Raw genomic sequence first — 72,089 nt, forward strand, 5'->3', positions numbered from 1 at the left:
GTGAGGTGAGGGAGTTGTGGTGTGCACATTATTTGCACAATGTGGGAATAAAAGAAGAGTGATTGTTCTTTGGTTTTTGATTGGAAAATATTGATATGTTGTGTTTCAAAGTTGAAATTTCCAATATGAGTTAAAAAGAAAAAAAAAGAGCAAAAGAATAAATTTTTAATGCTCAAATGTTCTATTTGAAGGTTGTTCAAGAAAAAAAAAGAAAAAAAAATTCAAGTTTGAAAAGAAAGAAAAAAAGAGAATGAGTTCAAAGTTTGTATTTCACTCAAGTTCTACATTATCATATTTTTATGAGTGAGTTTTGTAAGTAATGGATTTGTTTATGTTGATTGGAGTTATATTTGGTGGTTTTTGTTGGAGTTAGTTATGTTGTTGGAGATGTATGATCATCATTTATTTTTGATCATGGGTTTGTTAGGATTTGGCTCCCTTAATGCATAGCTTTTCTCTCACACACTCCCAAATTTATCCTACCCTTTACCCTAGCCTTACATTACAAGCTTTAAATACCTTCCGACCTTGTGCATAGAGTTGTGTAAATGTGAAAGTGTTGTTTTTCAATGCAAGTTATGATTTGACATATTTCGAGTCGACTAGTAGGTTGAGCGTTCATTGTTTTAAACACACGAGAGTGTGAGATGGGTGGGCATTGTTCACAAGTAAAGGGGTTGGTTGGAGAGCGATCGAGTACAACTTTTACTCGCCACATAAATGAGAGTTGAGTGTATGAGCACTAGTCTTGAATTCTATATGCTCTTGTGGTTTTCTCTATTTGACAATTGTTGGGGAGGAAGGGTGATTAGATGAATAAGATTGATTGATGTTGAAGCATGTTCATTAGATTTGCCTTGAATCGTTTGTGCTTGATTTGATTATTGGGGTGAGGCATGCTTTATATTTCATTGATGAGCTCTTTTCTTAGGGACAAGCAAAGGTTTGGCTTGGGGGAGTTTGATATGTCCATTTTATATAGTAATTTACCCCCATCCGTTGGTCATAAATAGTAATGTTTTTGGCTCTTTCGAGCCACTTTTATTACTAATTGGTGTTTTCTAGTGTTTTCGTAGTCTTTGTTGAGTTTCGTAGGGAATTGCGCCTTTGGAGCATTTTCTCGGGTTTTTCATGGAGCGACTACGGGAATTAGAAGAGCAAGACCATCTTTGAAGCCCAAGGCCGGTTAGAGTCATCGAGCCGGTGATTAAGGGCTTGGTAATCGGGATACCGAGGTATTTGGACCGAGTATTCAAGACCCGAAGAGGAAATCCGGATTGGGCCAAGGAATCAAGCCCAATCAAAGTCCAAGCCTCGAAGAGAAGCAAGGGCCCGATCGGGCAAGCTAGCACGATCGGGCGCGGCGTGCAATGCTGGTGTGTGGCCTATAGCGCGCCCGATCGTGCGAGCATCTAGCTCGATCGGGCGACACTGTTGAGAAGAAATGCAAGGGAAAAGGTGCGCCCGATCGGGCACGTGTTTTTCTCAGACCTGATTAGTTTAGTTTTAATATTTGTTTTGAGGAATGTTTAAGTACGAATTATGTACGTAATTTTGGTTTACCTTCTTTTTTAGATTTTCTCTCTCTACTTAGGATATTTCTCTCTCAAATTCTCTCTCAACTCTTGTTCTTAATTACTTCCATTAATTCAGATTTCCTTTGGTAATTTTAGCTATTTCATTTACTTCTTTGATTATGTTTTGTTTTATTTATTTGATTAGTTTAGTTATGATTATGTGTGAGTAGTTTCATTCTAGGGTTTATGGGGATCCATAATTAATATGAAGGGATAATTTGTTATTATTGATTATTGGTATTGCATGATAATTTCTTATTGAATTGTTTTAATTCTCTGCAATTAGATTATGAATCAAGCAGATGTAATTTGATTGTGAACGTTTAGCAATATTGAATTGCTGAATCGAGCAGATGTTAATTTAATATTAAAGGCTATTTTTAATTAAAACTTAGATCTAGTAAATTGCGAGAGCCTGTTAGATCTATGTTGATTAATAAATTACGAGAGCCTGTTAATCATGTTATTTGTGCAATTCTAATTATTAATTATTATGTTTTATCCCGGAATATTAATTATTGGTGAACCTGTGACCCTAGGCTTCCTTATTATTGTTTCTTTTCTCCCTAAACTTATTCTTCGTAGTATAGAATTTATTCCCAAAAATATTGGTTACTTAGATAATTTAGATTATAATAAATAATTAGGAGTAAAAAGACTTGTTTCCCTGTGGAGTTCGACCCTACTTCCCTATCTACTTTAGTTAGAGGACTTAGGTATTTACTTTTGATTAGGGGATACGACTTTACCCTGTCATATTTCAGGTGCCCGTTACAAATAACAACTTTTTCGTAAAGGGCATGTGATATGCCCATATGCCCGTTACGAATAATGGGTTATTTGTAATGGAATTTTCAGGTGCTCGTTACGAGTAAGGACTTATTTTAATACAATAACTCATCATTTGTAACGGGCAACTAAAATGCCCGTCACAAATAACCCATTATTGTAACGGGCATATCAGGTGCCGATAAGAATAAGTTGTTATTTGTAACGGGCATCACCCGTTACAAATAAAAAAAATTCATCCATGATGGCCACATACGTAACGGTCGATGCTCGTTTTGGATGACCTTTTATCTACTAGTGTACCAAACAATTTTGAGGTTCAAACATGGCAAACACATGAAAATGTAAATACTTCGCGCCATTTTTTCGGATTCAAAATTTTCAAAACTTTATTCATGAAAGTTATTGTAGTTCTAATGCTATAACTCACTTCATAATCAACAAGTATAACCAAAATGAGCTAGCAAAACAACAAATTCGAGTCAAAATTAGAATAAATATGCCAATAACAAACTTAAACAAAGAAATGCTCATACAAGGTTCAATAGTCAACCATTTTTCGTGAAATTTGTTACAAAACGCTCCTTAAACATAGCACAACAACATGGAACAAACAATTTCAAGAATAATGGAACAAATCAAAAAATCCCAAGTTCAAAAATTGGGGTTTTGCGGCTCAAACATCCCCCAAATTCAGCCAAAAAACGAAAGAAAAAAGTGTGATAGTTTTTTGCATTACCTGCATGCACACCGTGCTTTAATTTGTGCCTGCCCTAAACATACGTTTTGGACGTTTTTTGTGAGCGTGTCTTAAGACGTTCCATAGTGGTGCTTTACGTAAAAGCTCCCATATATAGGTTTGTCATTTTACTATACTGACTTTAGAAATGTCACGTTCTTTTCTTTCTTTTTGGCGTCCACAGCAAAAAGGATGGTGTTATCGTACAACAAAAAATTATATGGCGTAGGTGTTGTGTAAAATTTCACCTCTTCCCAGCAACATGATCTACCTCTCGTAAATAAAATGGTAGAATTTTTGTCTTTCTGTAGGCGTTAGCTAAAACGAGTGGCTTGGCGCGCCGAACCATCGAGAATAGAAACTTCTCGATTGGAAGCAAATACGGTAGTTAGTGAGCTTACTGGCTTACCGGACACTTAGGGTGTCCGTCCACCCCTATATAAAGAGTGACGTGCGATGTCGCATCTATTTAGGCACGTGCCCCCAGTGAGACACGTGTTTTCATCTTGTGGACAAAACTGCTTAGAGAGTTACTGATTTTCTTCTCTCTCACTAGATTTGGGTGTATGCCTCTGATGGGTGTCATAAATGGAACCCATTTGATGGAAATTTAGGTTGTTTTTACCTTCTTTTCATATCTTTCCTTCTTAATAAATGCATAGTTTTATGCTTTTGGTCTTAGTTTTACCTTTCCTGTCTTATTTTGTAGCTTTTGCGCATTTTGTTGGTTTTTCCTACTATTTTCTTCTTTATTTGATCTATTTTCATGGTTGTAGGTATTGTACGAGGTACGGGTGTTGATATTGGTGATTTACTAAGGTGGAAGATGCTTTTGGAGCAAGATCATGGCAATTGGAAAGCTCAATATGCAAGAAAGTGGATTCTCCAACTTCTAGCTCTTACGCTCCCAAGTTGTGCTCTCATGAAGATAGGGTGTTGAACCCACTGTCAAGTGCTTTTTGGGACTGCCACTCCTAGTGTTCATCATTATCATATTGCGCGTTCATTCAAAGATCTTAGTGAACGCACGAAACCGCGAGAAGAGCCGAAGAAACTCATAAAAGCGCGGGCGCGCAAGGCAAGGGTGCGGGCACGCCACAAGCTGGCGCGGGCGCACCTCCTTGCCCGCGCGGGCCCGCTCCCCTGGGTATTTTCTTGTTCGGTTTTTGCTTCGCGCATCCTATTTATACCTCTTTGTAACCCGATTCGGAAAGGGAGGAATTCACAATTTTAGATCATTAGTTTAGCTTAGTTGAGAGCTTCTCTCTCTAGTTTTAGGGTTAGTTTTAGGAGTAGATTTTAGAGAGAGAAAGTGAGGAATTTCAATGGTTATTTGAGAGGTTGAAGATTCAAGATGACAATTGTATTGAAGATCTCCATTACCAATCAATGAGGATTTCTCACTCTCCCTCTCCTCTTTATTGCTTTGTTTGATTTCATATTTGTTTGGATTGATTTTGATGTTTGATGCTTGATTAGTGTAGTTGTTCTTCATATATTGTTGATTCTTGATTCCTTTACTTAACTGTTGATAGATGATAATATTAGAGTAGTTATTTGGCTAGGGATTGGGTGAAACTTGAATGATTGATTGATTGTGCTTAATTTGGGGATTATGTTGATTAATTGTTGAGATCAAAGTGATTAGTGGAAATTGTGCATGTGTGCTATTCGATAGGCCTTGAGAATTATGCTAGATTGCATTGTAGTTTTTAAAGATACGGACCATTGATTTAGGAATTGCAATTGTCGGTTGAGCTTGATTAGTGATGCTCCTAGTTATAGTCTCTCGTAGTTGGCACTAGTTTGACCTCTAGGAGATAGCTTGTTGACTCTTTTGATTGAGCTTGCCATTAGTCTTCACAACCATTGACTTGCATGTATTTCCGAGTTGCTACAATTGTTATGATTACTTGTTGATCCCCGTTTCTAGTGCTTTATTTGTTTGGTTTCTTTGTTTGTTAGTTGTTAGAGTTCTCTCTTTACCCTTATCTTTGACCTAGCTTAGGCGCATGATTGAGAGCGCTTGAACATTACTGTCCCTTTGGGTTCGACCCTTGACTTGCCTCTATACTAGTATTTAGGTTGGTTAAGTGTTTATAAATTTAGTTTGACCGAGGGAGGATTAGTTTCAACGATCTAGTTCCACCCCTCGTCAGCCTCCAGTCATGAGACATGTATTTCTATCTTGTGGACACAGAATATTGCGTTTTGACTAGCGAGTGTCAAGAACTTTATTCATGTGTTAAGCTACGAATGCCAAAACACCTCTCTTTTTATCATCTTTTTAGCTTGTCAAAATTAGACTAAAGTTGCAATGACATATCGAGGGACTTTAGATCAAAGATGCCATAATTGAAAGGATATCATACTTTTTACTCTTTTTAAACCAATATCTTCTCCTTACATGACATCACCCAGGACAGTATTTACTTGTAAAAGCGATCTACATTTGCAAATTATCAATCTAGATTCTTTAGCGCGTTAAGACTAGAAAATAATTTTTCTAGCCTTTATAGCTACTTGTCTTAAACACTTAGCGAATCAAGGATCGTTTCGACATCCTTAACACTATTGAAAGATTCTCTATTCTTAGGGAACTTCGCAGAATGAGTCTCAAATTTATTTCCTTGACTACTTTTATCCTCGTCTATTCTAGACTCAATCAAAGTGGGGGCTAATTTTAGACATCTACTTTTGGCCTCCTATCCCGACAGGAAGTGCTATGACGATAAATAAAGCCATCTTTGTGTTGGATCAACATGAGGAATGCTTATAGACAACAAGTTAAGTCACAAAAATGCAAAATAACTAGCCAAACCCAAAACAAAATGAATTAAGGTCCAAGTCAACTAAGCCAGTCATAATTAGGCTTAAGCCCGAGGTTAGAACCTAATTATGAGGGATTTAGAGGCGCCTAGGTTAAAAATCAATGCTGCTGCGGAGAAATCCGCACGCATCTCAATAAATAACGCTGGTCTGACGTGCGCAACTCACAAGGTTGCGCGTGACACCCAACGCAACCTTTAGTGATGCGCTTGTAGAAGATTCAGAATTTCATAAAAATATATAATCGAATCTTACAATAATACCGCGCGCAAGACATTCAGTTGCGCTGATATGAGCAGCGCATCTAAATCACTTGCAATGGGTTGTTGCGCGCAACCCATTCAGATGCGCGTGCAACCCATTCAGATGCGCGCGACACCTGCTGCGGCAGAATACGTGAAACCCCAAATACATCCATTCCCTATAAATAGAGTTTTAATACGAGGCTGAGATCTTCTAGGAAATCTCCCTATTTATATATTCATTGGAATGTGCGCTCATTAGGTCATTCTGGCCTAATGGGTTGCGCCGCTTTTGCAGCTTTTCTCGAGAATTGGGCCTTGAAGATCGACATTCCTTTTATCATCTGAGGCTGACACGTGTTAGTGGGGGATTGCCCCATGTTGGACCTATCCAAGAATGACACGTGTCCCTCTCTGATTGGGCCACGTAGGGATTTTTACCTTAAACATTTTCCCCTCACAGGGGCGACGTGGCGGGCCACGGGGTTCCTGTGATAGGCGTCCCCTATAAGTGGTGAACAGTAACAAACGGTTCACCTTTAGTTAAAGTGACAGGGATGCCCTCGTTTTAACCCTTCTATAATAGGGTTTTACCCCCCCCCCCACCCCACCCCCGCTCCTCTCCCATCTTTGACCATTTCACGAGTCTAGAGAGAGAGAGAGAGAATTTTCTAGAGAGAGACACTATGTTACCTCTTGCAGCTACTTTTCAAAAAAAAATTCGTCTGCAGCGTTCGTAGACTCAACCGACCATCGTTTGAGGCAATGTTTCCACAGAGGTAACCGTCTCTTCTCATCTCAACTCTTTTAATTTTTTTCCGCTTGTATATATGTGTAAGGAGAGTGTGCCCATCGTAGAGGATCCTTTCCTTAAATGTCCATGGCCCTTTAAAAGCCTAGGACTTTTGAATTAGAATTAATTCTATCATTACGTTTTTTTTTTTTTTTTTTTTTTTTGCAAGAAACAAGTAGGAGTCACCATAAACCTCGTTCATGTCTTTCTCCCAAGTAGAGTTCAAGTGATATTTAGCACAAATTGTAAGTTTACTCATGCTCAAATTGGTCTACGTGTACTAGAAATGAGTTCGGGAGCGAGGGTGCTAAAATAACGTTCCTTTTAGGAAGATCCGCTATCCTAGCCCTAGTGCTCTTCTTTTTTCATATTTTCATCACCAAACAATGTATGCATTGTGATACCTAAAACTAATTTAATTGATTTTTTTTACAAGCATCAATCATGTAGGAATTACAATGCGAAGGTCGTTATTCTTATTTAATCAATATTCGTGAAAAGAGTGATAAATAAACAAGATTCTCCTTAACTTAGGTGATCAATCAACAATTAATTACTTTTTTTTTTACTTTTCACTTTTTTTAGAGAGAAAACATGTTCTCTAAACGTGAGTTACAAGTTTCTGATTGACGTCAATGGCTACATCTGTTTTGGGTGTTTTTTGGTCCCTCGAGAGAATTAAATCACCAAAACTGATTCTACGCGGTCTGTACCTGCAAAACACGAAGACTCCGGTTAGTAGAAGCCCCGCCTCCGATGATCAAGTTAGTATTGGTCGCAAGAGATGAAAAGGTGCGGAAAAGGTAAAAGTGTTGTTTTGTTTTAGTAATAGTTGATAGATAGATTGTTGTAGATTTGCATCTATTTATAATTTATTTATTTAATTTTTTTTTACCATTAGATTCCGTGTAACTTAATATATTAGTAGTGATTGTTTGCGTAGGAAACCATTAAAAATATACGGATTAGTTACATTTAATTAAAAATGAATGAAGTAATGTTAAAAGTAACAATTGGGTTATCTGATTGGATTTAAGCCATTGTTTGACAAGTTTTGGGTCTAAGATAGTTTAACCTATTGTGAAATATAGACGTTCTCACTGTTCCAGCTATATTTTTTGCAAGTTAAGTCAATTTGCGAGAGTTAGATTAATTCTAGTTGGGTTAATGCAGTGCTCTTAGTCCCTTTGTTCAATGGTAATTGATAAACCTTACAATTGTTTTAAAATTTAAATTTGATGTGTATGAAATGAACTAATTCTAGTGTGATACAAAGCAAGTCATTTTAGCAATTTACTACATCCATTTCAAGATAATGTTTACAATTTGAATTTTGCTAGTATTCATGAACTGCACTTTTGACCATTCTTTGTGGTATATAAAGATTGTTTTGAAACACTTGGTGGTGTATATATATAATAATAAATACTAGAGATCTTGTTAGATTCATCTCTATCTAATTATTTCAAATATCAAATTTCAAATTTCAAATTTTATAATTAAAAATACATAACTGAAGAAACTAATGCACAAAGTTGTACATTGACAAGTGTGAAAAACAAGTGTCACCATTATATAAACGGGAGGGAATATGATGATATGATTACATGGCACGATAAGAAGAAACAGAGCTATCCAGAGAAGGTTGGCATTTTTGTTGGGAAGGGGATCAAATTATCTATAGTAATGATCATTAATTAAACCTATATATCCGGCCAGAAATAAGTTATTGCAATATTAGTGCTACATAATTTTTTCAATCAATCAAACAAGAGTAACTGAAAAAACTCCTGTATACCTTAGTGTATATATTTATTGCCAATCTCTGTAAATAAACTATAACCATAAAACCCTCCAATAAGGGAATAATAACAGAAAATTACATAAAGGTTACTCTGCTACCTGTGAGAATCTTCCATATCACAGCAGCATCATCCAGGATATAGCATAGGGCATCAATCTGCAGCGCTGATACCACAAAAGAACTCCGTCAATAATCAGACAAAAAAGTTACCTAGAATGAGACAGTTTTATCGAGATGAATTCTCAGAACACGACATGAAGGAATGATTTATAAGAAAATAATTTGTTTTGAAGTTGCATTCCATCTCATTAAATCTCTTTAACAGCAGGGAAAACACCTAACTAACTTGAGCAAATCAAGTCTCTCTACAATACTCATACAGTATGGCAAGAGCTTTGTGAATGAAATTAAATTGTTCACTCCAACTCCAAACACAAACTTCCTAGCAAGTGATGTTCTGTGATTGACTTTGCTGTCATCTTTCTTGAAAGGCAACCTAAGACCAACCCTTCGTAAGAAGAACCATTCATTCTGGAAACACAAGATCGCAGATAAATTCAAGGATAAGATGGTAAGAATAGCCACCTTCCAAACAACCAAGTTCAACCCCTGAGAGCCACAATCCTTGGCAAGTCATCCTGTTACAGGCCTTACAGCAGGAAATGGATAAGGATTACAAAGATTAAGATACAGGTGGGGGTCCTATGGTCATGGGGTTCTAGATAGAGTTAAGTAGTCTTAGGCATGACATATAGATGGGTAGCAAATTGCACAATAAAGTACATATTGTACCTTTCATGCACAGTACGTGGTTCTAGCAATGAGATTTTCAGTTACGTTCTTACATAACAATTCACTGCCTCCATTTGAATTCTTTTTTTGTTTTGGTATACCGACTTTCTGTTTAGAGTTGCTTTTTTTTTGTTTCTATCCCTTACCCAGTTCTAAATTCGATTGTACCTCACTTACCCTACAATAACTAACCTTTCTATTCACTGTACTTAACCTGCCTTTTTCTTACACCTTACTAATTTTTATTCCATCTCTCTAAGGGGCCGTTTGGTTTGCAAGGTGGAATCGGAATGGAATGGAGAAAGGGTATCAAAGAGAATGGAATGAATCCCTTTCCATTTAGCATGTTGTTTGTTTTATAAAAAAACACAAGGGAATCACCTCCACCACAGCACCGTGACCATAGCAACACTCTTTTTCTTCATTTCCCAGCCACCCTACACCCCAACCACCACCTCCCCGGAACTCGCCCCCTCCCCATAGCGAGGTGGCTGGGTGGTGGTTATGCTGTAGAAGGTTGCTAGCTGGGGTGGGTTTGGTGACTAGGGAAAAGGAATGGAAAAGTCTAAGGGGGGGTGGGGAATCATTTTAGAGCAAAATGGGTAAAGTCAATAGTGAAAGAGGGTAAAGGGAATGATTGATAGTGACAAACAAACAACAACAAAGGGAATGGGGCCTGTTCATTCCCTTTCCCTTTGATTATTACTCCCAACCAAACGGTCCCTAAATTTACCCACAATTTTCAAAAAAATTTCACTTTTTCAAACCTTGATAGAAGTCTACATTGACTATGGCCAAAAAAAAAAAAGAAAAAGAAAAGAAAAGGTATCTTCAATCAACTGTACAAGTGGTCATTTGTAAGAAAATCTAAGAAGGATAGGGGTGTTACTTGTTAATGGGGTTCATGCAAGAAAAAGTAGGAAAGAATGTTTTGTGAATGGGGTTGTATAAATTAAAAAGAGCAATTTCCCTATAAATGTAAAGATGACTAAATTACCTAAAATACATTAAAGGAATAGGAGATAATAGAATAGCTACTAAAATTGACAGTCTGCAATTAAACTTGACTGCATATCATTTCAGCTGAAAATAACAGAGGGAGACCTTTCAAGTTTTTCATTTTCATGAGAAACCATAGAAAGTTTGAGGCTATAGTTACTGATGCTTGGTGATACAAAATGCAATAGGTATTACGAAGAAACTGTGGACAAAGTTCAAAAAGGTTAAAGTGGGTTTATTGTATAAATAAGATTTTCCAGATACTCAAAACAATATTGAACATTCTAGAACTCAATTAAACTGAGTTCAAGCACAGCTTCAGGAATATATTGGTGGTGATATATCCTTGCAAATTCATGATAAAGATTTATTGATAATTTTAAAATATGGTTGAAGATCGGGGACTGTGCCAGAGGGTAAATTGGTTGATATTTACCATTCTAGTTAAGCTTTCGTTCTGCTTCAAAAAAAAAATTAAGCTTTTGGATTCAAGAAATCAAGTATGCTCAAGAGGCAATTGTAAAAAAAAAAAAATTAAAAAAAAAAAAAAAAAACAGCTAAAGGTATACTCCACACCAAAAGCTTCAATGAGGCAATGTTATGTTATTAAAAAACATCAATACGAAATGTATGGAGTTTGAAGCTTTTTCAAGGATATTATATGTAAAGTTCCTTGTAGACAACTGATCAAATGAGAAACTTGCTCATAAATAAATAGACACAATCTGATTGTTTTAGAACCGAAACTGATGGAGAGTCCATTGTTTCCACCAATCCTTAAAGATGGGGAGCTGCTGAATATATAGATTATTAATAAATTAATGGGAGATATTGATAGTATCCTTTGGTTTCAGTGATGAGTGGTGGGCTGTTGTATGTTTTTGTACTCCATTTCTGGCTAATTAATGATTTTTTTTATATATAGTTTCGCTTTATTTCATCTTTTAGAGTTGGGTCCCCCACTCAATTTCTACTCTAGTTTTTCACTTGTATATTCTGTACAAAATCCTGTGCAAAAATCTAGAGAACATCATGATTTTTTCTTATCTACAAAGTTTACACTCATCCACCTAGTTCTTCCCATGCCATTAAAATCTAAACCAAACCATGCTGTTGACATCTAAACCACTCAATAAATCACACAAACCACAAAATTTCAAATAAAAAAACACATACTATACGCATCAGATTCCTACCCTCAGGTTCCTATGTCTATCCACAACATCAAGTAGACAGCATGACAGGACCTCTAGAAACTTGTATACGATAGAACAGTCTTAAAATTCTTAATGCAAGCAACACCGGAAATTGGGATTACATCACAACTCCAACTAAATTAAATCACAATGTGGTTGAACATAAGCACAAACAAAAAATATAACATCTTTTTATTTCATAAACTGTAATAGAAAAGTGGACACTTTAGTTGCTGCTAACAAAGACAGATCTTGGGCGCCTCAATAGAAATGGGTGGTAAGATAGACCGTGACTCAGTGAGCAGGCTAGGCTTTAAGTGTGTGAAACATTCTCCTGTATAAACCTTATTGTTGGCATCATTTTTTGGTAATGGGATATAAATTGGTTTCAGACTTTTAGTACCCCTCTTTGATTGCAAGAACATCCATCATTGGCATGGTGATTTTGCACCAAAAAAGAATAAAAAATCATTGGCAATGATTAAGAAGGATTAAGAAGGCACTTGAGTCAATTGCTACTTAAGTATTATGAGGGGTCCTTTTATTAAATTATTTATTATATAGTAGAGAAAAGATGAAGGAGATTTTACAAGAGAGTCACTAGCACAAGAACCCTGATAACTACACCATAAAAGTGATATTAGAGCTTACATAATCATGAAGAACAGTCTTCTGTATCACAGTGAGCTTACCTGCATAAGCATAACTCATGCTGTGCTTATGATTCAAGTTCCACTTTGCCCGCGGCTTTTGCTGAAGGAATTGTGTGCTACAAGTTTATGGCTAGAAGTTAGGTGATCATCCTACCAGAAAATAATTAAGCTGATATCAGAATATTTCAATAACTGAAAAGGCAAAACATTTAATAGCATTTCCAATTATGAAACAACCAAAAGATCAATTTACTTAGCTTATCTAGTTGTTCACTAACACTATTCAACAGTATTGATCCACTTCACTTTGACCATCCTTTGCTATATATATGTAATAAAATCAAATTATGTTGGATCTTATCAGATTCATCTCAATAAAGATTTTCAAAAACCATTTTTATAATTACACAATGAAAGATATTAAGGGTAAAAGTTGCACATTGGCAAACTTGCCAAGTCAAAGTGGAACAACTAAGGAAAAAACAGAGGAAGTAGTTTGCAGCAAAATTAGACATGCATACGGGATGCCAAAACTAGCAGAGCTTCCATTTTAGATACTCCCGTATTTTGTTTTGTAAAGTGTTATACTTGCCTTAATCAACCATTTAGTTTAAGTGTTATACACTTTCTTTTTTGGCAAACTACTACATTTTAATACTCCCTCCTCTCAAGTTCCCCACTCCAACTTTATTTTGTTTAAAAAATTCATTTTCTCCTCTCTCATAGTTCACTTTTCAATTAACTATTAACTACACTATCGTTTCTTACCTTTTATGTATATATTCCAACTACCTCACTAACATCTTGTTATATTAAAGTCAATTAAACTACCTTAAACTATGTGCCCGTCAAACTGCACAACTTGAAAAAAAAAAAAAAAATACACAGGAGTACAAACAAAGAAAGCTGCACTTTAGTCTATACAATCTCAAACACCAAACAAAGAATATTATGAGAATAACCACGGACTTGAGCAAATTGTAAATGACGGTAAACCCAAATATCATAACAATTACGAACCAGCAAAGAACATATATATACAGCAAAGCCTCAACCCAACAAACAAGCAAAGTAGGCGTCAGTATACATAATCCCTATTCCCTAACAACATCAGCAATATTTAATACTTCCCCCGTTTTTTAATACTTGCAACACTTCCCTAAAATGGAAATGTCACAATACTTGCAACACACTATAAATGGAAAGTTATTTTAGGGAAAAACTATACTATTTCCCTCATTTAAAGCATATGGCCCACTAAATTACACTCCTAACAACCACTCATCCTATTTTGAAGTGCATTATACCCCACCTTTCTTAAATACCGTGAAAAAGTGTGTTGCAACTATTAAAAAACGGAGGAAGTAGCAATTATTTAATTTGCAATGGTAAACTGCAAGAGACATACCTTATACAGTGATGCTGCAGACTCGGATTCCACAGCTTGAACTGGAATATGCCCCAGGGATTGAAAAGCGTCCAGAGCATCAAGGGTAAGCTGCCAGCCACAGAGAGCTACAACACCAGCCGAGGAACTGGCAACAGTGCTGCAACCAGCTGCAGCAACATTTCCATTCACCCAAGGACAGAAACTATTGTGATGCTTAATTGGATCAAATTCAGCACCTTCAAAGTTACTAGCTCCATTTGGAGGACCTGCATGCATTGACCGGGAGTAGCTATATTAGCTAAAAGGTAAACTTGAAATTAAGTATATAAGGAAAGCCATTCGGAGGCCCTGCATGCATTGACCAGGAATAGCTATATCAGCTAAAAGGTAAACTTGAAATAACGTATACAAGGAAAAAGGCTGAAAGCTCCAAAATTAGCTACTAAGTTTTCCAGATAACTGACAATATATTAGCGCTGAAAAAATAAAAAATAATACGGCAAAATTGGTTTGAACTTTTAACAAGGGGTGCATAGCAACATGAACTATGATTAGTTGGCATAAAAACACAAACTTCTTCGTTATGTGCGCGAAACATCATAAATGAAATCATGCATCGGAGATTCTACTAGAGTCTAGAGATGGGGAATCTTTAATATTTATTGTTTTTTTTTTTTTTTTTTTTTTTTTTGCCAATTTTGAGTTCAAATTTGACCCTTATGGTCCAAAACTCCAAATAGACCCCAAGCCCTTAACTAAGGCATTTTAGAGCACCCAAATCGATGCGTTATGGTGTCTTTTTTTTTTGCTATATTTGATCTTAAAATTGATCCTTAAGGATTATTATGACCCGTGTAACCTTAAATGATCAACCTTCCCACATGTCAATCGAGGTAAGCAATGCAAGGCGCTTTTTGATAATAATAAATTATTAAAGATTCCCCTTCCCCGTCTCTGATTGAATCTCTAGTACCGAGTTTCATTTATGATATTTTGTGCGCCTAATGAAGAAATTTGTGCTGCTACAACTACTAGTTAAAGTTCATGTTTGTGCTGTTGAGGCCATTTTTGCCAAATAATAACAATAATAAATAAAAAAAATTGTTTCACTGATCTTTGCTCTTTCATCTCCAAGATACATTTCACAAGAATCACAACCAAGATCAAGTTTATTCAATTACATTGTCAACAAACAGAAAATGATGGTAGAGAGACAGAAGTAAAAGGGGGGAAATAAAACATGACAACCTAAACACTCACAAAGAACTGATACTATATCAAAATCCTAAACCTTAAGTACAACCAAGATCAAGTTTATTCAATTACATTGTCAACAAACAGAAAATGATGGTAGAGAGACAGAAGTAAAAGGGGGAAAATAAAACATGACAACCTAAACACTCACAAAGAACTGATACTATATCAAAATCCTAAACCTTAAGTAGACACCATTGAGAAAACCAAATCTGCGTCAGGCCCTGAATTTTATAGGAAAAAGAAACATTGAATAAACTAGCGTGATTTTATTTTTGAGCCTGCTGCTGAATTAACAGCTTAGGGTTAGATCAATAACCTCACATGCATGCCTGATATGAAAAAGTTTCGTCCTAACTTATGGTTCCAAACTTCCAGGAGCAATAGCATGAAAAACTACGGTTAAAAGAACACCAAAATTTACCTGTCCCATTGGTCGTCATATAATCTGACTCTGGATATGCACCCTCGTCAGCAGGTGACTGCTTACCTCCTTGAGATACTTCTTCCTTGGACGCCTCAATGCCTGAATACATAATAGCATTGCAAGATAGAGAAGGATGAACACTAGGTTCCTGGGCTAATACTTGCATCTCACTATTCTTCTCGCCACTTTCTACAGATTCCGCTTTCCTTGAACCAACAACTTTCGACCCACTATCTGCCCTACCCATTGAGCGTGATACAACGTCTTGACTATCTCCATGAGGATCCTCTTTATTCATCACCTCAATAAAACCATCTCTGGATCTACGTTCAGGGGCAAACTCACCGGTCTGTCCCTGATTTTCAACAACCTCAGCTATAAGCTCCACATCACCAACACCACTGTCAGACCTATTTGCAAAAACATCAGTCCCATGAATCTCAGCTTCGTGACTTGCACCCATCCCAACACTTCCACCACTTACACCTATACTAGGGCCATCCCTAGCTGGCGCAGTAATTGTATCTGTGTTCAGTACTTCGTCGTCATCATTTGTGCTACTTACACCAATTTCTCCACCAGCCTGAACAGCTGCTGGTTGAAAACAGGCACTTTGTTGTGCCTGATTACTATAATTTAGGTCTGAAGTGTCAATCGTATCAGCATTCTTATCCATGGCCACTGAAGGAAAATTAATATCATCAACATCTCCAGGATGATTTTCAACACTTTCCATAGAATCATCATCTGCACTGTGACAAATAGTATCCATTGCTATAACAGAGGATGCATGTGTTGAATCTCTAGTAGCAGGAAAGCGGTGAACTTCGTCATTTCCTTGTAATACATCTATTCTTCTTTCATCTACTTCAATATCAATGCCTTGCGAGTTGCTAGGGCCTGCACCAGATGAATCTCTCCGAAATGAAGACCCACACCTTTCAATAACATCAGACTCACGAGCACGCTTTGAGGGCTCAGCAAGATACTGCTTACCATCATCAACTTCATCAACATCACGGTCAATAACTGATCCCTCAACACTATCAGCCTGTTGCATCCTCAAAATTGGCCTGTCTACCGTGCTTCCACCCTCATCCAAGCTTCGTTTACGAGTACTTGGTCCTCGCGATTCATAGGAAGCAGCACGATCACCAACCTCGCTGTTAGAAGGTTGTCCAATCATTAGATCTTTCCCTAAGTCGACATCACGATATTGCTGAGAGATTTCAGGCGCATGAGCATTTCCTGATAACAAGCCACCAGCCATAGTTAGATTTAAATCAACAGCTGCATTTGACGTGAGCTTTCCCTCAACTATAGTAGCAGCTTCATCATGGTATTCGGCCTGCTCTTTCTCCATGCCATCACCATCCACCCATCCACTGATTCCACTGGCTGCACTCACACCGCGAGTTAAAACCATCTTTTTACTTGTCTCAGGGATCTCAATGCCATTGGGCAGTACACAAACAGGGCGAGAAATAGTAATGAAGTTCCAGATTCTCACAGTAGCACCACATAGGCTGCAATCCAGCAACGGTGACCTAGACTCGCATTTAGATTCAGGACCCATAACTTCATTCTTGCCAGAATCTTTTTTGGCTGTACTTGAGAAAGCTTTCTTGCTAGGACCAGGATCATTAGGATGACCACATTTCATAGACAGTCCTACAGAATACCCATTTCTAGCAGATTGAGCAGAATGGTCTTCACAATCCTGGATATCTGGAAGCCATCTAGGTTCCCATCCACATAAGGCTATCAGCTTTTGTGCCTACAAGATATTTAGAGAAGAAGAAAAAGTAAGGAAACAAATAGTAGAACATATACTGTCCAATAAATAAAGTAGGTTTAAAGGCATCATACACGACAATATAAAGAGAACGCCTCTTCTTTAGAGGGATCCATCCCTGAGAAATTTTCTGACTTAATGCTTGGCTCCCCGATCAAAAAGTTAACGAAGTTAGCAAGAAACCGATCAATTTGTGGCCCATGGGAAATGCGCATCTGCTCAATTGCAGAAGCAGCTACCACTGGTAGTGCAGCAAACTGCAAGAGCCCATCACACCGATCTTTGTATCCTCCGATCAGAGCTGATGGAGGAGTTGGAGGAAACTGCACCAGGCTCTCTGGACAGATATTTCCTCTCCAAGGGCAGGTTCCCTTGTGTCCTGAATCAAGATGTTTGGAAAACTCTTCAGCTGCACCATCAGCTTCATTGAAAACATAGAACAAAGTGATTTATTATGATATTTGAGAAACTGAGACACAATAACGCGACTTTAAAAAGACCTAGGTGACGAGAAGATAAAGTATAATCAGAGATATGAAGCTGCAGAACACACAGATGTTAAGCAACAGAGACAAAGTTTCAAAATCCAAAGAGACAAAAAGCACAACAATATGCCATTTGTTAAGGCAAAGAGCACATTAATTTAATCACACCTAAGGAAACAACAATACAACTAGATTTCTACAGATAGGGTCAAATGAGAAGTTCTTTAAAATGAGAAGGATGATAAGGATTTTATGTGCATATTTTTTGTACTGAATGTTGAGCTTCTAAGGAGCACATTAAAAAAAAAAAAAGGGAGGTTACATAAATGCGCATGTTAAGATGGATGTACAGAAACACTCTAAGAGATAGAATCAAAATGAAGTTATTAGCAAGAAAGTGAGGTCGCAAGCATTGCAGACAAACTAAGGAAAATCTTCTGCTTTGGTTCAGGTATGTGATACGGAGACCCAAGGTGCACCAGTACGAAGAGTGGGATCATGGAGAGGTATAGAGAGACTGTAATTGACTTGGTTGGAAGGACTTTGGAAGGATATGAAGTATATGGATTTGCATAAGAATGAGATATTTGATCGTAAGGGGTGGAGGAGGAAGATTTTTGTGGATGACTATACAAAATAATCACTTTTGGTTCATGTAGCTGACCCTACTTATGGGATTAAGGCTTTGATTGATTGATTGATATTTTGTACTAAATGTGCAAATATTTTTTAACTCAAAATTAGATGTCCATAAATTTTGAATAATGGTGATGTGAATTACGCCATAGTGAAGTGCAGCAGTAAATTGACTAGGTTTTAGGTAGTTAATGCATTATCATTGTAATATGGAATGCTGAACAAAGCATATCCTAAAGAACAAAATCCTACCAAAGTAATAATAAATTATTCTCTTTGTCCCAAAATAAGTATTTTCTTAAAACCTCAAAATAATCATCCATTATTATTCTCATCTAAAATTCAAAATTGCTCCTTAATTTACTTCTTCACGTCTTTCTATTCCAATTAGAGGTTCATCCTTCAATAGCATAATTTCACTCTATTAAAGGAACGTGCAAGTTACAGTTGTGTTGCTGAGAAAGTAATGCTGTCATAATGTAGTTGCAGATGATTGGAGACAATAAAAAAGTTATTTTGGCTATTACTGGTTTAGGTTTCAGTATTCCAACTTAGGGTACCTTAAACTCAAAGTTACAAAGTCATACAACATATTGAAACAGCTTAAAGAAAAAAAAGACGAAATAAGCAATAGCCTTTACTTTTAAATCTTAGATTAAAAAAAAATAATAATAATAATAACGATAATAATAAAATAAATAAATTGGCAGGAGACTGCAAAGTGCAAAGGATGTGGAAAAGAGCACCAGTGCAAATGTCAGAATAGGAATGGTTTTCTGCTAGATCTCAGATGTCAAAATACATGAATTATATCTTCATCTTCTAAGGTCAATCAAATTCTAGATACTTTACTAAGGCTACTAACACTATTAGTTAAAAACCCAACCCAACGAAAATGAAAATAGATGATTAACCAAGACTTCCCATAACAAATAGATTATACTCCATAAATGAGAGGAGAAAAACGAAAAACAAAAAACAATAAGGGCTTCTAGGTGCAGGCCATGTTACACCTCTAAATAAAGAAAGAAATGTTGCTCACAAGCGACGAAATTGGCTTGTTTATAAACTTACACTTATATAATTGGCTGAAAGCCAAATCAATCTATACATATGGCATATTGCTACCCAAATGCTCAAAAACACACCACTTGTGTCCGTCGAGGAAAAAAAAACTTGGCTTTTATTACTTCCTCTCTTCTTAGTTGACAAATTTCATTATCACATTTGCCAACAAACAATTTTAACAGTTAATATTTCTAATTATGAACATGTATATATTTGATATTAATAAAACATACATTGAGACAATTCAAACAAGATCCCACATGATTGTTTTCTCATAGCTATAAGTCACAAAACTAGTCCAAGTACAATTTGCGAATAGTATCCAAAATCAAAGTGCCCATTAAAAAAAATGAAGTACAATATTTCAGCTGTTAAATTTCAGAACAGTTATTGTTAACAATGGATGAAACAACATTGGGAACTCAGCAATCCATTCCACTTTACTGTGAGATCCCAATTAAGAACAACTCAACTGCAACTGCTTTATTTTCTTCTCATGGTTTTCGTATTAAAAAAGCAAGTAAGCAAAGTTTGCCAACCCACCAAAAGAGGCTTCATTAATGAAGTACTCCATATAACCATAAGAAATCATAATTAAAAAAATAAATAAATAAACATTCATAAGCAGAAACCTTTCCTAGACTCAACAAAAAAAATTTAAGAAAATAAATAAATAAAAAATAAAGAACTTGTGAAAGACTAACAGATTGAAAATTAATCATCTACAGAGATTCCAGAATTTTTCCAGAGATTGACCTCATCAAAAGCACGCATAAGGAACAAATTAATAGAAGCAGTTTATATAGTTCTCTCACAGGTTCCAAACTGACACTAAATAGCCAAAGATATTGTTGAATTCCCTCACAAATATGTGTCAAGCATCGTAAAAGCAGTTAATAAATAAACAAAATGCAAAGCCAAAGCTAAAAACAAGTATTCACCTTCAGAAGACATCCAGCCAGCAGTCGTAACATATTTAAGGCTTGCACCACACGTCTCACATTCAATCTTATCAATACCAATATTTACCCATCCTCTACGGGCACAAGCTAATGAACTAGCAGCCTGCATTTACACATGAAAGACTTACAATTTACAATGTAGGAAAACACACACAAAAACACTATTAGTTCAAAAAAACAGAAGCCTGCCTGCATTTCCCTCTACTGCAAAAGAGTCTACCAATAATCAGAAGTATCTTCAGCATTCTTATTTTTATATATATAATAATAAGAAGAATTACTCTCTAAAGAAGAAGAAGAATTACTCTCTACAGCATGGAATTCCAATATGAAATTCATTATCAAATAGTATAATGAACTACCTGCAGCAAAGCAAATGTGAAGCCAACACCTAAGCCTACTGCCTACTTTTCTCTCTTTAGCATGAACCTTTTCTCAAGCCACTTCACATGTCATAAGATGCGGATTACAAGTTATACATGATCTCTCCTTCGTCAACTATTCTAATCTCCTAACTTAAAAAGGAGTGAGACTCAAGCGTCCCAGGGAGCATCTTTGTGAGCATTGTTGACACCTATGTTACATTGACACGGGTACGGGTATCCGATTTTGGTATGGATCCGAGTGTCCGATACATCATTTTAGGACACGGGGACACCGTCTTAACTTTGGACTCAAGTACGGATACGGCAATAAATTTTTTAAGGAAAAAATAATAACATCAATAAGAAAAACGTTTTTATTTATTTTTTATTTGGCAAAGATCAAAAATCTTTTGATTCAATATTTATTCAATAAATTTTGATACATAACTTTTAAATAACTAAGATAAATAATATAATATTTAATTTAAACATTATAAACTCTTATGAAAGCCTGTTTGGGAAGCCAACCAGATTTATTATTAAAAAAATGAGTACCACAAAGCTTTTATGAACCAATTTCTTGGAAACCCCAAAGCCTTTTTAAAAATAAATGTACATTACATCTCTTTCTTCGGAAATCAGAAAGCCTTTTTAAAAAAGAGTTATTCCTCAATATGATTAAAAAAAAAAAAAGATAATGAAATACTTAAAACCCTTCATCTTTCTTTAATGGTTGCTTTCTTCGTTCTTCCTTCTCTACTCTCTCTCTATAAGCTTCTTTTCTTCAATGGCTATTGTGACTCCATCTTCCTCCCTGCTTCAAAACAACATAGCCGTAACCCATAGCTAGACGGCGAGTCCGGAACGGATTTCATAACCGGATCTGTGTGACCCGGGTATGATGGCAAAAATGCCGCGTCCTAATAACATAGCTTGACACACAAGCATTCCTGATCATCGTAAAGAAGATCTAAAAATGAGTTGTAGTGAGGTTCTTCCGTGCATGAGTGGATTTTAAGATATCAAGAGAAATTTTAGGATCAACTTATACTAATCAATCATATGTTGAGCCATATATAAGTGGGATGTGATCCTTGTGGACTCCATATGCTAAATGAGTTTTATATTATCATTATACTCTTATCATTTTTTTGGAATTATTATAGACTATTATTCGTACAAGTATTTAAATATATGCTTCCCTTAACCACTTCTATAAAAAAAAAAAAATTAAAAAAAAGGGACACTCTCTAACAGCCAATTAATTATCGGCTTTTAAGGGTGTAGACTTGCAGCTTGCACCTATGTACAATTAGAAACTGGAATTGGAGGAACATACTAGGTAACTGATTGGCTTATTCTAGGAATTGGTCTTTTCACCTAAATAAAGGTTAGTTCTTGGAAAAAGAAGTCTCAATATAATCCAAAATCTTCAAGAAAACTTCCAAATTTCTTAATTTTGTCCCTTCAGAATACTATTTATAGAATTGTATGAAATTAGGATAAGATTAAGATAAGGCAATAAAAGGGTAAAACATTAACTTATTAATCACCAAGTTTGATGAAACAAGGTTTAAAATGATCTGATGTGGAAGGAGCATAAGCACTCAGAGATGAAAAGTAATGCTCAACTCTTAAGCTAGCAAGTTCTTTTCTCAATAATCTAAAGTCTGATTTTAAGCTAATACATCCCTTTTTATAGGGTGGCTACTACTACTACTTAAGGTATCTCCAAATAAATTTTTAATATGAGACCTTGGTAACTGCAAATGAAAGGCTAAGATCATTTTACTTAAACTAAAGAAAATCCAAATTTTAGCTGCAATGTTGTCGGTGCATAATTGTGCATACATTAAAATGTGCATTAATGCTTGTGTTTCACAATTTGCACCGCCAATTGTGCAACTAGTCAGCTTCAGCAGTTCAAATTGTCATATCTCACTCTGAACATTGAAGTCGAATTTGTGCATATGACCAATTGATGGAAGCTCTTGAACACAAATAACATCTTTAAGTGGTCTCACATTTAAGAAGATAAAAAAGATATTGTTGTCTAAAAGTTTAACCATCAATAAACAATCAAGCTCTTGCCCTTTTTTTCATCCCCTTAGGCACTTGCCCTTTTACTAACTCTTGAACACTACCATCCTATTATGCCTAAGCCACACCAATCATGAGATAAAAAAATCCACTTGGGCCATAGTTGGGTCGAATATAAACCAAAAAATCAAGGTCCAGACCACTTCAAGCGTGAAACATAAAGGATTTATCACAGTATCAAAAGCAATGTTGAAAAAAAATTAGCCCCAAAAACCCCTTAACATATGAACATCAAAGTATCCTTTCAAAATGATATCAAACGAGTGAACGAATAACATTCTAAAGGCAGGGTCAATTATAGTTCAGAGAGTAAGTATAACACATTAAACATCATGTGACATTGCATGACAAGAGAAAGAAAGCTAAAATCAAAGGCACATCATTAGTAACACAAGGTACGAACCTTTGGTTTCCCAAACCAATTCCCTGGATTAAATGTGGCAAGTCGCCTGAGTAGGTCTCCTCTTTCCCAAGGTCTGCATGAAGGCTGTGATGATCCAAGTGCAGAGCCACCAGCGCTCGTGCTCAATGAAGTCCGAGGCGGTTGTGTAGCAATCCCTGATAGAGAACCTGTCTTAGAGCCCGGGCCATGACCAGACCAATCTGCTCCACCAAAGTTTGGAGGAACAGTAGGTGATGATGCTCCTGCAGAACTGATAAACACAGCAAATTCAAGTTCGGAAATAAATAAAAACGCGACTTTATCAATCTCAACATTCGCATCTCTACTACACTCATTTTCATAACATACTCCTTCGTAAATGCCGAACATTCTGACCTATAACCTCAACTCTTAAACTAAAGAACAAGTTCAATTCTAAAATTCTACCCAAATTAACACAATCGAAAACACGAAACATTTATCACCCACTGATTAATTAAATAATAATACTTCGTAGAAGTGATTATATATATATATATAAATCAATTATTTGTAATTTTTCCTAGTGTATAACCCTTAACAAAATTAATTTCATTCATATTTACTTTCCTATTGAAATAAAATAATAAAACAATCACAAATTAACATCAAAATTAGATAAATTAGGTAAGAGAATTAGAGAAAGTAAGAGAGAGAAGCTGACTTAGCAGAAGGGCCACTGATGGCGCGACTAGCGGGCTGAGCAGGGCGGCGTCCACTCATCCCCGCAACTGGCACGCGCGTCAGGAAGAGTTTAGGTTTTCAGATCTTGCGAGCTGAAAGGGGTTTTAGATCGAGAGAGATGAAGGAAAGGCTGAGGTTTTAGATCTTGTTGTTGATGAAGAAGAGAGATTTCTGAATTTTGGGGTTTTCATGAATTTGAGTGAAGATTTTGACAATCAAGGTGGAGGACCTCCGCTTTGTTTTACGCTATAATTGTGACTGAAAGAGAGTGAGAAGTTGAAGAGAGGATTTTTTACGAAACTGAGCCCTATTAGCAAACTATTTACGAATATAGACGCGTGGCCAAACTATTTACGGAATTGAGCTTCTGAGGTAAAACGCTGCCTCTGTTATTATTTTTTTTGAAATTTCTTATTTAGTGAAATACAAATTTTTTTATTTAAAAATATGGAAATACATAAAAACGCTGCCTCAGTCAGCGTTTTTGTCTCAGGCTGTAACAGCCCTTAAAACGCTGACTGAGTCAGCGGTTTTGCCTGGTATATTTTTCACGCACTCACTCTTCCTCAAAACTAAAAACTCAAACTCACTCTTCCTCACGCAATAGCCTATCTTCCTCAAAGCTCTGCCGTCGCCGCCGCCTATTGCCTGCTGCCGCCGCGCCTCTCCTCTTCTTTATAATCACATTGTTAGTACTTCTCACTTATTTGTTTTTAAAATTTAAAAACCTAGGTTAGTTTGATAATTATATACTACATTGTTTTAATTTGATAATGTTGTTGTTTATTCTAAGTTAGTTTGATGTAAATTGACAATTATGTTGATAATTCTAAGTTGGTTTGTTGTAATTTGATAATTGTCTAGTATAAAAGCCCTAAATTGATGTTAGTTTAGTAAGAAAGTTTATGATGAAATTGTGGAAATGTTTGATAAAATTGTTGAAAATGTTGATGAAATTGTTGATAATGTTGATGAAATTGTTGTTTTAGTTTGATAAAGTAGCCTACATTGTTGTTTAATTACGAAAATTTTGTTATGTAGAATATGTTGGTTGTTATAGTGTGAATATGTTCGTTGTGTACTTTGTTGTGGTTGTAATGTGAATTGGAACAATGTTGGTTAATTATGTGTTATAGTGTGAATATCTTGGTTGTTTTTGTGCGAATTGGTGGAGATTGCATGCAATTAAGATGTGTTTTTGGTTGTTGTATAGAATATGGCTGCACAAAACGCAGCTTTTTTATGCCGATGGGGGGGGTGAATTTGTGTCTGATGGACCGAATGTCCAGTATAGTGGTGGAAATATGGAACTCCAATATTATTCACCTACAGTTATATCTTCTCCCATGCAACTCCAAAGTTATTCACCTACGCAGCATGATGATCATACATCACCGTCTCAACCATTGGTGAATCATCTTGAAAATCTACAACATATGGTGAATAACGAGTTGACTCTGTATGATGCGCTACGGGAAACAAATGATGAGGCTGAGAGCGAAGAGGAGGAACCAATTCTGGATAACATGGATGTTGATTCTACAGACATGGAAGGTGGGGAGGCCATGGTTAGAACTCCTATTCCTTGGTTAAGTCAAGTAAATGAGAATTATGAGGTTGATCAATATTGGGCCGAATCAGGTAGTCATACAACATTTGTGATCGGGGGGGAGTTTGAGAAGGGTATGTTCTTTGAATCTAAGAAACTGCTTCAGGAAATGGTGAAGAAGTATTCTATACAAAGGAACCAATTCTACACCACAGTGACCTCGAATGAGAAGGTCCTTCATCTGCGGTGCAAGAAGAATTGTGGTTGGTCGCTACGAGGCACCAAAAAAAGTGAGCACTCAGACGGCTTTACCATAGTCACATACAAAGGCCCGCACCGGGACACCTGTGTCACTGAAGTGTTACCTACAGATCATGCACACTTGGATTCATCCATAATTTCCGATTTTGTGAAGTCTTTTGTGCAGAAAGATCCATGCTTGAAAGTTGAATTTATACAGGAACTCATATCCAAGCATTTTCAGTTCGACGTTACTTATCGAAGAGCATGGTATGCTAGGGAGAAAGCCATAACTGAAGTATTTGGAGATTGGGAGAGTTCTTATGGCCGACTTCCGCACTTCATGGAAGCACTCAAACAGTCAAACCTGGGAACCGTTGTTGTATGGAAACACAAAGCTCTGGTAGACGGTGTTTATTACAGCAACATGGAAGTGTTTGAACGAGTATTTTGGGCCTTCGGCCCTTGTGTTGAAGGTTTTAAACATTGTATGTCTGTCATCTGTATCGATGGGACGCATTTGTACGGGAAATTTAAAGGAACATTGTTGATTGCTACAAGTGTGGATGCAAACTTCCAAGTATTTCCGCTTGCATTTACATTTCAATTGATTGTAACAGATGGATTTTTAGATTGAAGTATGAGATTTGAAATTCTGTATTTTGTTATCGCTTATATGTAATTTTTACTTTTTAATTGTTGGATTATAACTGTTTATGAACAGATACCATGGACACCCGAGATAGGACACCCGGACCCACCGACCCTTCTGTCCTTACACTACAGGACACACATCGTAGCGTTGACATTTGGAGTCAGTCGGTTGATCCGGCGGGCATACTGACATGCAGGCACGACACTGTTGCATTCCTTGGCGATTGGGTTATCTATCCCCGCATTCTGCCTTTCGTGGAGTACGCTGGCTTCATGGGTATACATCGGATGGCGTTCAGAGAGGTCGACCCAACGCTTGTTACTGCGCTTGTGGAGAGATGGAGGCAGGAGACGCACTCCTTCCATCTACCTGTTGGGGAGGCGACCGTGACGTTGCGAGACGTGGCGATACTCACACGACTTCCCATTCATGGGAGTCCGGTGTCTGGATCTGCGTTGGCCGATCCCCCCGGTTATGTAGCTCAGGTTCTCGAGGTTCAGCCAAGACCGGACGATATCAGGGGCGGCGGATTGAGGACCGGCTGGATACGCGACACTTTTCGTGTGTTGCCTGATGGTGCTGATGAGGCCACTATTGCGAGACATGCTCGAGCGTACCTTTTTCTGCTCATCTCGGGTGTGTTGTTCAGTGGCAAGAGTGGCAACCATTTACAGATCATTTACCTGCAGCTGGTAGACCACGACTGGGAGCATATTCGTGGCTACAGCTGGGGCAGTGCTTGTCTGGCGATGTTGTATCGCCATCTGTGTAGAGCATCCCGCTGGGGTTCTCGTGAGATCAGCTTTTTTGTAAATCGTGAGATCAGCCACGCGTCTAGGTTAATAAATTGTTTGCCAATTAAGCTTACTTTCGTAAAAAATCCTTGAAGAGAAAGGGGGGACGAGAGTCCAGGAGACTATGGTGTTGTTTGGTTGAGATGGGATTTTTCCCAGCAATTGCATTTCATTGGAATTAAATTTCCACATTTAATTTTCTAGGAATTGCATACATTTGTTTGGTTGTTATAAAGGAAATTATAATTCACGAGAATTTTGATTTACCAAGGGGAGCCTTGGTAATTTATTTCTCACATTTTGTAGTAATTGGAAATTCCCATGACATATTTCACTTTTTATAGTCAACCAAACAATTCCCATGATTTTTCAATTCCCCCATTTTTTTTGTTCAACCAAACAAGGCCTATGTTTTGGGTTCCCAAACCCGGAATTGGATTAGGTGGGGTCGGTTTCGGGTATGAAATTGGACATCAGTTGGAATATTTATTTTATTATTACTCCCTCCATTTTTAAATACTTGCTCTATTTCTATTTTTGCACTATTCATTTGTCTTACTAAATGTTTGTGATTTATACATAAGAAAAAATTTAGTCTTGTGGGTACTTGTTGGAATCATCTCAATGAATCGATTATTAATTTTCAATTGTTACAATTTATACTTATTGATAATTAAAAATATTAGTGATCAAAGATTAACATTGGCATGCGTGTCCAAGAGAGATGGAGTAAGTATTTAAAAACGGAGGGAGTATCCGTATTATTTTTGAAAGGATTAAGATTAAAGATTTTAGTAAACTTAATTTTTTTTACAGAAGTAAACTTAATTTTTTTACAGAGAGAATCTAGCTCTTCCTTATAATCTGTATTCTACTTTGGTGGGATTTATGCTGAAGTACAGACTAAACTTAGAGAGCTTCTTATAGTGTCTCAAGGGTCTATTCCTTTTAGATATCTTGGGGTTCCTCTCTCTTCTAAGAATCTTACAATTGCACAGTGTAGACCTCTTGTTAAGAAAGTAACTGCAAGAATTCAAGGGTGGATGGCTAATGAATACACCTAATTGTGTTTCCCCAAAAACCAAACCCAGTGATGAATATCTTTCACGTCATTTGATTATCAAACGAGGTGAAATGTGAAAAGTCTTGTGATGCGATCGTTTTAATAAAAATACTTCTTTCTGTTTTCGAAAATATTTCTTTTCTTAATCTATTTATAAAAAACGTCCAATTAATTTTATTTTGATCCATGAAAAGAGCCCAATAATAGTGTAGTTGGATGGGGCTTGAAAATACCTTTCCAACGATATATTATAAGCCCAATTCCGATGAATAATGAGAAAGTTATGACCAAAATACTAAAATGGGCCCAAATCGGATTTTACCTGCGACCCAATGATCATGTGGAGGGTCCAAAGATTTAATCCCATTCCTAGACTAATTAGTATTTAATTAGAAGTTTCTATAAGATTATAAAAGATCTTAATTATCCTTTTTTAAAAGATAAGATCATAGAATTTGAAATTGATAAAAACTTTCCTTTTTAAAAACTTTCCTTTTAAAGTCCTAATTCTATTCGAATTTAAAGATTTTCAAAGACAGTCAGATATTATTTTTGTTCCTCATAATCTTTATCTAAATCTTATATGGTTGGATAGATCTTGAAATTATCTTTCCAATGATATATTATAATATTAATTCCGAGTTATAACGAAAAAGATATGAATGAGATACGAAACTCTATCCAAAACTGACACCCTTCCACTATTTCAGTCATATCTTTTTATCTACAAAAGATTTTAATCTGATTCTAATTGGGTTGAAAAGTAGACTTCAAGATCTTTCCAACTACATATTATATGACTTATTTGGACTTTTGGATCAAAAGATATGATAAAAACAAAATCCGCAAAAACTGTCTTGCAGCGCCGGGCGACAGGGTCCTATTGTTGGTGACAGAAGCATGTTTTAGTCCCTTTCAAATTTTTATTCGTTTCTATCAATTACGGACTATTTTCTTATAAATAGGGTCCCTAGACCTCCGTTTTCAATAATCAATTCTCATCAAAAAATAACCAGAATTCTCTTCTCTCTCTCTCTAAGCTAAAGTTTATTCTCTTTCTCTTTCTTTCTAAGCCTAGCCTTTTACAAACACAATTCCTCATACATTAGCACTAGACACACCTAACCAAGTTCAATTTGCTTTCGCCCTAGATGTGAAAGGTTTGATATTTCTGAGGGTTTGGTCCCAAATCTCTATTTCATTTATTTAATTTAATTATTTAATTTTATATTTTCCTTGAAGTTACTAACGTGTGTACTTTGTTATTAGAAAGAGATATGAGGCATCCAAGTAAGTGCTTTAATTGTTTTATTGATATTGATATAGAAATCGTGCTTAGATTGTTATTTTGATTCCTAGTATCATGTTAGGATGTTTTATTGCTTCCTAGTATCATGTTTAGGTTTAATTAATATTTCTAATATCAAGTATGATTAAAAGAATGCTTCCTATTTTCTTTCCTAATGTCATGTTAGTATCATGTTAGGGCTAAATTTTATTGTTTAGTGACATGTTAGGGTTTGTTATTAATCTTGTTAGTATCATGCCTAGGATCTTGCTATTATTATGCTTTAACATGATTATGATTATTTTTATGATTTATGATTATACTTGTTATAATTATTGTTATGACGGTTATTTTAATTATAATTGCCATTATGATTATTATTATGTTTCTTGATTATATTTATTGCTTGATCACACCTTTTATGCTTGTTTAAAGAGAATTTGGTACTTGTAATCACGCTTAATAAGATTATTATTAATCTTGTTTAGGGTTAATTATAATTCAAGTGATCTCCAATAATAGATTTATTTGTGCATTAATATTCAACTAACATAGATAAACAGGTCCAGGGTAAACCTAATGATTACATGTTAGTCAGAAAGTGCACATGAATACGAGAAGAATAAAGTAGAGGCCTATTATTATGGCAGGTTCTTTCTCTTTTAGATTGGATTTGTACCTTCATCCCTGAACTTTCAGACTTGGTTCCAGACCTATTGGAGTTAACGGTCTCCTGAATCGTTAAGGGGTGTAACCTTCACCTTGTGGACGGTTTACAAGTTCCTAAAACTTGTTGGCGACTCTTTTGCTCTAGCTTCCTTCCCTTTGGACGCCACCATGCTTTAGTGTATGATCACAGTGGGGTTCAATCTTGGGGTAATGCTTGAAATATTCCCTACATTTACCCATGCTCAAATTGGTCTATATAAACCAGGAAATGAGTTTGGGAGCGAGAGTACTAAAAATAACGTTCCCTTTAAAGGAGAATCGCTATTATTCTAGCCCTAGTGCGACCTCTACTAGCTCTTCTTTTTTCACAATTTCATCACCAAACAATATATGTGTAAGGAGGGTGTTCCCGTCATAGGGGATCTTCTCCTTAAATTCCCATTGGCCCTTTAGAAGCCTAGGACTTTACACTTGTTAGGGTGTATTAGGATTTGAATTCCTGACTGTTTGGGGGACCTTGAATTAGAATTGATCTTGTCATCACGCTTTTTTTTTTAATAAGAAACAAGTAGGGAATCGCCAATGAGTTTTAGGAAAACTCATAAACCTCGTTCGTGCCTTCTCTCATGTGGAGTTCATGGGATAATTAGCACGAATCGTAAGTTTACCCATGCCCAAATTGGTCTACATAAACCATACCACTACAAAAATAAGTGTTTTTTAGCAACTAAGTTTGGCAACAGTTTTTTTAAATGTTGCTAAATAGCAACGAATATAACTTTTTTCATTGCCTAATTAAAAACGACATTTTATGCTTTAGTTTTTTAATAATTAATGGCTACATGTTTTTGATTTGTTGCTATTTAAAACAAATCGTCTTACTAATTATTACTAGATGGCATCATATTTTCTCTTGTTGCCATGTGGTAACAAACTATGACAACAAATATTTTATTTGTATTGCTTTAGAAACAAACAAAGGCAATGAATTTTTGAATTGTTGCCATTAGAAACAAGTTGTCTAAACTTTTGTTGCTAGATGATAACGTATTTTTTTATTTGTTGCCATTGGAAACAAATTGTGTTACATTTTGTTGTTAATTTAAATGTAGTTCAGTTTTTGCTATTATGTATAAAATTATTTGAAAACACTCTTCTTATTATTTGTTGCTATAAAGACATCAAATAGAGACGAATTTCAATTTCTTCTCTAATTTAGAGACGGATTTTTTATTTTGTCCCTAATTTAGAGACAAAATTTTCAATTTCGTCTCTAATATTTCGTTCACTTATTATAAATTATATGTATAGAAGTAAACAAATAGTACTTCGTATAGTTGGTAAGAGATTCACCATGTGACTTTGAGGTCACAAGTTCGACTCTTACCAACTGCGATTCTTGAGATAGTGGATTCAAAGAGCCTTACATGTAAAGTCGAGCCAAGTTGACCTGAACCGAGTGAGATTTCAAATTGGTAAAGGCCGGGATCGGGTTGAACCGAATTGTTAATAGGGATTAGGTTTTTGTCTCGTAGTGTTGATAGCAACCAATATTTATGATTTGTTGCTATTTTTATGAACCAAATTTAATAATTTGTTGCTATTTTTAGGAACCAACATTAATAATTTGTTGCTATTTTAGGAACTAATATTAATAATTTGTTGCTAATTTTAGCAACGACCAATGGTAATATGTTGCCAAAGTTGGCAACGAATGCACCAAAAATAGCAACCATCATGGAAACCGTATTTAAATGGATGCAATATTGCAACAAAATTGCTTTGCAACTGGTAGCCAAAATCCCATGGCAACAAGCCTTTTAGCAACAACAAATTTTTGTTTCCAACCCGTTGCTAAATAGAGTTGGCAACGAATTTTTGATGAATAGCAACAAATTTTAGTTGATGCTATATTGACTTAATTTTGTAGTGTAAATGAGTTTGGGAGCGAGGGTACTAAAATAACTTTCCTTTAGGGGGCAATCGCTATCCTAGCCCTAGTACGACCTCTAATACCTCTTCCTTTTTCACAATTTCATCACCAAACAATATATACAATGCGATACCTAAAACTAAGTTAGTTGATTTTATTTACAAGCATTAATCATGTAGGAATTACATTGCAAAAGTCGTTATTCTTATTTAATCAATATTCGTGAAAGAACAATGAATAAACAATATTCGCCTTGTCTTAAGTGATAAAACAACAATTAATTATTCAAATTCTAGTCATGATTAACGAAATAGTACTATGTGAACTAATTAATTAAAAGTTTGTTTAAAGTGATCAAACAACACCAATTAATTAATTAGACTTATTTAAACAATAAAAGAAAAGTGATTATCTAAGTGCTCAGGAAACTAATCGTTCTTCTTTTATGTTAAATCTCCATTTAATGTGTTTATGGACTTTCTTTCTTCTTCGTACCTCCAAGGACTCAATGGATTCAATTAGGGTTGGAAAGTATTTGAGAAGAGAGAAGAAAAAGTAGTATGATAGTAAGAGAAGATGAGAGATTAGGGTTTTGAGAATACTAGGGTTTTAATTTTGAATTTTCTGTGTGTTTAGTGTTAAACGAAGACCCCTATTTATAGGCGTAGGAATCTAGGTTTAGGGTTTTAGAGCCCAGCGTCAGGTGGTGCGCGCAAAGTATGATAATAAACAATATTCGCTCTCTGAGTTGCGCTGGGTGCCGCGCGCAACTGATTGAGTTGCGCTGGTTTGTTGTTTGCCTTATGCGAAAACACGTTTTTAAAACTTCCATAACTTTTTATTGCAAAGTTGGATTAAGACGTGTGAGATATAATTGGAAATATCTGAATGTCTACTTTCCAATTATGTTGGAATTAGGTTAAAATATATTATGGGTTAAAAGTTATGGCCGTTGGAGTGCAAGGGTGTTGGTTTTAAGGCCCGATTTAGTGCTTTGATCATAACTTCTTCGTTTTAGCTCAAAATTGGGCTTATAATATACCGTTGGAAAGATCTTTGAAAGCGCTATCCATATGTATAGGCCTTTCATGAGATTTTGATGTTTGGTTCATCTGTTTGGCTCGGTTTTTAAATAATGTAGGTTCCATTGGATCCAATCATTGCATTTGACGCATTTGGGTCCGTTATTAATCAAGTTTAAACACGTTTTAGGCCTAATTAGTAATCGGACAAGGCTCTAAGATAAATTGGTCTTAAATATGGGTTTCAACTTACTTCATAATTTCGTAGTCCATAAACACTTCAACTTTGATTTAGCATGAAGAACGGATTTTTGTAACATCATCGCACTTCCTTTGAGGACAAGAGGCCAAAAGTAGGTGTCTACAGTTAGCCCCCACTTTGATCGAGTCTAGAATAGACGATGATCAAAGTAGTCAAGAAAATAAATCCGAGACTCATTCTGTGTAGTTCCCTAAGAATAGAGAATCTTTCAGAAATGTTTAAGGATGTCGAAACGATCCTTGGTTCGCTAAGTGTTTGAAACAAGTAGCTATTAAGGCTAGAAAAAGTTATTTCTAGTCTCAACGCACTAAAGAATCTAGATTGATCCTTTGCATTTGTAGAACACTTTTACAAGTAAAGGTGTTCTAGGTGATGTCAAGTCATGAGAAGAGATCAGTTTAAAAAAGGAGTAAAAGGGATGATTTCCTCTCAATCATGTCATCGTTGGTCTAAAGTCCCTCGATATGTCATTGAAACTTTAGCCTGACTTTAACAAAGTAAAAAGATGAAAAAGGTGTTTTCGGCATTCGAGCCTAAATGTTTCGGCATTCGAGCCTAAATGTTTCGGCATTTGAGCCTAAAGGTTTCGGCATTCGAGCCTAAATGTTTTGGCATTCAAGCCTAAATGTTTCGGCATTCAAGCTGGATATCCACCAGATAGAAATACATGTCTCAGGACTGGAGGCACATATTCAAATCCAATGAGAGAGAAGAAAGTCAGCAACTCTCTCAGCAGTTTTGTCCACAAGATGAGTACACGTGTCTCGGGACTGGGGGCATGTGACTACTTAGGCGCGACATCGTCTCGTCGCTCTTTATACAGGGGGTGGACGGACACCCTAACTGTCCAGTTGTAATACCCCGTATTTTTATACGTATTTTATTTAAAATATTATTTTGTAAAAGTATTTAAATAATTTTAATATTTTAATTATGCTATTTTAATTATTTATTCTATATAAGTTTGCAAATATTTTATAAAAAGGGAAAGTTTATTGAATTAATTATTTTATAAAAGTTGGGGTTTATTTAGGAAAGTATGATTTTAGAAATTTTATTAGCGAAGGGATTAGGAAAATTTAAAAGAGGAAAGTTTGGGAAAAAAGGTTGGTAGAGAAGGGGTATAAATATCCCTCTTATGAGGCAAATCAACTTTGCCCAGAGTGGAGAAAACCCAAGGTAAACTTCTCTCCCTTTTCTCCTTATTTTTCTTCTTTCTTTTTTTCCTTTCTTCTTCCCCTTCCTCTTTTATTTTTGGACCACCACCACCAGCCGGTGGCCCACCGACTACCAGCCACCTAGCCGGCAGCAGCGGCGACCACCAGCCGGCAGTGGCGCCCCCTATTGTCAGCATCCCCTTGTTTTCGAAAAAAAAATAATTTTTATTGCTCTAATTCAATCTATGTTTAAACCTTATTGTAAATTATGAGTTTTGAGACTTGATTTTGATGTGTGGGTATAAGTAATTTGTTGATTAATTTTCAGATTTTGTTTTTAATTAAAAAGCCCCAATTTTTGAAACCCTAGGTTCTTGATTTATGAAATAATTGAAGGATTATGATGTATTATGGTTTAGATCTTTAATTAAAATGTTTTAAGGCTTAATTACAGCAAGTTTTAATTAAAATAAAGTGCTGGAATTTTTAGTAAAGTATTTAAAACTAAATTTCTTTAAGAAATTTCAATTATCCATTAATTAGGACTTAAGTATGATGTTTTAAACATAATTTCAGCTTATTTTAATTAAGTTATGAGTGGTTTTATAATAGTATATATTGCTGGAAATTTGTTTAGTCTTAATTAAGTTATGAGGGGTTTTATAATAATATATATTGCTGGAAATTTGTTTAGAGTGGATTTTAATACTCTACTATGATTTTAATGTGTAGGAGACTTTGAAGTAAGCAATTTTTATTAGTCGTGGCGATTTTAAGATCGTACCTAAGGTACGTTCGTGTACTTAGCATATTTTAGTGATGTAGTATCATGCTGGGCTTGATTTAAATCAATTACAAGTAGTATCATGCTAAGGTCTATGTTTGGAATTGTGAATTATTGGTGTTGGTGTTTGAATTGTAAACATGATTTATTTGTGATGGTTTATGGATTGGAAAATTATATTTTGGCATGATTATAAGAACTACACTTTTATTTATGTCATGTTAGAATGCATGTTTAATTAAACTACTGTAGACACCTAAAAATGTCTCCCCAAAACCAAACTCGATGATGAACAACCTTTCACCGCCATTATTGGTCGGGTTGAGTATGTAATCTTTGGAGTGCTTAAATCCATATTTCCATTTCATAAACCAATCCAATTCCTAGCCCATTTCCCCAAACCATAACTTATTTTCCTCTTTTCGTGCCTTTAAACCCAAAATAATTCATTTCGTTCGTGTCCTTTAAAATCATTCATTTCGTGTCCTTTTTATAAAAACGTTTAATCCAGTTTATTTTGGTTCTTAATCTGGGTACAATGATTAAATAGTTGGATAGGGATTTAAAAGAGCTTTCCAACGATATATTATAATCCCAAATCCTAGTTATAACGAATAAGTTATGGCCAAAATATTAAATTGAGCTCAAACCGAACCTATGCCCACCTTACCTACGACCCAATGATCATGTGGAGGGTCCAAATGATTTAATCCAATTCCTAAACCAATTAGGATTAATTGGAAGCTTCTACAAGTTTCTAAAAGATCCTAATTATCCGTTTTGAAAAGATAAGATTAAAGAGTTTGAAATTGAATAAAACTCCTTTTTTTGAAAGTCCTAATTGAAAGACGTTCAAAGATAGACAGATATTATTTTTGTGCTTCATACTTTTTATCCAAATTTTATATGGTTGGATAGCCCTTGAAATTATCTTTCCAATGATATATTTTAATATCAATTCTGAGCTATAACGAAAAAGATATGAATTAAATAAAAAACTCTATCCAAAACTAATACCGTCTCACTATTTCGGCCATATCTTTAATTCTACAAAAATTTTTAATCTGATTCTAATTGGGTTAGAAAGTAGACTTCAAGATCTTTTCAACGATATCTTATTCATTTTATTCCGATTTCGGGATCAAAATATATGATAAAAACAAAAACCGCAAAAACTGCTGTCTATCGAGTTTTATTCCGATTTAATTCGGATCTTATCTTAATTTTTCGACCCTTCTTTTTTCTCTATAAATAGAGGTCATATTTCCCCTTTTTTAAAACATCAACAAGCTTGATCATAATATCATTCTCTTCTTTCTCTCATATTCTAAGCCTCAAACCTATATTCCTAATTACATCATTCTTTCCCTAAGCACTCCAAGGAGTCCATACTTAACCCAATGTTCCGTCCTTAAACCAAGGCGTGAAAGGTACAATTAATTGAGGGTTTGGACCAAATCAAATCTATATTTATTTAATTTAATTTTCTTTGCTTTATATTTTCATTGAAGTTACTAACAGTTTATTCATGATGTAGCAATTTAAAGGAACGCGTAGAATGTGAGTAACTAAACAATTTAATTACTCTTATTTTATTTTAATATTGCTAGTATCATGATTAGGGTTATTTTATATTTGATTTGACTAACGCTATTATTGCTGAATTGCTTCCAATATATTAATGTTTATTCTATTATTTTTATGATCACCATATTGCATGTTTAAAGGGAATATGTAATTGAAAATCACGCCTAATAAGATAATTTGGACAACCGACTTAGGTTCCTTTTTAATCTTATTTTTTAATCAAGTGGTCACGATATTTTGGAATTATGTGTTGCATTAATATCCAACCAATTTAGCATAATAATAGTTTGGAGCGAATTGAATATTTTGTTTGTATGCCTTTGAGATTGCAGGAATGCTTTTCACTATAAGAATCGAGTAGAGGCCAATATGGGCGAATGTGATTCCATGACTCACTTCGTACCATCATCCCCGATCCTCATTTCGTGGTTCCGAACCATATGGAGTTAGTAATCTCATGGATTATGAATGGGGTGTAACCTTCACGGGTCAATCGTTGTTGCCTATCGTTGTCCCTTATCGTGGTTGCCTTTTTATGATCCGTGAACGATTTACAAGTTCCTTAAAAACTTGTTGGCGGCTCCCTACTTTATTTGTCCCTAATCGTATTGTGTCAATTCCCACTTCCTATGAGTGCCAAGCATATTCACAACATTCTTTAACATAGGCGCACTTCGAACGACGCCTACAACTACATGTTTAATTTAGCTTGGAATATTGAAAAGGAATTTTATTATGGTTCATATAATTTTTATACATACTATAAGCATGAGGAAGGAGCTATATAAGTGTCTATGTACACGAGGAATAAATTGTATGTTGGTGCCTTAGTGCACTTTAAGGTGTTTTAACACCGAGGGATAGGATTTGTGGCGCTTTATGCGTTTAAGGTGTCTTTGACACCGAGGTAGATTTAAAAAGGGTTCAACATTAAATATTATGTGGTCATTAATTACTCAAGAATTAAATTGGAATGTTTGATGGTTTGAATAATTATCATTGACTGGATTACTATGCTTTGAAAGTCATCACCAAGTTTAATAATATGTAAATAACGTAAAGAGAAAGAGATTACGCACCAAAACTCTTGGAACATATATACCTTGAGTATGAACATATCGGGGGAGTTATGTGACTTTATATTTGATCATAACTTCTAATGGAGTACAGGACGCTGTACATTCCTTTTTATTATTATTATGCGCTGGAATTCCGCCACCTACGTGTGGTTTTGTGCTGGCACGGTTAGCTCCTGTGTAAGCTAACCTCAATTTATTTGGGGGAGGTAGAGTTGGAAACCCGTTCGATGCGTGATCAACGCTAAATAAATTATTTAGTGGTCTAGTTGAAAAGTCTTGTTGAATGTTGTGTGTGCTTGTAAACAGGTGCATTGAGGTAAGAGTGTGTTGATAGGAGAAAGCATGTTAGTGTGTTTATTTACGCTTATGTACTCAGCTTTGATGATTGTGTGTATGTGTGTTTTGGCCATGTCTTTATCTTGGGCCTATGATGACCAATTTTTAATGGAGAGTAGTGGAAACAAGTAGAGATAAGCTTTTCAGGTATTGAAGCATATTCATGACGGGGCATGAGTGAAGAGCGAATCATGCTAGTTTTCATTAGTTACGATGTGTTTTATGCTTTACTTATTTATGATATTATTTATACGTGGAACTAACGTTAAGTTTTGGATTTGATTCGGTTTTCAATAAGGGCCTTTAATGGTTCCAAGTTGTAGGTTGACTTATATTTGATTTTGTTTGATTTGGTTTAAACATTACTTTTGTTTGGATGACTTTTGAGTTGACTTGTTTTAAACGGTTTTTGTTTTTAAGTCTTCCGCTGTGTATCTTTGATAGTTGCCTTAGTCGTTTTCACGGTGGTGGTAATGTCTTAGATATTCCTAAATCGTATTTTAAAAGAGTAAAATAGGTATTTAAAGGAAAGGAATTTCTAGGGTGTTACACCGGTAAGCTAGTAAGCTCACTAACTACCGTATTTGCTTCCAATCAAGAAGTGTCTGTTCTTGATGGTTCGGCGCGCCTGTCGACTTGTGAGCTAACGCCTAAAGTAATCCTTTAACTTTTAGTTCCGAGAGGTAGATCTAGCAAAGCTTGGGCTGAAGTGAAATTTTACGCAACACCTACGCCATACAATTTTACGCTGTACGATACACCTTGCATTTTTACGCTGCATGATGACGCCTTCCTTTTTGCTTTGGACGTGAAAAAAGAAGAAAAGCCGGACATTTATAACGTTTGTACAGTAAAATGACAAACCTGTCTATGTGAGCTTTTCCGTAAAGCACCACTACGGAACATCTTAAGACACTTTTACGAAAAATGTTCAAAACGTATGCTTAGGAAGGCACAAAGCATGGTGTGCATGCAAGATGATGCAAAAAACTATCAAAGAAGAAAATAAACTACTGGATGCAAAACAATTTTAAAAGATTTCGATAATTCGTGCGTTATTACGTCTAACAACGTACAAAACCGTTGGGAAAAAATCAAAACAGATCGAAATCTGAGTACTGGTCTTTTACGTGACCGGTGTCCATGCGCAACATAATAAGTCGCGCTGGACAGGCACGTGAAAGAAAATAAGTTGCGTTGGGATGCCACGCGCAACTTGATGAGTTGTGCGCAACATTTGAATTAGTAAAAAGATTTGGAGAAGCGCGATCTGCAGCTCACTCTCTTCTTCTCCTCTTTCTCTAATTTTGATCTCTTTCCATTTTGGTTGTCCTTTTAAAGTTAGGGAAATTAAAGTAAATCTTGCTCCTTTTATTTACCAGACTTTGATCTAGGTCAATAAAATGAAGAAATCGAATGAAGAATCTTAACTTGAAGTTGGGGGTTTTGATTTGAATTGTTTTCATGAATTTGTTTGTTTGTTGTTGTTTTAAGAAATATATTGCAACAAATTTCATGCGAAGTTGTAAAGTATTGATCCTGTATGAACATGTCAAGCATATATTTGTTTTTTTTTTGTTCATTATAATTTTGACTTTGTACTTGAACTTTATTTTTCTTTTTTGCTCACATAGACTATACTTGTTAATCTTAATGTAAATTGAAGTGTTTAGAACAACAATTATGCATTAAAATTATAAATGAAATTTTGAACTTTTATAATAGCATGAATTTGTTCTTGCGACTAATGTTTTTTTATTTCATGCGTAAGTTTCAAATGATAAAAAATAATCGATGGTTATAATTATTCACTTATAAAACTGTAATTTCAAGATTTCCACAAAACTAATTAGTTTTAGGAAATTCTTGAAGAGATCATCGAACAGGAATAGTTTGGCTATACTTCGGGCTTTTGAGCCCCCATTTTATGTTTTCGAATATTGTAGCCCCCAATGTTGGTGACTTCGATGACTTGTTTGTTTTTTTAATAATTAGACCCTTTCATGTTGCTTGAAATGGGTCTAGAAATCACGCGTTTCGTCTTATTATGATAACAACTAGGATCTTAAAAACGATTAAACTAGTGTGTTTAAATCGTTTTTTGACCATTCATAGTTTTAACAAAGAAATTTGCTATGTCTAGTAATATTGGTCATTCATTAGAACAAGTAAGGGGAAAAATGAAATGTTGTTCAAATTTTTCGTCTATTCTTGCTACTTTTGAATTCTTGCTACTTTTGAATTCTTTCTTTTGAGTTCAAATTTTGTCACTATTTTGAAGCTCGAGAAAGTAGATGTTATCCTCCTTGCGAAATTCCAATGTATGCAACAATGGAGAATAATTTAGAATGAAGACTCCTTAATTTCGAATTTAGGAGTATTTTGTTTACATTTTAACTCATGAAATTGTTTGTCTTATGTTAATAATGTGTCTTGATACAATTTTCATGATGAATGATTGAGTACTAAAATTTCGTATGAGCAAGTATCATGATTTTGTTGCTTTATACTAGTCATACTCTCTAATCTCTAGAGTAAATTGAAGTATCAAAACAACAATTATGCACTAAGATTAGTTTTTAAAGTTGAACTTGAAAATGGCTCGAATATGTGACATGTTTAATGGCCAAGTTCAGTTGCAAACTTAGTTTTCAAAGGAACAAAATGATCATTAAATCATTGTGACGAATTTGAAAATTGTAAGGCTCGAGATCTACCTAAACCATTTGTAGCTTAGGTGGTTCCCGAAAGTAGCTGGAATGGCATGAATATGTCATTTATTTTTTTCTTGTGGATATTGGAGCCCCCATGTATCGGGTTATGCACATTCTTGCTATTTCACAAGTCTTGGAGCCCCCAATTTGGGGTAGTTCTAATGACTTGCTATTGTTTAGGCCATTCATATGATACTGAGATGGAACTATGTATATGTCCTCTTTTTTTTGAGATATTTAGGACAATGACACGGCTTTCGCATTTTAGTTAAAGTCATGTTCAAGAAAGCATGTTAGTTCTTTGCTTGTTTATAAACCAAAACAATTGTGTTTAAGGTTTAGTAATCTTACCTAATGTCTAAACGGTTGTAAAGATCATTGCGGTGATTTTATTCTCAAAGTTGATTTAGAACATCAAATATTTTCTTTGTTCTTATCAATCTTTGATTTTGGTCTTGTAGGTGGTTTTTTTTTACCATCCCTTAGCCAATATTCGCAAGGGAACTAAGCGAATAAGCTCGAGTCAAGAAGAAGTTGAATCTTAATTCATTCCTTTTGGAAATATTTATGTATATAAATGTATTATCCAAACGGTTATTGAGAATCTGAAAATTTATTTATTTGAGAAAATGAAGCAAAAATTTAAAAAGGAAATTTTGAATACTATTTTTTTTTGCTAGAAACATATTATTTCGAACTAGAATTCAAAATTTGAAAAGGGGTCTAATAATTATATCATTTTCAAAACTGGACCTAAAATGGAAAGAAAAGTCTAGCTCGTAATTGAGTGTGACTTTTTTGTCCAAGATTGATGAAGATAAGTTGTTTTGCAACTTATTTCAACGAAGATATGAAAATGTGAGCAAACTTTCGTATATCTGATTTTGTTTATGTTTTTCTGTTTGTCATCATTGTCATATTTTGCTAATTGAAAGTGAATTTCTTTCAATTAAATAAGCACCATAGTTTGAAAATGAATGTTTATCAAACCTAGGTTTGGTGTCGTGTTAGAATAATTTATAAAATCATTCAAATCACTTTTCAAAATATGGTCTCATTTTAAAATAAAAGTTAAGGTGAGACCTATATTTTTAATTTGAATCCCCCAAGTGTAGACTCAGGTGGCTTTTGGAATTCATGTATACATATGGTAGGAGATGTTTCTCATGTTTATTTAAGGCCCCAAGATTTATATTTTCAATTTGCGGAATATTGCATATGTTTATCATAAACTGTTTGATAAAGTAACATAATTAATTATCTTGGTCAAATAATAGGAAGTGGTATTCTTCTCTTTGTCATTTAAAGTTATTAAGATGGTTCGTAATAAGCTTTGCATGACATTGATTTTGCAGCATATATAAATAGCGTGTTCAAATCTGTAAATAGAGAGAAGTGGGGATGTCCTGGCTTTTTTAAGCCCTTAATTTAAGGCAAAGAGAAGAAAAATTATACTATTTTCGAGTATTTTAGTTGCCAAATGGGAGGGATCATCCCGACTTAACCCCTAAAAAAGAAATGAACAAAAAATACGGATTTGTATAACAAGGAAGGGGAATCCAACTTTCCCATAAAAGAATAAAGAAAATTAGACATGTTTTCGAAAAATAAGGATTATTGACTTAATATTTGAATCATTGTAATGACTTTGCAGTGAGGTATACGTGTGATAGCGATAACGATCATTTTTTCCATGTAGTGATCATGTTCAATCAATGTTCCTCGCTTAGAGAAGATGGAGATATCCTACGTAGGCGGACACATTAGTTGCTCATGATAAGTGAGAAGACCAATGTAGAGTTGTAAAAGACATCTAAAGTTGATGCCAAGGCTGTCGATATATCAAATCAATTTATTGTGTTAACTCTTTTTCTTTCTAGGCAATGTATATAAAACCTGAATTACCTTGGTAATAAATATCCCTATTATTAAAAGAAAATAAGATGATTTTTTTAAAGTGATAATCATCTCATTTTTCTTTAGAAAACATTGAATTTAGTTTGATTCGATTGCTTTACTAACATGATGTAATCAAGCCAATGGCTATCAAGTAATCCAAATCATTTAAATTTTTTTATATGATCTTGTAATCATAACTTCATGCATTTTATATAACTACTCAATAGTAGGTCCATATGTGCAAAGGCCTAAGATTGGCCATATTTTCATGGAATGATGATTTTGGTATATGGTTATGGTCTACCTCAAGGAGGGCCTTTCCAAGGTTGTAACGTGGCTAGGCTTAGGGTTATGAACAATGGACAGACTCAAGTATACTCCCAAAATCCCTTACTTTTGGTGCTTCTCAAATTTAAACCTTTATGCTTTGTGTGGCAACTTCCTACATTAGGTGTCTTTTCCTTGTCATCTCTCTCTCTCTCTCTTTTTTTTTTTTGACAAGTTTTGTTTTGGGTTTGGAACGAATTTTTTTTTGTTTTGTATTTGATCTTGCCTTTTGGGTTTAGACTAACTTTGTGTCCCCCTCTTATGCTTCGTTCCCCCAATTTCCTATTTGTATCTTTGCACCATTCTTATCCCAAGGTATGGAATAATATAGGTTGAATAACTAAGGCTCAATTGACGAGGCTCAAAAGGGCTGCCAAAAACATGGATTTTCTATAAGGTTAAGAACATGGGATTATATTTGTGGAGTTTCAAGTTGCCTCATGTGTTGGTGAAATCATCATATCCTTTCTTTGTGGGCCTAAGATGGGCCTCTTTTCACTCAATACATCTTGTAAGCCAAAGCTCATCAAGATTCTTAAAGTGTTGAGTATGTATGCCTTTTGATATTGCCTGTTTGTATGTATACGTTTTATTTAATTCAAGTTAATAACAATAAAGAGATTGAAAGGAGAACAAGATAAACGTACTTGAAAATATATTTTTTATTCATTAATTAATGAGAGTACAAAATAAGTAGATTCGACAGCATGAATCTCTTAGTCTATCATAAAAAAACAAAGGAAAGAAACAAAGCAAGACCTAAGGTGATACATCTTGAATTGTTGACAACTTCTTGAGATTGCGTCTTTGAGCTTTGTCCGTTTCCGACGTAGGTGAAATCCTCTCTTAAAATCAAGTCCATCTATATGATTCATGATTTCATTTATCAAGTCCCTTTCAATTAATATTCCCACAGCATAGACTTTTTGAAATGTGTCTAAACCAAGGTATTGTAAATGACACTTGTATGGTGGAGACATATTGTCTATGAACTTTGGGATAAGTTCATGATCCGGAGGTCTTTGTGGAATAAGAGCAACCTTTGATCGCCACATGGAAAAGAAGTCAATGAAGCCTTCTTCTTCCCCTTGCTTAAGCAATTCGAGATCACGCAAGGTAGTTGTGAGCTCGACATTATCTCCATATTGGGTCAAAAACGCTTTTACAACGTCACTCCAAGTGGAAGTTTATTTTGCATTGAGGTTATAAAACCATGATCTAGCAGTTGAGTCCAATTAAAGAGGAAAAGTACATGCATATAGGCTTGGCTCAGTACTTTCAATGCCATAATTCTAATAAAGCTCATTAAGTGAGTACTAGGATTGTCTGTAACCTTAAAGGTTGGCAAATCCATAGTCAAGAACTTTTCTGGGAGAGTCTTGCCACTAGGTTGTGGTGCAAGCTCATAATTGAAGTACTTATTCCCCGAGTTAGCTCGAAGGACAAGTTTCTCCAAGGCCTCTACTCTTTTGGCTCTTGCTTTTTCTTGCAGAATGTTTTCTTTTTCTTTTTCTGCTTTTATTTTAGCCTTTTCTGCTTTTTTATGAGCCTTCATTTGGGCTTCTTCTTCTCGTAGGGCCTTTAGGTTTTGGAGTTCCTCTCTAAGTTTCTCCAATGCTTCTTTGTCACCCATGATTGGACTATTATGCGAATGTGGAAGATGATCTAGTAATGTGTATCATGAGAAATTAAGTGCGTTCACTTAAACCTTTTCTGCCAAGCATTCAAACAATGAACCAAAGTCAAAATGATTGTTGTACTTTTTTTATCCTTGTAATACGAATTCACTTTAAGCAATTTGTTGTGAAAAATGTCAAAAAAAAAAATTCACGAACAATCATTAATGGAACATCATGATTTCTGTTGACTTCAACAAGGTAATCATCTAAGGATTTTACTTTGAATGAATTGTTTTCGAAAAAGGTAGAAGAGAAAGACAAGAAAGTTGGATTGAAAATGCTCATCAAATATTAATCGACCCGAACACACTCCTTAAAATGATCAAATATACTATGGTATTTGTTGATCACTTAGATTGCAATAGAGATCTATATCATTTTTTTCATTTATCATTCTCCTATTGCTCATCTTTAAAGGATAATATTTTACTATTTTCTTAAAAAGAATGATGGCCTCCGAATGTAAAATCCAAGAAATAATTAAATCATTTTCTTGGTTTTATCATTCATTATCTTCTCTCTCTCTTTTTTTTTTTTTTTTTTTTTTTTTTTTTTTTTTGTGAGGCAATCATCCCAAGTAAAGTTCTCGGGATTTTCTTTTTAAACCGTAGAAGAGTTAAATCAATTATACTCTTAAATAAGGGTTTACCAATTACAACTAAAAAAATGATGAACACGAAAATAAGCACGTTTAAGAATAAAAATATTGATGACGTCCTATTAAGAGATGCGAACTTCTAATGACAAACCTCATAAGAAGTAATGTCATTAGTTCGATTATAAAGTACGTAAACGAATTATCATAATAAAAAATAGTATCGCGCATTTTCCGTCTTGTGCTAAAAAAACAAAAAAATATGATCAAAGTAAGAGTAACTAAATTAGACAACGTTGTTAGCCAAAAAGATATTTTTAGCACCTAGTTAACGATTAACCTTGAAGCGGTAATATCGTTTTCTTCGTATGATATTGTTCGTAACGAGTCAAAGTCAACGTTAAACAGTGGGCGCACGAAAGACACACAGTTGCGCGGAGATGCCACGCGCAACTTCTGAACTTGCGCTTGGAGGGTGCGCGCAACTTTGACAGTTGCGCGTGCCACCTGGTAGGTTCGACAATTTTTTTGTTAAATCGATGTGCAATTTTTTTTTTTTTTTTTTTTTTTTTTTTTTTTTTTTTTTGTTGAACCACAATTTTTGCAATTTTTTTTTTAATTATATCTCTAGGTAAAAAGTTGGAATTAGTTAGATAATACACGAAGCACATATTCATGTAGTCACATAAGCACATAAAAGAAACCGTCAAAGCATACAATGTCATTCTAAGATCAAGGCTTGGGTGTCCAAAGGTACCATATATTAAGAAACGACGCACAAATCAATAACTCAACGTGTCGACTCATGGCATCGCTCTCCCAACATTTTGTTGGTGATATGGATGGGATGATTGTTATTGATTTCGGGATATAAGCCTAGTGTTGGCGACCCCTAATCAATGAGCCAAGGTTGAAGTGTGCTATGATTATGCATGATGCAATGCTGCTTGTTTGGTTTTTACTTTTGTGCAAAAGGAAGATATTATGCGTTCATGTCTCGCTCTCTAACTAGAGATTATACAATTTAATTCCCGTTACAACCCATAGGCAACCTAGTATTAGAAACCTTGGACCATAACTAAGAACTAATCATGTAACCTCTAAGTCCCCAATAGAGTCGCCACTGTAAGGAGGATGTTCCCATCGTAGGGGATCTTCTCCTTAGATGCCCATTGACCCTTTAGAGGCCTAGGACTTTACACTTGTTAGGGTGTATTAGGTTTTGAATTCCTGACTATTTGGGGGACCTTAAATTAGAATTGATCTTGTCATCACGTTTTCTTATAAGAAACAAGTAGGGAGTCGCCAATGAGTTTTAGGAAAACTCATAAACCTCGTTCATGCCTTTCTCCCATGTGGAGTTCATGGGATAATTAGCACGAATCGTAAGTTTACCCATGCCCAAATTGGTCTACATAAACCAGAAATGAGTTCGGGAGCGAGGGTACTAAAATAACGTTCCCTTTAGGGGGGGAATAGCTATCCTAGCCCTAGTACGACCTCTACTAGCTCTTCCTTTTTCACAATTTCATCACCAAACAATATATGCAACGCGATACCTAAAACTAAGTTAGTTGATTTTATTTACATGCATTAATCATGTAGGAATTACATTGCAAAAGTTGTTTTTCTTATTTAATCAATATTCGTGAAAGAACAATAAATAAACAATATTCGCCTTGTCTTAAGTGATAAAACAACAATTAATTATTCAAATTCTAGTCTTGATTAACGAAAGAGTACTATGTGAATTAATTAATTAAAATTTTGTTTAAAGTGATCAAACAACACCAATTAATCAGTTAAAGTTAATTAAGCAATAAAAGAAAAGTGATTTATCTAAGTGCTCAGGAAACTAACCGTTCTTCTTTTATGTTAAATATCCGTTTAACGTTTATGGACTTTCTTTCTTCTTCGTACCTCCAAAGACTTCAATGGATTCAATTAGGGTTGGAAAGCATTTGGGAAGAGAGAAGAAAAAGCAGTATTGTAGGCATCATTTGAAGTGCGCCTACGTTAAGTACGTGGTGAATATGCTTGGCACTCATAGGAAGTGAGAATTGACATAATACAATTAGGGACAAGGAAAGTAGGGAGCAGCCAACAAGTTTTTAAGGAACTTGTAAACCGTTCACGGATCATAAAAGGCGACCATGAATAAAGGGACAATGAAAGGCAACAACGATTGACCCGTGAAGGTTACAACCCATTCATAATCCATGAGATTACTAACTCCATATAGTTCGGAACCACAAAAGGAGGATCGAGGATGATGGTACGAAGTGAGTCATGGAGTCACATTGCCCGTATTGGCCTCTACTCGATTCTTATAGCGAAAAGTATTCTTGCGATCTCAAAGGCATGCAAACAAAGATTCAATTTGCTCCAAAAACTATTATTATGCTAAATTGGTTGAATATTAATGCAGCACATAATTCTAATATATTAGTGATCACTTGATTAAACAACAAGATTAAAAAGGAACCTAAACCGGTCGTCCAAATTATCTTATTAGGCGTGATGTTCAATTACGTATTCCCTTTAAACATGCAATATGGCGATCAAAATAACATTAATAGAATAAATATTAATATTGGAAGCAATTTAACAATAAATCCAACAATATAAAATCGTTAGAAAAATAATAGAAATAAAAGGAACATAATTCTTACTTTGATTTTGTTTGCTTGCAACTGTAAAATAATAAACGAGTTAATAACTTCAAGGAAAATTAATAAAACAATAATTAAATTAAATTAAATTAAATAGAGTTGATTTAGGGCCAAACCCTCAAACAATTCTACCTTTCACACCTTGGTTTAAGGACGAAACCTCGAGTAAAGTATGGACTCCTTGGAGTGCTTAAAGATAGAATTTTGAATGAAGAAGGGCAGGCTAGGGTTTAGGCTAGAGCATAGAAAAGAGAAAGAGAGAGTTAATTGATGCCCCATACATCAGAAATAAGGGGGTATTTATAGAGAAAATGATTAGAGGGAACACACAGAACCCTAAAATGGATAAAAACCCTAAAAATACTACCGCGACACGGCAAAACTTGATGTGGCATTAATGTGACGCGGGGTATTTTTGTGTGAAACGGGAAAAATCTGACATACGGGAGGTAAAACGCGTGAAGGGATTACGCAAAAAAGACACAGGAGTGTGCCGTGTCACAACAATGGCACCATGTCATGGGAATGCTCACCGTGGCGCGACATTAATCCCCGTGACGTGGTGCATTTTGTTGTGACGCGACAAACTCTACGTCCATTATTCCGCCTAAATACATTTTTGCCGTAATTTTGTTTTACCTTTTAAGTGTTGATTGATAATTTCGAGCCATTTCTGATTTATTATTTATTAATTGGGCCAAAATAATAAATAAAATAAATAAAATAAAAAGGTTTGGGCTAAAATTATAAATAAACTATGCTTTGACTAAACATCAAGACTGATCCATGGACTATTAAAAACTGAATTTTATTAAATATGATTTTTTAAGCACTCTCAGGATTAAATACTAAACCCGACCAATAATGGCGGTGAAAGATTGTTCATCATCGGGTTTGGTTTCGGGGAGACATTTTTAGGTGTCTACAAACCCACTTTGACTAAGTTTGTAGAAACGTCAGTTTCACAAACGATAGTTAAAGTAGTCGATAGGGACGGAGAATGATTTAAGACGTTCTGCGATCTTAAATCACTCTATATACACCGATGCCTGCAGAAAAATGTTAGCTCTACAGATAAAAGAGTAAAGGGATAGAATGCTTATCTAACACCAGTGCATTGGTGACAAAGGAGTTTAGTAGCTTCCTATGCTTGAAGGAATCCACCAAATGACGTTTCGCTGAAACACTTTTCATGCCTGAGGAAAGTCTACTGATGAGTTTGGTAGCTTTCTAAGCCTGAAGAAATCTACCGGATGATACTTTCCATGCCGTAGGAAAGTCGACTGAATTTGGCACTTTTCTATGCTTGAAGAAATTCACCAAATAACACTTTCCATGCTTGAGGAAAGCCGATAGAATAATTTGACGGTTTTTCCATACTTGAAGAAATCCACCGATAATACTTTCCATGCTTGAGGAAAGCCGACTTGGCGGTTATCTATACTTGAAGAAAAATCCACCGATAATGCTTTCCATGCTTGAGGAAAGCCGAATTGGAGGTTTTCTATACTTGAAGAAAAATCCACCGATAATGTTTTCCATGCTCGAGGAAAACCGACAACTGATATAATCGCTGACTTCTTTGCTTTGATAGGTGACAACGACCGACAATTTTTCATGCTTGAGGAAAAAACTTGTCGAGTGTATGATGATTTGATTATCCCCGAATGTGGGCCGTAGATGATTTACCTTCAAGTCGACTATTCGACCATATTAGGTGTTTAAAGTGTCGAGAATGTGACCCTACTGCTTGTTAGGGGTAAATTGGTATTTTTGGTACCTTTTAAATACCAATTAGAATTTTCCGCATAATTCCGGTGAGAAAATAACTGTCCAAAAGTTACGGAAAATCATTCAAACTTAGTCAAAAATACCAAAAATATTCGCGAGGAGCTTTCAAATGCGTGTAGGGCATACAACTAAGCACCGCGTCACGTGGAAAATTCCCGCGACACGGTGACAAATCCCGTTTGACGGTGGGGAATCTTGTGACGCGGGATAATTTTTTTTGCTGAAATATTCAACGCGCCTCGATAAAAACGCAGTGCCACGCGAAGAAAAGCCGTTACACGGTAACGGGATAAGAGGCACGGGAACGAAGCCGTGTAACGACTATTTTTTGTGCTTTAAATTCAAGCTGCTGCTTCCCCATTTTATTACTTCTTCTTCACCATTTTCATTTTCTCAATCTCCTTCTATTCTCTCTTCTCTTTTTTTCATTTTTAATTTCGCTGATCACCGTGCCGCGGAGTTCAGAACCAGCGTACGTCAGGCATTACCGTTCGCGGCGTCTGGAATCGTGCCACGACATTTGTGCTCCGCTGTTTTTCTTTTAATTTCCCCGTCGTTGCTCGCCGCTACTGTCTGGGTGTTCGCCGCTGCTGTTAGAGAGTCGCCGCTGCCGTCAGAGTGTCACCGTGACACCGGTAGCTGTAAGGAGGGGGTTCCCATCGTAAGGGGTCCTCTCCTTAAATGCCCATGGCCCATTAAAAGCCTAGGACTTTACACTTGTTAGGGTGTATTAGAATTTGAATTCCTGACTATTTGGGGGACCTTGAATTAGAAATGATACTCTCATCACGCTTTTTTGTAAGAAACAAGTAGGTGTCGCCAGTGAGTTTTAGGAAAACTCATAAACTTCGTTCATGCCTTTCTTCCATGTGGAGTTCATGGAATAATTAGCACGAATCATAAGTTTACCCATGCCCAAATTGGTCTACATAAACCAGAAATGAGTTCGGGAGTGAGGGTACTAAGATAACGTCCCTTTAGAGGGGAATCGCTATCTTAGTCCTTGTACGGCCTCTGCTAGCTCTTCCTTTTTCACAATTTCATTACCAAACAATATATGCAACGTGATACCTAAAGACTAAGTTAGTTGATTTTATTTACAAGAATTAATCACGTAGGAATTACATTGCAAACGTCGTTATTCTTATTTAATAATATTCGTGAAAGAACAATAATTAAACAAGATTCACCTTGTCTTAAGTGATAAAACAACAATTAATTATTCAAATTCTAGTCTTGATTAACGAAAGAGTACTATGTGAATTAATTAATTATAAGTTTGTTTAAAGTGATCAAACAACACTAATTAATCAATTAAAGTTATTTAAACAATAAAAGAAAAGTGATTTATCTAAGTGCTTAGAAAACTAATCGTTCTTCTTTTATGTTAAATCTCCGTTTAATGTGTATATGGATTTTCTTTCTTCTTCGTACTTCCAAGGACTTCAATGGATTCAATTATGGTTGGAAAGTATTTGGGAAGAGAGAAGGAAAAGTAGTACGATAGTAAGAGAAGTTGAGAGATTAGGGTTTTGAGAATACTAGGGTTTCAATTCTGAATTTTCGGTCCCCGTAATGCTGAACGAAGTGCCCTATTTATAGGCGTAGGGATCTAGGTTTAGGGTTTTAAAGCCGCACCATCAGATGGCACGTGCAACTCTCTGAGTCGCCCTGGGTGCCACGCGCATCTCAATGAGTCGCGTGCGCCTTGCGCGTGCAACAGATTGAGTTGCGCTGGTTTGCGGTTTTCCTTATACGAAAACGCGTTTTTAAAACTTCTATAACTTTTGATTGCAGAATCGGATTAAGGCGTGTGAGATATCATTGGAAATATATGAATGTCTACTTTCCGATGCCGCTGAATTAGGTTAAAATATGTTATGGATCAAAAGTTATGGCCGTTGGGAGTGCAAGGGTGTCGGTTTTAGGGCCCAGTTTAGTGTTTTGATCATAACTTCTTTGTTTTGGCTCGGAATGGGGCTTATAATATACCGTTGGAAATCTCTTTGAAAGGGATATTCATCTGTATAGGCCTTTTATGGGAATTTTAGTTGGTTCATATTTTGGCTTGGTTTTTCAACAATGTAGGTTCCATTGGATCCAATCATTGCATTTGACGCATTTGGGTCCGTTATTAATCAAGTTTAAACATGTATGAACACGTTTAAGGCCTAATTAGTGATCGGACAAGGCTTTAAGATAACCTGGTCTCAAATATGGGTTTTAACTTACTTCATAATGCTTTTCGTAGTCCATAAACACTTCAACTTTAATCTAGCATAAAGAACGAATTTTTGTAACATCATCGCACTTCCTTTTAGGACAAGAGGCCAAAAGTAGGTGTCTACATTAGCTATACTGTGTCATAGCTCAATCCACCATGTCGTTGTGGTTGTGGTGGTTGCACTGCAAAAGTTCTGCGGTTTTTCGAGCTTTTGGAGCTTAAATCTTCATCAAATTTGCTCAAATCTCTTGCGAACTTCCTCAAATTTGAATATCTATAAGGATCTATGTAAGTTTCCTTTTCTTATGTTTCAAATCATGTTTCAAATTCCATATTTTCTTGAAACCCTACAAAAATCAAATTGGGAGTATTTAATTTTGAGCTTCTATGTCAAAATTCTTGCCATGAATTAGCTTGTATATGAATGTATGTTTGTTTGTGAGCAATTTTGAGACCAAGTTTGTGTGTTTTGGTGAAGAATTGAACAAATCACCATTTTTTGTACTACTTGTGTGAAATGGTGTTCTTGTTGTCCATGTCATTTCTTTGCACTTGAAATGGTGATATATTAGTTGTAGATCTTGTAAAATATGCCATGATGTGCCAATCTATTGTTTTTGTGCAATTTCGGAACATGCTCTGTTTTGTGTATGTACTATATCATCATGGAGAACATATTATCATGCAATTAGAAGAACTGTAGTATTAGTTCGTCATGGAGAAACTTAGTACTAGAAATAATTCCATTATTTTGCTAATTTTTTTGCCTTGAGGTAAAATTTTTGCATATAATAGAGAATGCAACTTGAGGTAGCTGTTAAGCCACTTTTGAATAAATAATTAAATAACTTAGGAAATGATGCTAAGTATTTAGATTTTTGTTTTTGTTTGAATGTAATAGCATGCCTCGAACGGGATCACGATCTTTCTACTCGTGGCCGGCGTCAGGATTTTTGAGAGGACACTCCCATAGTTCCCAAGGGCATGGACGACGATGCCTTAGAGACTGAGCCTCGCCCTTCTACGAGTAGGGGTAGGTGGGTTCCACCTCCGTGGACGCCAGACGAGTTGGTTTTTTTTCTTGAGAACCACGTTTCTCAACGTCCACTTACCAGCGTAGCCGACGGCACGCTTCGCCATCATGGATCAGGAGCTTGAGATTTGATTCCCCGGCTATACAAGATTATCACGAGGGATCCTATCACTAACGCCTTGTGGGAGTCTGCTGGTTTAGGTTGTGGTTCGACAGTTGTTCGTGCGTTGTTGGAGTAATTTTGGGATACTACCAACACTTTTCACTTTGCTTGGGGGGAGATGACAGTGACCCCTCTGGATTTTAGCATGATCAGCGGCTTACGCTTCACCGAGCGGGCCGTACAGCAGATTCCTGACCTCACTTGGGCGGCGACTGAGGTAGCAGATTTGTTAGGTCCGGTCGTTCAGCATATCAGGACTCAGCTGGTGCCTCGAGGTGGTCCTAAGAGCGGGCGATCAGAGTTGGATTTTGTTCTTTCCCTTGGCTTTGACATGGCTGAGACGACACCTGAGCCACGAGTGTGGATCTTTATCTTGATTCTCATTTTCGGGACTCTTTCTCATGATAGGAGTTCACGTGCGCTCGTTTGCTACCTTCCTTCTGTGGTCTGGATCAGCAAGATAGGATCCTATAGTTAGGCTAGCATTGGATATGCCTTTACTCTTGTCGCTTCGTCATGGCTGTAGCAACTGAATGACCAGGCCCCTGTCGCTGTCTACGGTTTATGGAGAGTCATAGAGGTGACAATTTTTCTTCTTTTTGTCTTGTTTTAACCAGTTTAACCTATGTGCTTAGAAATTTATTTTTATTACAGCTGTGGTTCTATGAGTACTTTCCGCGATTGGCCCCTCGACGGCGTCGCGAAGCGGTCCAATGATTTCTCTATTGGAGCCAGCTGGCGTGACCGAGGCGAGTCATGAGTGGAATCCGTATCTGCGCTGTGTGGGCTGCTGCGCCGAGGCACCTCTTCTGTTGGTGTAAGAATTGATCTTGCAGCATGTTATTCTCTACCTTGATGTTATTTTTTGGTATTCATTGCAACTTTTTATGGTTTTCAGGTTGCTGTTGAGATCCAGTATCAGCCTTGGGCTGGGATGACTAATCTTCCTGAGGCCTTGGAGCTTTTGGCGTGCCGTACTGTTTTCTTTGGTACATCACGCTTTGTTTTGTATCTTCGGGAGCGCGTTATTCGTTAGCACAGTGCTGACCGCTTTGTGGTGCCTTTGCCTCCACCGGTGTCGATGCTGGACTCACGTTTGCTTGGGGCGTTGATGAATAGGAGAAGCGCTACACATTTCCTTGGCAGGAGCTTGTGCGTATGGAGGGCGATTATTTACAGGACTTGCTTCCTTCTTTGGCTCTTCCGCCCCGTCTTTCCAAGGTATGATTTCCTTTGAGAATTTTGTCCCCAGTCTCTGTTTAAACCGTCGAATAACCTGATTATTCGATCATGTTTCCAGGTTATTGCTCGTCATAGGGGGAAGGTTGAGGTCCCGCCTCAATCTGTCCGTTACCTGGGGCCGATCGGTATTACTGAGGATCATATTGCTGACGCACCAGAGGGTTTTAGACAAGCACAAGAGTCTCTGCCCGATGTGTTTGAGCCGGTAAGCGTTTTGACACGTTATTCATCTTTTTTAATACCGCATGTTACTGATTTTTCTTTGTTCTCAATCTACGCACTTGGAAATGATGGAATTTATGAAGTTAGTTGATGCTTTGAAGTACTGCATTATCAAGCTTCGACGTGGTGCGAGTTATCGGGGCGGTTCTGGTGATGTTCTCGAGGTATATTCACCTGTTTTCCCATATTTATCATTTGCTCTATCTTGCACTATTAACATCTTTTCATTTTGTGTCTTTCAGGAGCGACGGAGGTCTCGCTCGTGCTCGAGGCATAGAGACTCTGACGAGAGGGAGCTAGTCACCGCAAACGATCTCCTGAGATTCGTCGAAATTCTCAGTCTAGCGGCACCTTCGGCCTTCTCAGCTGTTTCAGGAGGCTCAGCGGCGGGAACCTCAGTCTTCTCAGCCATTCCAGCATTATTTTCAGGGTCAGTGGAAGTGGCCTTCATCTTCCCAGCCATTCCAGCCTTCACAATCTGAGTTTAGGCTAGTCATTACTCCCGTGGACCAAGGTTTATACTCAGTTCCATTGCCTGGGGCACTGCCTCCACTGGTGCAGGGCTTATTTTCAATTCCATTGTTTAGGACGATGCCTGATGTGTCTATTTTATATTGTATTTTACCCCCGTCCCTTGGTCGTAATTAGTAGTGTTTTTGGCTCTTTAGAGCCACTTTTATTACTAATTGGTGTTTTCTAGTGTTTTCGTAGATTTGATTGACTTTTGCAGGGATTTATGCTTTTGGAGTATTTTCCCGAGATATTTTGGAGCAATCACGAATATTGGAGAAGCACGACCAGAGTTTATAGCCCAGGGCCGGTTAGAGCCATCGAACCGGTTATTAAGGGCTCGGTATAGGTGATACCGGGGCATTTGGACCGAGTATTCAAGACCCAAAGAGGAAACCCAGATTGGCCCTAAGAATTGGAGCCCAATCGAAGTCCAAATAGTGGCCCAAATGAGCCGCCTGGCCAAAAAGGCTGGCGCCCAGAGGCGCGCCCGGCCGGGCGAGAGAAGCTTAGTCTGGCGCCCGGTGACGCGCCCGGCCGGGCGCGAGATTAGTATTAGAGACAAAAAGGCGCGCCCGATCGGGCGGTGTCTCGCCTAATCGGGCGCGTGTTTTATTAGTTGATGTTTAACGTAGTTTTAATTTGTTTTAGCTTAGGATTTTTGTACGGAGTATAAATACTCCTCCGTAATACGTTTTTAGGATAACTTCTTCTCCTCTTCTTCTTCTCCTCTTTACTTTTCTTTACTCTCTTAATTATTCTCTTAGAATTCTCTCTCTAAACCTTTGTTCTTAATTCTACTTTTAATTCCAGATTTATTTTGGTAACGATTTCTCTTCTCTTAATCTTAGTTATTTATTCTATTCCTTTAATCATGTCTTATTTTATTGCTTTGATTTGTTTAGTTTTTAATATGTGTGAGTAGTTTAATTTCTAGGGTTTATGGGGATCTAATAAATAATATGAAGGGGTAAATTATTGTTGTTGATTATCAATGCTAGATTAATTTCCTATTGATTGATTTAATGCTCTGTGACTAAATTAGGCCTATCTTTTATGCATGAGTTTGACAATATTGATTCAAGAATCGAGAGATAAGAATTGATGTTTAGGTCTAGTTTCAATAGGCAGATTAATTTATAAATGGTTAAGTCAAGATTCGAGAGGTGAGATTTAATACCGGTAGATTAATTATGTGATTGTAATACGTAGCGAAAGCCCTTTATAATCTGGTTAATTGATGCATTGATGATTAACTATTATTGATTATTGATATTACATGATAATTTCCTATTGAATTGTTTTAATGTTTTACAATTGCGGTTTGTAAAATTATAGCAATATTAAATTGATGAATCGAGCAGATGTTAATTTGATATTACAGGCTATTTTCAATAAGAACTTAGATCTAGTAAATTGCGAGAGCCTGTTAGATCTATGTTGGTTAATAAATTGCGTGAGCCTGTTAATCATGTTATTTATGCATTGTCAATGATTGATTATTATGTTTTACCCTGGAGTATTATTTATTGGTGAACCTATGCACTAGATCCTTTTATATATTGTTTTCTCCCTAATTCTATTCTTTGTAGTTTAGTCTCATACTCAAATATAAATATTGGTTACTTAGATAATTTAGATTATAATAATTAATTAGGAGTAAAAAGACTTGTTTCCCTGTGGAGATTGACCCTACTTCCCTATCTACTTTAGTTAGAGGATTTAGGTATTTACTTTTGATTAGGGGATACGACTTTACCCTGTCAAAATTTGGCGCCGTTGCCGGGGAAACGATTTTATTTTTATTTCTGATTGTTTTTGTAGTCTAGATTATTTCTCTTTTGTCTCAGAGAGCGTTAGTTCTCTGAGACAAATCTCATATTTGCTTCTAGTTTTTGTTTATGCCCAGGTGTTCCAGATCAGGTTACATCCCATTCGATCCTGAGATCGAACGTTCCTTCCATAGACAGAAAAACTTCTACAAGTAAATCCTGGCGGATTTTGGTGATAATAACAATAATCATCGCGATCCTCCAACTGATTCCAGCAATTTAGAGGCATCATCAGACGCAGAATCAGAGATGACGGCTCCAAAGAAGCTTAGTGATTATTCATAACCAAAGCTTACGGATTTTCCACATCTCACCCTTACTCCGGCTCTTGATGGGGTTCAATTTGAAATCAAACCTCAATTTATAACGATGATAGAGAGGAAGCAATTCATTGGAGCCAAGGGTGAAGACCCCGAATCTTCACATTGCCGACTATTGTCAATATTGCAACACCATCAGGCAAGCCGGGGTCACTCAAGACCAAATCAGGGAGATTCTCTTTCCCTTCTCTTTAACTGGATAAGCTAAATGTGGTTTAATGGTTTAAATAGAACTACACTTGGTATAACTGACTGGGAAACTCTTGTTTTGAATTTCTATAACAAGTATTATCCTGCAGAGAGAACAACAGTACTACGGAGTGCGATTCAGAACTTTGCCCAAGAAGCCAATGAGTCTTTATATGAGGCTTGGGAGAGGTTCAAGGACTTACAAAGAGAATGCCCTCACTATAATTTAGCACAATGGCAGTTAATCCAAGCCTTTTATAACGACATTGGAAATTCCTCTAGAATAATTTTAGACTCTGCAGCTAGTGGGAGATTTATGAATCTTAATGTTGATGATGCAGGTCAGATTATTGAAGATATGGCGATACACAATTCCCAATATGGGAATCCCAGAGGATTTGCTTACAAGGGGAAGCATAGTGTCAACTCTGTATCCTTTTTGCAAGCTCAACTAACCTCTATTTGCCAAAAATTAGATAACCTGAGCACTGCTAATGTAGCCAATGTTTCTGCGATTAATAATAATTCTAATGAGGCTTTCTGTGAAAATTGTGGTATTGTAGGTCATTGGGAGCAGGATTGCAGGAGTTCCGTGGAGCAAGTTAATGTCTTCCAAGCTTATAGGCAGAATAACCCATACTCCAACACTTACAATCCTGGGTATCGGAATCATCCATACCTTTCCTACCAGAGCACTAAAATTCAAAATCCACCACCACAAGAATCACAGGCGCCACCGCAACAGCAGCAGAAATATTATCATCCCATTGCTAGCCAGAAGAACCAGCCACAACAACCCTCCTCATCTTCCGACCCTTCTCTGGCGGAAATTAGAGCAATGTTGGTCAATATGCAAAAGCACATGGAGAGCAGAGATGCGACAATTGATCAAATTCTAGCGCATAATAAAATTGTAGATAATTGAATTGCACAACTCTCCGCTACTCTACAAGCCCGCCAACAGGGAACCTTGCCGGCACAGCCTACTAGGCCTACGGATCAAGCATTTGCAATTACTCTAAGGAGTGGTTCAAACTATGAAGGGCCCTCTATGCCCAGAGTCAATGAACCTGTTTTATTAAATAATGCTAATCATGATTCCATTAAACCAAACAATGTAGTTGATAGCCCTGCAGGGCTAAAGGATAATACTAACATATCTAACTCTACATTGCAGGGTACAACTCCAGAGAAGGTGGCTACTCCAGACAAGAATAAGAATGCTCCAAAGCCAATCATCAAACTTCCTTTCCCCAATCGTCAATTGAAGACAAACTTGGATAAGCAGTTTGGTAAGTTCCTGGAGGTGGTTAAAGTTTTGAAGGTAACAATTCCCTTTACTGAATTGATAACACAAATCCCCTCTTATGCAAAATTTATGAAAGAAATATTGACGAGAAAAAGGTCTATTAGTGAGGTAGAGACAGTAGCTTTCACTGCAGAGTGTAGTGCCGTACTTCAAAATAAGTCCCCACCTAAATTAAAAGATCCGGGTAGTTTTTCTATCCTTTGTCATATTGGCAATCTCTTGATTGATAATGCATTATGTGATTTGGGTGCTAGTGTTAGTGTCATGCCATTATCTGTGTGCTCCAAGTTGAATATGGGTAAGTTAAAAGCTACCAATATAACTCTACAAGTGGCCGACCGTACTTTCAAATACCCCTAAGGTGTTTTAGAGGATGTCCCCGTTAGAGTAGGTAAATTTTATATACCTGCAGATTTTGTTGTTCTTGTTATGGCTGAGGATATGCAAACCCCAATTATTTTGGGTAGACCATTCCTTAACACTGCAGGAGCAGTCATAAATGTAAGAAGTGGTAAGTTAACACTAACAGTAGGGGATGATAAAGTTGTTTTTAATCTGAATAATGCCCCTAAAAGCTCCATGACTGAGGAGAAATGTTTCAGTGTTAATGTGGTTGTAAATTATTCTAACAAGCCCCAAGCTCTTGAAAAAGATCCCTTGGAGGCGGTATCTTGTGTTGCATCCTTTTTAGATGAGATAGACAAATGGCAGAAGGAAGTCGATGCAATAGAAAGAGCACTCTACAATGTTGGTCTTGGTTTCGAGGATGAACAAGTGGAACCGATCGAGCAAGTTGTGCAAATCGAGCCTACAGTAAGTGTTTCGCCAGATCGAGTTGCAAATGTTGAACGCAATGACAATTTGAAGCAACATTCAATCGAAAAAGGGTTTTTAGTGCGTAACATTGAAGAACCCCCAGTCCAAGCCAAGGAAGATCCACCAGATAAGGCGACTTGGCGTCCCACAGGTTACATCAGGAAGCCGCATCGCAGCCTAAACATCGCTAGACCGGGTGAGAAACCACCCGATCAAGCGTTAGGCCAAGGGTCCTAGAATTGCACTTGGTAAGAAGGTCGTGCGGGACCTAGATAAACCAGCGCTTTGCGGGAGGCAACCCGTATTTTTAATGTTTTTTAGTCTAGTTTTTCTTTTATTTTTCTTGTGAGAGGAGAGATGAGGGAATTTAATGAGTTCTATGAGTGTTTGTACAGGTTTGAAGGAAAAGAGTTAGCCACATTTTGGAGATAAGAAGAAAAAAATAAATTTCGCCGATTTAGTCTTGGGCCCGACCGGGCGAAGCCCGCCCGATCGGGCGCGAGAGCAAGGGTCTGAAAATAAGAAATTTTGCCCGACCGGGCGAGTGGCGCCCGATCGGGCGCGAAATTCGTCGTATACGGACTAATTTGTCCGCCCGATCGGGCAAGCACCGCCCAACCGGGCGCGAGAAGAGCGAAAATTTTGGCCTAAATTTGGCACGACCAGGCAAAGCCCGCCCGACCGGGCGCGATAACAAGACAGAAAATAATAGTCAGATCGCCCGACCCGGCGAGTGGTGCCCGACCGGGCGCGAATGGTTACAAAATTCAAGCGAACAGATCGCCCGACCGAGCACGAGAACCAGTCTCTAAATAATGAAGATCGCCCGACCAGGCGACCCACCGCCCGACCGGGCACGAGTAGGTTCCGCGTCTTTTTCTTCTCCCTTTTCTTCTTTCTTTCTCCATTTCTTCTTTCCTCCATTACTTTCTCTCTCTAAAACTCAAATTTTCTCTAACTTCTCTCTAAGATTTCTCCTCCATTACCAACCCAAATTCAAAACTCTTTACATATTTGTGATCCTCTCTTCATCATCTTCACTTTCATATAAAAATTTTTCAGTTTTAATTCAACAACTTTTCAACCCTTTTCTTGAACATGGCATCAAAGAGAGCTAGGTCCATTTTTGGTAGGAGCTCCAATTCGAGGGAGGAGTACGACCCAGACTTGCAACTCCCGTATTGGCCGACGATCCGGATTGTGAGCCGGGAACAAAAGGAACGGCTAGAGCATTTGGTCGGTCGTGAGGTAATTCCTTCTCAGTGGTTACACCGCCCTACCTTAGAATCATTTGGTTTGTATGATTTTGTTAAACGATTTTTGAATGACATTGGCATGAGAAAATTTGTTGACATGCATTATCCTACATACCGAGAACTTACTTGTGAATTCCTGTCCACTTTTCATGTTGTTAGTAGTAGGAATGGGCCTAATTTATTTTTCAGGTTAAATAATAGAAATATTAGTTTAACTTTTGTTGAATTTTGTAAAAATTTTGAATTAAATTCTGAATTATCTCACCAGTGGCATGCAGACTATAAAATGGGTGACTTATATTATGCTTTGACTGGTTTACCTGCCCTCGACCCCCAACATGCTAGTACCAAACCTATTCACCACCCTGTCCCAAAAATCTGGCAAAGATTTGGGGGATTGTGTTTTTAAGGTAGGGCCGAGCCTCATAACGCTCAAACTAACGAACTAGCTGTCATAGGACATTATGTGTACAGGTTCGGGAAATTGAACATAGGTAGGTTTATAGTTCACCATTTGAGTAGGCATGCCACAACCAGCACCACTTCCAAGTCCCCTATCCGTTTAGGAGGCCTTATCACTCGCATAGCGGTGAAAAAGGCCGGTTTTGTAGTAGACGGACCCACCAGCTGACTAACTGTGCACCAGATACCTACATGACTGCTAGGTATTTTGAGGATGTGGGGTGGGTCAGACCGGATAGCGAGCAGACGCCATTTTGGTGTATTCGGACTGGGAACGAGCAACCTTTGCCAATTTTTCCCCTACCCAGTCCAGACTTGACCGCCTTTCCCCCAGGGCAACTTTCTTACACTTACGATGCTTTAGTTTCCAACGCTAGGGGGCAGGCACCACCACCACCAGTTCCACCACCCCAGCCTCAGCCCGAGGTGGCTTTCTCTCCACCTCGTATGTCCCATTCCGTCCCTCATGTTGACTCTGACCCAGTTTGGGATCTTCAGAGTATAGGTCAGGCCTTAGGACGTATCGAGCATTCACATACTGACCTTAGGAGGATGGTAGGCTCCTTAGACCAGAGGTTAGGGTATCTAGAGAGGAACCAGGGTAGAGCTCTCTACCCTATGTACGATGACTATGCCCGTCGGGGCAACATTCCCGACGATGCTATTCACCCTGACTGGTTTCAGCCACCACCCCAGGGATACGATAGGGATCCCACTGCCCGTGGTATTTACACTGACTATTCTTCCTTCTTCGGGTACGGGCAGGACATTCCTTTCAGGGGACCGGCGGGGGGGGGGGGGAGTTTTCACGCTGATTATTTTGGTGGTAGCTCTTCTGGTGCAGGTGGTTCAAGTGGTGCAGGTGGCAGTGGAGGTGCGGGTTTCGGCTCGATGGACGAGGATGATGAGGACTAGCTATGCTGGGCTAGTTTCCGAGCCAATGAGGACATTGTCTGATTTTGGCTTGGGGAGATTTTGGTTTGGTATTTTTCTTTTTCTCTTTTCTTTTATTTTTGGTGTGTTTTCTTAGGTTAGTTTTCTTGCTTTCTAGGTTAGTTTTATTGCTTTCTTTACATATAAAAATACAAAAAAAAAAAATTGAAAAATAAAAAAAAATCCAAAAATACGTTCCAATGAATTATAAATTATGCTTCCCTGTGCCCCTTATTTGAGAAAATTGTTTTGATTCCTGGTATTTGATGATAGTCATTGTGGATTAGTTGATCATGATTTGATGTTTGATTGCCTTGAAACCTTAACATGCGTCAATTTTGTCCAACTACTTGTGAATATAGTGCTTGACTAGTTGATTTGGTAAGGAATGTGTGGTAGTTCCATAATTCCTGGTATGTCAATGAGTTTGAGTATTGGTTTGCTACTATTAGTAATATTTATATGATTCATTATTTTGCACATTGTGGAGGACGAAGGCATTTGTTCTTTTAGATAGCCTCCAGATATTGTAGATACATTTGTTCCCTTCTTGATACCCATGTTGTTGCCTTGACCTTTTGTTGTTTATTAGCCGCATTACAAGCCTATTTTGCCCCATTGGTTACTAGTCCCAAGCTTGGCTTGGGGGAGCTATTAGCGAGTGAGGTGAGGGATTTTGTAGTGTGCTTATTATTTGCACAATTTGGGTGGGATTTGAGAAGTTGTTTTGTTGTTATTCATGTTTATTTTTGATGAGCTTGAGAGTTAAATTTTCTTGAAAAAATAAAGCATGATATTATGGAAAAAAAATAAGTGAACTTCAAAGGAAAAAAAAGTGTTCAAATGTTCTAGTTGGAGGTTGATCAAAAGGAAAATAATTTTGAGCCTCAATGAAAATTCAAGTTTGGAAATTAAAGGTTGTTTATTCACTCTATTACTTCATTATTATATCTTATGAGTGAAATTGTAAGAGTTGGGTTTATTTATTATGATTGGAGTTTATTAGGTTGATGTTAGAGTTGGTTATGTAGGAGATGTATGATCATTATTTATTTTGATCATGGGTTTTATTAGGATATGGCTCCTTTAGGCATAGATTTTCTCTCACTTATTCCCAAATTTATCCTACCCTTTACCCTAGCCTTACATTACAAGCTTTAAAGACCTTCTGACCTTTGTGCATAGAATTGTATGAATGTGAAAGTGTTGTTTATCAATGCGAGTTATGATTTGGCATATTTCGAGTCGACTAGTAGGATTGAGCGTATATTGTTTTTATACACGCGAGAGTGTGAGTTGGGAGGGCATTGTTCACATAAATGGGTTGGATGGAGAGCGATCGAGTACATCTTTTACTCGCCACATAAATGAGATTTGAGTGTGTGAGCACTAGTCTTGAATTCTATATGCTCTTATGGTTTGCTCTGTTTGACAATTGTTAGGGAAGATTGGTAATTAGAGGGATTTGATTGGTTGATTCTGAAACATGTTTATTTGATTTACCTTGGATCATTTGTGCTTGATTTTTACTTTTGGGGTGAAGTATATTTATTGATTCATTGATGAGATCTTTGCTTAGGGACAAGCAAAGGTTTGGCTTGGGGGAGTTTGATGTGTCTATTTTATATTGTATTTTACCCCCGTCCCTTGGTCGTAATTAGTAGTGTTTTTGGCTCTTTAGAGCCACTTTTATTACTAATTGGTGTTTTCTAGTGTTTTTGTAGATTTGGTTGACTTTTGCAGGGATTTATGCTTCTGGAGTATTTTCCCGAGATATTTTGGAGCAATCACGAACATTGGAGAAGCACGACCAGAGTTTATAGCCCAGGGTCGGTTAGAGCCGTTGAACCGGTGATTAAGGGCTCGGTATAGGTGATACCGGGGCATTTGGACCGAGTATTAAAGACCCAAAGTGGAAACCCAGATTGGCCCGAAGAATTAGAGCCCAATCGAAATCCAAATAGTGGCCCAAATGAGCCGCCCGGCCAAAAAGGCTGGCGCCCGGAGGCGCGCCCGGCCGGGCGGGAGAAGCTTAGTCTGGCGCCCGGTGACGCGCCCGGCCGGGCGCGAGATTAGTATTAGAGAAAAAAAGGCGCGCCCGATCAGGCGGTGCCTCGCCCGATCGGGCGCGTGTTTTATTAGTTGATGTTTAACGTAGTTTTAATTTGTTTTAGCTTAGGATTTTTGTACGGAGTATAAATACTCCTCCGTAATACGTTTTTAGGATAACTTCTTCTCCTCTTCTTCTTCTTCTCCTCTTTACTTTTCTTTACTCTCTTAATTATTCTCTTAGAATTCTCTCTCTAAACCTTTGTTCTTAATTCTACTTTTAATTCCAGATTTATTTTGGTAACGATTTCTCTTCTCTTAATCTTAGTTATTTATTCTATTCCTTTAATCATGTCTTATTTTATTGCTTTGATTTGTTTAGTTTTTAATATGTGTGAGTAGTTTAATTTCTAGGGTTTATGGGGATCTAATAAATAATATGAAGGGGTAAATTATTGTTGTTGATTATCAATGCTAGATTAATTTCCTATTGATTGATTTAATGCTCTGTGACTAGATTAGGCCTATCTTTTATGCATGAGTTTGACAATATTGATTCAAGAATAGAGAGATTAGAATTGATGTTTAGGTCTAGTTTCAATAGGCAGATTAATTTATAAATGGTTAAGTCAAGATTCGAGAGATGAGATTTAATACCGCTAGATTAATTCTGTGATTGTAATACGTAGCGAAAGCCCTTTACAATCTGGTTAATTGATGCATTGATGATTGACTATTATTGATTATTGATATTGCATGATAATTTCCTATTGAATTGTTTTAATGTTTTACAATTGTGGCTTGTAAAAGTATAGCAATATTAAATTGATGAATCGAGCAGATGTTAATTTGATATTAAAGACTATTTTCAATAAGAACTTAGATCTAGTAAATTGCGAGAGCCTGTTAGATCTATGTTGATTAATAAATTGCGAGAGCCTGTTAATCATGTTATTTATGCAATGTCAATGATTGATTACTATGTTTTACCCTGGAGTATTATTTATTGGTGAACCTATGCACTAGATCCTTTTATATATTGTTTTCTCCCTAATCCTATTCTTTGTAGTTTAGTCTCATACTCAAATATAAATATTGGTTACTTAGATAATTTAGATTATAATAATTAATTAGGAGTAAAAAGACTTGTTTCCCTGTGGAGATCGACCCTACTTCCCTATCTACTTTATTTAGAGGATTTAGGTATTTACTTTTGATTAGGGGATACGACTTTACCCTGTCAATGCCTCCATCGACGCTTCCTGCCTCTTGAAGTCAGCCTATGCCACTTCCCAGCTGGACAGGTCCTGCTTTGAGTTTGTCTTCTACTGGAGCTATAGGGACTATTAGGGATACTACTCCTCGTACCCGGATGATGGAGGGACTCTTTGGTCTATCGTTCCCGTATTTGCAGGCTCGCGATGACACTGATCCTAACTCTTCTAGTTCTAGAGATTTTTGAGCGAGGGTTTTTATTATGTACTTTGATTGATGACACTTGACACTATTTATGTATCATGACTCACTTTGTATATTTTATTCACACTTTATACATTTATTAGTGTGTGTATTAGTGTGTGCTTGAGATTCATTGTGTGTGATTGTGTATTTATTAATGATGTGAAAAAAAATCGTAAGTGGAGGGTACCGACCTTCCCCAAAAGAAAAAGAGAATGAAAAATGGGACAAATTTTGCAATTTCCCCAAAAGAAAAAGAAATAAAAATGAAAATGGGACAAGTTTTACAACTTCCCCAAAATAAAAAGAAAAATAAAAATAAAATAAAATAAAATAAAATAAAATAAAATAAAGATAAAATAATAAAAAAAATAAAAAATAAAATAAATGGAGAATTTAATTAGGCATGAAACTCTCGAAAAACAAGATTAGAAGATAAACGGTGAAGGAAAAACAATTAAAATCCAGATAAAAATAGGTAAAGGATAAAAATATGAAAATGCGTGGGCACCGCGACACGACAGTATATACCGTGTCACGATAATACATTCCGTCTCGCAGCACAAACTTTCGTGACACGGTGGGATTTTCCGTGTCACGGTGCACGTATTCTGCATCGGTGTAGTTTATGCATATAGAAAGATTGATTTTGAGTGATTTCGAGCGTTTTGGCTATAAAATAGGACCAGTTTATTTGTGATATGCATAATTACGAAACATAAAATAATAAGAATTTCATATTTCAATAATAATGTCTCAGAATTTTGATAATACATTGCGTGACTGGTCCTATTCTTTGACCAATGCAGACAAAAGAGAGCTGGAATTGTTTCATGTCAGCTTAGCTTTAAGGCATGTAGAAATTGAACATGATTTTCTTAGAGCAGCTTTAGATTATTAGAGTCTAGAAACTGATTGTTTCAAATTTGATTATGATGAAATCTGTCCCCTGGCGGAGGAATTCGGTGCCATCTTTGGTTTTCCTGCTAGAAATCTCATTGCAATGCCTACCCTGCGTGAGTTTTATTACTAAGATTTTGAACGTCATCTGAATCTGACTGATCCAGATTTAAATAAAATTGTGTGTGGGTAATGAATTAGATATATAAAATCTTGCAAATTTGTATTTCAATCGTCCTGTCTGTGAGTCTTATCATGTATACCGTAGAAGGCCTATATTTTTTGCATGTTTAACAAGTTTTTATTTGCAAACAGTAGGGTAGGACATGCTTGTTTAGCGTCTGTGCTTGAACATGTTTAATCAGGAAGATCTTCTATGCCTACTTCCCTTGGAGAAACTTTGCGAGGCCTTGACGAAGCAAAAGCTGACCGAAAAGCCATCAGGAAGGGCTCCCTAGTACTATTGCAGGTAAAAATGCGCTCTGATTAGCCCCTGTGACACATAGAAAGCACCGTGTCATGGTATATGGATGCCGTGACACGGTGCATTCTGCCTTGTCCCGATGCTTTTCTGCATTTTTTTTACTGTTTTTTAAAAAAAAAATTTTTGCAGATTTGGTTGATGGAGCATTTAGAACTCTCTGAATCCCCCGACGATATTGAAAAATATGGTCCCAACGATGTAGTCCGTAGGAAGAAGAATTACTCTGCAAACATGTCGTATGATGATTGAAAGGTCTTCTTTGCAAAGAGAGAATTTTCCATTCGGTGGGTGGTGCCTTAGTGGAGGCTTACTAGGATGGTTGGCACCAATGATACTCCGTATTGTCGCGTTTCTAGTATTTCAAAGTTGACTTTTTATTGTCCTTCCCGATTGATGCGACAATATGGACTTGAACAAGTAGTTCCACGCTATAACGATAGTCCTCGTGAAGTATCGTTGCATGAAAGTAATGTTCACAAGTACGAGACTTATTGGATTGGAAGGCCTTTATGGACCGTTTCTACGAGTAACCAAGCTCCTCCTCTCTTATCTAGTGCATACAAGGCATGGTTGAATCCTAGAAGTAGAAGGGATCGAGTTGGATCACGCAACTTTGATGTGAAGGGACGTCTTGGAAGTAAGAAGGCGCCTCCTAAAGATCTTCTAGGTCTGATAACACAAGGAATTGAGTTTAAGACTCCTATAATGCCTAAAAAGAAGAATTATGTGAAAGGAAAGGGTAAGGAAAAGATGGTGTATAGAGAGAAGCAACCTAAGAATTCTAAGAAAGGTGAAAGGGGTGAAAGTTCAACTAGAGGTGTAACGGTTTGGGCTACAAAAGACACATTAATGGTGAAGGCCGACCTAGTTGATAAAGAGAAGGAGGTTCCTAAAGTGAAGAAGGATTAGATCGATATTGCTTTGCTTATATGATTTACATTTTATTTTTTTAAATGAGGCACATGATGCCAATAATTTAGTCGCATTTATTTAAATAATAATAGCATATTTATTTTCGCCTTAAATAAAAATTGCAATGACTTTTTTTATTTATTTTTATTTTTTTATCCGAGTCAAGAAGTCGGACGCAATGGAAGAATAATAACAATCTTCAAATAAAATATTCGTAAAACAATAAAATGCAAAGTCCAAGGTCTGTCACGCCATGGAAAATTATGTCGCGTTAAGCTGGAAAATATCATGACGCGGGGATTTTCTGGTGTATTTTGTAACTGGAAATCCACCGTGTCACAGTGGAATTTGGTGTGACACGGTGACAGTTGTCGTGGCACGGTAACACCTGGTGTGGCGCGAATTTTATTTTATTTTATTTTTTTTACCGTGCCACGTTGTTTGTTTCCGTGCCACGGTGACTGTTGCCGGGGCCCGGTGGACGTTGACGTGGCGCGATAGCTGCTACTGTAGGATTTTCTTGATTTTAGCTCCATTTTGCTGTCTTGTGTGTTATACTTGGTCGACGAAGGAAGGATTTTATTTTTAAAGTGGTCGGGCCTCCTTGAGGAGTTGCCTACGTATCCTTAAAAAAGGAATCAGGCCAAACGTAGCTCTATAGGGTCATGAACCCATGCAACTAGGCATAAAATTTCTTGATTGATCCAAGTTGGTTAAATGTGGAAACCGTTACCGTCCATGTCTACCAATTATACCGCTTCGCCAGACAAAATGGATTTAACAATGTACGGACCTGACCAGTTTGGTCTAAATTTTCCTCTTAGATCCAACACATTTTTGCAAAGTGCCTTAAGCACCTAGTCACCTTCCTTGATGTTCCTAGTCTTGACTTTCTTTTATTGAAAATGTCGTGCCATACGCTGTTGGTAGGTTTAGACATGATGCAAAGCTGCCAAGCGTTTTTCGTCAAGTAAGACTAGTTCATCATATCTTGCTCTAATCTAGTCGACTTAATCTAGTAGGCTTTCCAACGCGATTCGGAGAGAAGAGATATCGAGCTCTTTTGGTTGTACAACTTCAACTCCATTGACCAAAGAGAAAGGGGTAGCCCCCGTTGATGTACGAACAGAGGTTCGATAACCCCAAAGAGCGAAATGCAGTTTACTTGGCCAATCTCTGTAATTTTCCGTCATCTTTTCGATGATAGTTTTTACATTCTTGTTGGCCGATTCAACCGCACCATTTGTTTGTGGCCTGTAGGGTGATGATCTGTGATGCTTGATATGATATTTCTTTAATAGTTCTGCGCACTCGGCTTGGAAATGCATTCCATTGTCACTGATCATCTCATGGGGTACCCTATAGCGACATATGATATTTTTCTCAATGAATTGAGCTACATTTTTGTTGTTAGCTTAGCATATGAGGCAACTTTGACCCATTTGGTGAAGTAGTCGATTTCTACAAGGATGAACTTATGTCCTCCTTGTCCTGGTGGCGTTATCTTTCCAATGATGTCGATACCCCAAGTAGAGAGAGGCCATGGAGAAGTATATGTGTAGAGAAGCGAAGGTGGAACGTGCTGTAAATTTGCGTAGACTTGACACTTCATACATTTCTTGACGTATTCGTGACAATCTCTCTCCATGGTAGTCCAATAATAACCTTGTCGTTGAATCTTTTGGACTAACATTTTAGCATTCATATGCGTTCCACATATTCCAGGGTGGAGGTTTTCCATGGTTTTGCACTCTTCACTCTTCGCTATGCATAAAAGATTTCTCCCTTGAGCGGTCCTTTTGTGGAGTTCTCCTCTGATGAGCACATACTGTGAGGCCAGGAGCCTCAAAGCAAAGTGTGCCCTTTTATCAGTATTAGGAGGGTATTCTCCCTTCGTCACGTAATTTAAGATATCTATATACCATGGCTCTTCATCTTCTTCTTGTGCTTCTTGTTCATCATCAAGTGCATGAACATAAGCCGGCTCATATCTTCTTTCTATGGTTAATGGCAATCTGATTGTTCCGTTGGAATTCGCACCATTGATGCTAAATTAGCCAGCGCATCACCAAACTGGTTTTCTTCTCTCGACAAGTACGTATATTCCACTTTATCTAGTTGCTCCGTGAGAGTTTTCAGATCAGCTTGATACGTAGCGATACTTTCACTTCTCACCTTCCACCTTTTGGAGATCTGGTTGATGATTAGTGATGAGTTGCCGTAGATTCTGAGTTTCTTAATTCCAAGGGCCACAGCTGTTTCCAATCCCAAGATGCATGCTTCATATTCTGCAGCATTGTTGGTGACATCAAAGTCGAGCTTCATGGAAATCGGAATGTGTTTTACGTTGGGTGATACGAGCAAGACTCCCACACCATAACCCTTTTGGTTCGAAGCTCCATCGAAATATAGCGTCCAGCTATCATCTTTGATCATGAGTCGATCTTCATCAGGGAAATCATACTCTTCTTCTTCTTTTTCAACTTCTTCTAGTGGGAAATCTGCTAGGAAGTCCAAAACCGCAGAACCTTTAACAGCCTTTTGTGGTATGAATTTTAAGTCAAATTGAGCAAGGTTGACTATTGTAGACACCCAAATGTGTCTCCCCAAAACCAAACCAGTGATGAATACCTTTCACGTCATTTGATTATCGAATAAAGCGAAAGTGTGAAAAGTCTAGTGATGAGGATGTTTTTATTAAAATATCTATTATTTATGTTTTTGAAAATATTTATTTTCTTACCCTATTTATGAAAAACGTGCATTCCAGTTTAGTTTGGTCCATGATAAGGGTCCAATAATAGTGTAGTTGGATAGCGCTCGAAAAGAGCTTTCTAACGATATATTATAAGCCCAATTTCGATGAATAATGAGGAAGTTATGGCCAAAATACTAAACTGGGCCCGGTTTGGTTCTTACATAGGGCCCAATGATCTAGAGGGGGGCCTATTATTACTTATCATTCCTAAAGCTATTAGGATTGATTATAGTCTTCTAGAATACTCTAGAAGGTTCTTTTGAATCCTAATGGAGTTAGGATTGATAATTATGTTTCAAAGAGTTTGAAATTGAATAAACCAACTCCTTTTAAGAATCCTTGTTTTGTACGAGATGGAATATGTTCAAATATTATTTTGTGCCTCATAATCTTTATCCAAATTTTATATGGTTGGATATATCTTTTATATTTCCAATGATATATTATAATATTAATTCTGAGCTATAACGAAAAATATATGAATGAGATATAAAACTCTATCCAAAACTGACATCCTTCCATTATTTTGTCCATATCATTTTATCTGATTCTACAAAAGATTTTAACCTGATTCTAATTGCGTTGGAAAGAAGACTTCAAGATCTTTCCAACGATATATTTTATGCCTTAATTTGGACTTCTGGATCAAAATATATGATAAAAACAAAATCCCCAAAAACTGTCTTGCAGCGCCGGACGACTGGCTTGTCGCGCGGCGACAGATGCAAGTGCGGCGACAACGTCGTTTTTTATTTCTTTTTGAAATCTGATTCTTTTTTATCATATCCAGACTGTTTTCATTATAAATAGCGTCCTTAGACCTCCTTTTTTAATCACCAACTCTCATCAAGAAATTCTTGATACTCTCTCTTCCTCTTTCTAAACCAACCTTTTTACAAAAAAAAATTCCGCATTCACAAGA

General features: G+C 36.7%; 1 protein-coding gene across 1 annotated transcript; it reads right to left on the minus strand.

Annotated features, from left to right (window-relative positions):
• Positions 1 to 8,656: 8,656 nt before the first annotated feature.
• On the minus strand, positions 8,657 to 24,277 carry LOC110709377. Its single transcript, XM_021887586.1, has 8 exons — positions 23,981 to 24,277; positions 23,299 to 23,548; positions 20,410 to 20,533; positions 17,354 to 17,700; positions 15,482 to 17,261; positions 13,822 to 14,069; positions 12,453 to 12,563; positions 8,657 to 8,937 (listed from the first exon to the last, which is right to left on the minus strand). Exons 1-7 carry the CDS (start codon positions 24,037 to 24,039, stop codon positions 12,486 to 12,488), a joined length of 2,886 nt encoding a protein of 961 aa, XP_021743278.1. The 5' UTR covers positions 24,040 to 24,277; the 3' UTR covers positions 8,657 to 8,937; positions 12,453 to 12,485.
• Positions 24,278 to 72,089: the final 47,812 nt, after the last annotated feature.

Source organism: Chenopodium quinoa, unplaced genomic scaffold (genome assembly GCF_001683475.1).
Source record: "Chenopodium quinoa cultivar QQ74 unplaced genomic scaffold, ASM168347v1, whole genome shotgun sequence".
Classification (NCBI taxonomy): domain Eukaryota; kingdom Viridiplantae; phylum Streptophyta; class Magnoliopsida; order Caryophyllales; family Amaranthaceae; genus Chenopodium; species Chenopodium quinoa.

Bases quoted from the DNA above. Each gene is read 5' to 3' on its own strand.
- LOC110709377 (XM_021887586.1), bottom strand. From the start codon at position 24,039: ATGAGTGGACGCCGCCCTGCTCAGCCCGCTAGTCGCGCCATCAGTGGC. The intron at 20,534-23,298 runs GTTCGTACCTTG...GTGTAAATGCAG, and splicing joins ATTGGTTTGGGAAACCAAAG to GCTGCTAGTTCATTAGCTTG. The intron at 12,564-13,821 runs GTATGTCTCTTG...ATTTTCTGGTAG, and splicing joins CTGCAGCATCACTGTATAAG to GATGATCACCTAACTTCTAG.